This window comes from Xenopus tropicalis, chromosome 6 (assembly GCF_000004195.4).
Source record: "Xenopus tropicalis strain Nigerian chromosome 6, UCB_Xtro_10.0, whole genome shotgun sequence".
Classification (NCBI taxonomy): Eukaryota; Metazoa; Chordata; class Amphibia; order Anura; family Pipidae; genus Xenopus; species Xenopus tropicalis.
In genome coordinates this window covers 133,849,312-133,921,400 of record NC_030682.2, presented here as the reverse complement: position 1 = coordinate 133,921,400, position 72,089 = coordinate 133,849,312, and the positions used below count along the sequence as shown (strand labels likewise).

The window sequence follows — 72,089 nt, the reverse complement described above, 5'->3', positions numbered from 1 at the left end:
GAATTTCATTTTAAAATCTAGGGTAAAATTGTATAAGATGAATCCTTGTAAAAACTTGGCATACAGGGGACTGAATACTACTACAAAGAATTAATCTATTTAGTATCCAAAAATGGAACGAAAGAACAATATTCATTAAATCCACAGGGAGCTAAAGTGTCCAATGTCCAAATCCAAAAAAATGTTTTTCTTTTTTTTTTCATTTTTTATTATTTGTGGTTCTTGAATTATTTGGCTTTTTGTTCAGAAGTTCTCCAGTTCTCCAATTTCAGCAGCTATCTGGTTGCTAAGGTCTTTTTTACTTTAGCAACCAGGCAGTGGTGTGAATGATAGACTGTTTTGCCCAATTGTCTCCAGTTTGCACAACTTTCTCTTTGTTGTCCAACTGTCTTCATCTTACCTCTACTATCTTTATCTTGTCCCATTGTCTCCATCTTGCCCTACTGTCCCAACTTGTCCTATTGTGTCCATCTTTCTCTACTGTCTCCATCTTGTCCTGCTGTCTCCATCTTACTCTATTGTCTCCATCTTGCCACACTGTCTCCATACTTATTTCTACTGTCTCCATCTTGCCCTACTGTTTGCATCTTGCCCTACTGTCTCCATCTTGCCCTACTGTCTCCATCTTGCCCTACGGTCTCCATCTTGCCCTACTGTCTCCATCTTGCCCTACTGTCTCCATCTTGCCCTACTGTCTTCATCTTGCCCTACTGTCTTCATCTTGCCATATTGTCTCCATCTTGCCCTACTGTCTCCATCTTGCCCTACTGTCTCCATCTTGCCCTACTGTCTTCATCTTCCCCTACTGTCTCCATCTTCCCCTACTGTCTCCATCTTGCCCTACTGTCTCCATCTTGCCCTACTGTCTCCATCTTGCCCTACTGTCTCCATCTTGTCCTACTGTCTCCATCTTGCCCTACTGTCTCCATCTTGCCCTACTGTCTCCATCTTGCCCTACTGTCTCCACCTTGCCCTACTGTATCCATCTTGCCCTACTGTCTCCATCTTGCCCTACTGTATCCATCTTGCCCTACTGTCTCTATCTTGCCCTACTGTCTCCATCTTGCCCTACTGTATCCATCTTGCCCTACTGTATCCATCTTGCCCTACTGTCTCTATCTTGTCCTGCTGTCTCCATCTTACTCTATTGTCTCCATCTTGCCACACTGTCTCCATACTTATTTCTACTGTCTCCATCTTGCCCTACTGTTTGCATCTTGCCCTACTGTCTCCATCTTGCCCTACTGTCTCCATCTTGCCCTACGGTCTCCATCTTGCCCTACTGTCTCCATCTTGCCCTACTGTCTCCATCTTGCCCTACTGTCTTCATCTTGCCCTACTGTCTTCATCTTGCCATATTGTCTCCATCTTGCCCTACTGTCTCCATCTTGCCCTACTGTCTCCATCTTGCCCTACTGTCTTCATCTTCCCCTACTGTCTCCATCTTCCCCTACTGTCTCCATCTTGCCCTACTGTCTCCATCTTGCCCTACTGTCTCCATCTTGTCCTACTGTCTCCATCTTGTCCTACTGTCTCCATCTTGCCCTACTGTCTCCATCTTGCCCTACTGTCTCCATCTTGCCCTACTGTCTCCACCTTGCCCTACTGTATCCATCTTGCCCTACTGTCTCCATCTTGCCCTACTGTATCCATCTTGCCCTACTGTCTCTATCTTGCCCTACTGTCTCCATCTTGCCCTACTGTATCCATCTTGCCCTACTGTCTCTATCTTGCCCTACTGTCTCCATCTTGCCCTACTGTATCCATCTTGCCCTACTGTCTCCATCTTGCCCTACTGTATCCATCTTGCCCTACTGTCTCCATCTTGCCCTACTGTCTCCACCTTGCCCTACTGTATCCATCTTGCCCTACTGTCTCCATCTTGCCCTACTGTATCCATCTTGCCCTACTGTCTCCACCTTGCCCTACTGTATCCATCTTGCCCTACTGTCTCCATCTTGCCCTACTGTATCCATCTTGCCCTACTGTCTCTATCTTGCCCTACTGTCTCCATATTGCCCTACTGTCTCCATCTTGCCCTACTGTATCCATCTTGCCCTACTGTATCCATCTTGCCCTACTGTCTCTATCTTGCCCTACGGTCTCCATCTTGCCCTACTGTATCCATCTTGCCCTACTGTCTCCATCTTGCCCTACTGTCTCCATCTTGCCCTACTGTCTCTATCTTGCCCTACTGTCTCCATCTTGCCCTACTGTATCCATCTTGCCCTACTGTCTCCATCTTGCCCTACTGTCAACCTCTTGTCCTACTTGTCCTGGTGTCTCCTTCTTGCCTACAGTCATCATTTTGTTTTTATTTTTCCTTCTGAGCTTCTGGATAAGAAGACCTATACCTGTACATTTTATGGATGGCTTCTGTAATTACTATGGATGCCATGGACTCCTATGTAAGGAAAATACAGAGCTTTATAAATTATACCATTTTTACTTTATAAATAGGTCCCTTTTAATCCATGTCCCCCACCTTTTATTCTGTCAAATACTAGCTGTCCTTATGTGCATGATTTCTCCTTTAAAGTTCATTTTCCTCATAAATACCTGTCTCTTCTTAAACATCCATTCATAACCTAAACCCCCTTCTAAATGTTGCTATAATTTTCCTTATCCCCAAGCCGTACATCACAGACTGCCTTGATAGGACTGTTCCTTCTAACAAACACCCTGACTGGGAACAAAATGCAGAAAAGCCATAGAAAATAATCTTATGTTCATTAGAAAGATCACTGCTGTTTTTTTGTCAAATAAAATGTGAATGGTGAGATACTCAGTATGAAGAGCTTCCAGGGGTTTCTATGGCAACCGGAATGTACAGAGCATGGCTGGCAAAGCTCTTCAATGGCTGAACTTTAAGAGGTGACGATTCTATTTTCTATTGTAGGGAGGGATTCAGTAGTTATTGATATTGTGCTTATGAGATTATGTGAAGTGTTTTGGGTGAATCTATTGAATAATTGTGGTTGGGCTGCAGCTTTGGGTATCCAATTCCCACTATTTATAATGAGTTTTCTTGGCACTTCTCAAGATTTCACAAGGTACAAATTCCCTACGTGCGGTTCATTCTCCAACAAAACCAAATAGCCTCGGTGCTTCTCAGTTTTACACAAGGTACAATAGTCTGTGTGCTGCTCAGTATCAGGGCAAAATGACCTATCTCTTTCTCAAGAACCCACAAGGTACAATGACCTATGTGCTGCTTTCACACAAGACCCTGGTACTTGTCATGACTTTATAAGAAATAAATGACATAGGTGCTAGGTCAATATTCCACAAGGTGCTAATGTTCTATGAGCTGCTCAGTATCCCACAGGGCACACACGGGTTGGTGCTGCTCAGGATAACCCATTGCACCATGAAAGAGTATGAAAAATTATTGGAACCACAGTGACGCAAAAACAAGGCTTTTGGGATAGGGTACTTGAATACATTAAGTTTGTGCCAGCATGGTTTTATGCCTAACAGATCTTGCCAGACTAATTTAGTCGCCTTTTATGAGGAGGTGAGTAGGAACCTTGATGCTGTAATGGCAGTTGATGTGATCTACTCGGACTTTGCTAAAGCGTTTGATACATTACCTCACAGAAGGTTAATGATAAAATTAAGGAATATTGGCCTAGAACATAATATTTGTAATTGGATAGAGAACTGGCTGAAGGATAGATTACAAAGAGTGGTGGTAAATGGAACATTTTCTAATTGGGCCAGTGTGGTTAGTGGGTACCGCAGGGGTCAGTCCTTGGGCCTTTGCTTTTTAACTTGTTTATTAATGACCTGGAGGTGGGCATAGAGAGTACTGTTTCTATTTTTGCTGAAGGCACTAAATTGTGCAAAACTATAAGTTCCATGCAGGATGCTGCTGCTTTGCAGAGCGATTTGACAAAACTGGAAAACTGGGCAGCAAACTGGAAAATGAGGTTCAATGTTGACAAGTGCAAAGTTATGCACTTTGGTAGAAATAATATAAACGCAAACTATCTACTGAATGGTAGTGTGTTGGGGGTTTCCTTAATGGAGAAGGATCTAGGGGTTTTTGTAGATAACAAGTTGTCTAATTCCAGGCAGTGTCATTCTGTGGCTACTAAAGCAAATAAAGTGCTGTCTTGTATAAAAAAGGGCATTGACTCAAGGGATGAAAACATATTTTTGCCTCTTTATAGGTCCCTGGTAAGGCCTCACCTTGAGTATGCGGTGCAGTTTTGGGCTCCAGTCCTTAAGAAGGATATTAATGAGCTGGAGAGAGTGCAGAGACTGCAACTAAACTGGTAAAGGGGATGGAAGGGTTAAACTATGAGTTTAGTCTGTCAGGGTTGGGGTTGTTTTCTCTGCAAAGGGGACATGATTACTCTGTACAAGTACATTAGAGAGGATTATAGACAGATGGGGGGGTTCTTTTTTCCCATAAAAACAATCAACGCACCAGAGGCCCCCCCTTTAGATTAGAGGAATGGAGCTTCCATTTGAAGCAGCGTAGGGGGTTCCTCACGGTGAGGGCAGTGAGGTTGGGGAATGCCCTTCCTAGTGATGGGGTAATGGCAGATTCTGTTAATGCCTATAAGAGGGGCCTGGATGAGTTCTTGAACAATCAGAATATCCAGGGCTATTGTAATACTAATATCTACAGTTAGTATTACTGGTTGTATATATATAGTTTATGTATGTGAGTGTATAGATTGGTAAGTATAGGTTTGTGTGTGCTGGGTTTAATGGAAAGGTTGAACGTGATGGTCTTTTTTCAACCCTATGTAACTATGTAACTATAAACGCAAAGTAATTAAACAGGTTGTCATGGGAATTACATGTACTAGGTTACATCTGTATAACCTGATGCATCTGTAGGTGGCAGTAAGTGAGAGGGAAAGGGCTGCAGTGAAACAAACTATGGGCCGGGTACAGGAGGTTTCACATATCTGACAATACAGAGACTAATTAGAGGAAGGTTACTCCCCAGGCATCGCAGTTCACAGTAAGAAGAATAACCTAAGAGTTTCTGTCATTAATTAGTGTTTTAAAATAGCTGCTAGCAGAGTCTAGGGGAGAGTTACCTCCGGCTATCAATCCTTGTTGATGCAGAAGCTGTTTTTTCTAGCTTTGCCCGGCTTTCTTTTGTTCCTACAATGTACTATGACAAATTCTAGTCTTGTAACCTCATTCACGGAGTCCCTGTTTCCTGAGTTTCACTAGAAGGGTTGTCCCTCTAGGGCAGAACTCTTACTGGGTCTTGTTGACTCCAGGCTCCCCAGACACTTGCACCTACAGAGAGCATGGAAGCCCAAAGAGAATGGACCACGCCTTCCAAAACACCCCTTATAGTGTGACAGGAAACGGTCACTAACCTATGGGCTGATAACGTAGATATGTAAATGAATAAAGAAAGAAAGATCCATAGGCTTCTGCCTAGTAAGTGAGGGAAATGGAACTAGTAGGGGCTATTTACCCTACGGATGGAGATATAACCTTATACTGCATCAGCAAGCAACCATAACTTCTGTATCTCCTGCCTGTAGACCAGTGGTTCTCAACCTTCCTAATGCCGCGACCCTTTAATACAGTTCCTCATGTTGTGGTGACCCCCAACCATAATATTATTCCTAAGACCATCGGAAATTAGTATTTTCCGATGGACTTAGGTGACCCCTGTGAAAGGGTCGTTCGACCCCCAAAGGGGTCCCGACCCATAGGTTGAGAACTGCTGCTGTAGGGGGTGCCTGAATGATTACTTATTTCCCATCACAGGTTTTAGTTATAGCAGAATGTCTTTTTGCAGTTAAGCCACTAGGTGGCAGGGTTTTGTAAGTTTGGGGAAATTGGGGTAATAGAGCCTTCGGCCACAGAGTGTGGGGTGACAAGTGTAGTTCAGACTCCAGCAGTAGAGGGAAACAGAGGGCAGAAAGTACATAAACAGGGTACCGCACCCAGATCAGGTAGGCAGGAGAGACAGGAGGGTATCACAGTGAGATGCACTAAGTGCTTCAGGCAGACAGAATGGGTAGCCCACAGCCCAACAAGGAGTTAGACATCTTATGAACCTTGGCTATGCCACAGTGAGGGATTGAAGTGTCAGTGTTAGGAGCAGCAGAAAAGGCCTATGGGAAAGGGCATCACCAGAGGATTCCTGTTTGGAGAAGGGCAGAGGGGACGTTGGAGGAACGCCAGACTGTTATGCAGACAGGTGGGGAGTGAGTGAAAAGCATGTGAGTGATCCGTCTGCGGTTGGGGAATCTAATTGCATTATTGTATAAGCCTGTGTGTGTTGCCCTGTGAAACTGGATGCTGATATGTACAGTACTGGATGGAAAACCTGAATAAACCTGAATAAGTGTGACTGGCTGGAAACCTGAATAAATGTTCTGTTAGCAGCATCCATATGTGGCCATTGCTCTATTTGTGCTACATGCCAAGAATCACCGCTCTACCCAAGTCACTGCGGTCTCTTTCTGTTCATGCAGGCTGCCCACATTGTTAGGAAATGGCCCTAATAATGAAGAAATGCTGTATTTCTAGTAAACTGAAGGAACATACCTGTCTTGTTGTATCCGAACTAGCACAGCTAGGGAATGTTAAACCACATGACTGTATGGGGGACTGGGAGTATCTTGAGTCTAATGACACACACATACTCTAACTTATAACCCCAGGCAACAAAAAAGCACATTAAATGCCATCTTGTCATTCTTTGTACTTCTCTAAAATCAATGATCTTGTGATATTGGCAAGGAGAAAAAAATGCTTATGATACTGATCAATAAAATGGAGCATTTTCTGAAGGCAGTAATGAGCCAAATGATTTTCTATGGGTTGGGTTGCAGCAAATAGCACAGGTAAAAATCTTGGCTGATAGCAACGCTGCTTTGCACTCTGCGCCCCCCCTGCCATTGTTGCCTCTGACTGAAGGTCCTTGAGCTCCAGAAGGCACCTAAGAACCCCCCCTCCCTCCTGCGCTAGGGGGCACAGGGTGCAGAACAACTCTATATTTACCACCTGCCCAATAGCGTGAGGGAAGGACAGGGCTGTCTTGTGCCCAATGCCACATATTGGATATTTACTATATGATCTATGTAAGTCTTTTCAATCATATCAGCTTAGGCAGCGTCTTATGTGCAGACACTGCAGTCCCAATTGATTTCATACTGAGGGGATTGGGGGTTTCCAATTAATATCAGAGGATCTAATTTATTTACTTGAAGGAATCATTGTGGAAGAGAACCAGTTCCCATAATGGCTTGAAATGAGCCTATAATGGCGACATCTCAGCAACGAGTTCTCTTTTATATATAAACAAGGAATGTAACGAGGAGTCACAATACTTTTGCAGTCTGTAAGAAGCAATATTTCAATAAACAACTACTTTCCCTTTCATGCACTACCTGTCATAACATACAAAATCCTTCCGCTGACATTCAAAATCCTTTACTCCTCTGCTCCTCACTACATTTCCTCACTTGACTCCCTGTATGTTCCTGGCCGTCTCCCTGTGTGTTCCTGGCCGTCTCCCTGTGTGTTCCTGGCCGTCTCCCTGTGTGTTCCTGGCCGTCTCCCTGTGTGTTCCTGGCCGTCTCCCTGTGTGTTCCTGGCCCTCACCCTGTGTGTTCCTGGCCCTCACCCTGTGTGTTCCTGGCCCTCACCCTGTGTGTTCCTGGCCCTCACCCTGTGTGTTCCTGGCCCTCACCCTGTGTGTTCCTGGCCCTCACCCTGTGTGTTCCTGGCCGTCTCCCTGTGTGTTCCTGGCCCTCACCCTGTGTGTTCCTGGCCCTCACCCTGTGTGTTCCTGGCCGTCTCCCTGTGTGTTCCTGGCCCTCACCCTGTGTGTTCCTGGCCCTCACCCTGTGTGTTCCTGGCCGTCTCCCTGTGTGTTCCTGGCCGTCTCCCTGTGTGTTCCTGGCCCTCACCCTGTGTGTTCCTGGCCCTCACCCTGTGTGTTCCTGGCCCTCACCCTGTGTGTTCCTGGCCCTCACCCTGTGTGTTCCTGGCCGTCTCCCTGTGTGTTCCTGGCCGTCTCCCTGTGTGTTCCTGGCCCTCACCCTGTGTGTTCCTGGGTATCTCCCTGTGTGTTCCTGGCCGTCTCCTTGTGTGTTCCTGGCCCTCACCCTGTGTGTTCCTGGGTATCTCCCTGTGTGTTCCTGGCCGTCTCCTTGTGTGTTCCTGGCCGTGTCCCTGTGTGTTCCTGGCCCTCACCCTGTGTGTTCCTGGCCTTCTCCCTGTGTGTTCCTGGCCCTCACCCTGTGTGTTCCTGGCCGTCTCCCTGTGTGTTCCTGGCCCTCACCCTGTGTGTTCCTGGCCGTCTCCCTGTGTGTTCCTGGCCCTCACCCTGTGTGTTCCTGGCCGTCTCCCTGTGTGTTCCTGGCCGTCTCCCTGTGTGTTCCTGGCCCTCACCCTGTGTGTTCCTGGCCGTCTCCCTGTGTGTTCCTGGCCCTCACCCTGTGTGTTCCTGGCCGTCTCCCTGTGTGTTCCTGGCCCTCACCCTGTGTGTTCCTGGGTATCTCCCTGTGTGTTCCTTGCCGTCTCCTTGTGTGTTCCTGGCCCTCACCCTGTGTGTTCCTGGCCGTCTCCCTGTGTGTTCCTGGCCCTCACCCTGTGTGTTCCTGGCCGTCTCCCTGTGTGTTCCTGGCCCTCACCCTGTGTGTTCCTGGCCGTCTCCCTGTGTGTTCCTGGGTATCTCCCTGTGTGTTCCTGGCCGTCTCCCTGTGTGTTCCTGGCCCTCACCCTGTGTGTTCCTGGCCGTCTCCCTGTGTGTTCCTGGCCGTCTCCCTGTGTGTTCCTGGCCCTCACCCTGTGTGTTCCTGGCCCTCACCCTGTGTGTTCCTGGGTGTCTCCCTGTGTGTTCCTGGCCCTCACCCTGTATGTTCCTGGCCGTCTCCCTGTATGTTCCTGGCCGTCTCCCTGTACGTTCCTGGCCGTCTCCCTGTACGTTCCTGGCCGTCTCCCTGTATGTTCCTGGCCGTCTCCCTGTATGTTCCTGGCCGTCTCCCTGTATGTTCCTGGCCGTCTCCCTGTATGTTCCTGGCCGTCTCCCCCGCTTCTCTCAGCACCACCAGTGATGTGACTATAGAGGAACCAGACCCTATGGCTGTGGGGGGGCCTAGAGAACAGGGGGGCCTGGACTGCGGGGTCTGTTTCCTCAGTGGCATTTTAAAACTCCCCCCTTCCCAGCTGCTTTCCTAATTGTAAGAGGGGAGGGAAGACAGAGGCGGCCAAAAGATGCCAATGGGGGGCAAGAATCGGGCCGGCGGGGGGTGGGCAGTCAGGGGGGAACCTGGTAGGGATCACAGTGTGCTAGGCCCCTCATCTTAGATCGTAGATCATCTTTCCACAGTACAATACTGAATAACTGTACTAATAGTATATATATCCATTCTCTGCTCCTGTCGTCCACAGGAAAATGCAAAAACCCGAGTCATAAGAGAGTCTGAAGCTCAGTGAGTATAAACATCCCATTTAACAATACAGAACAGTCCATACCGGTGCCACTAGGATGCGCACAGCGGAATGTTCTGGAATACATTATTAATGCCCACAAGGGAAAAATCCTGAAAACAGCACAAGTGAGTCAATAAATAATACAGTTTCAGATGCATCAAAGCTAAAATGTCAGGGGTTGGAAGAGACAGGAGACTAACTATCACTGCCCCCAGAGCTTGCAATGAAAGCACATTTTGGGTTGGTTGCTATGGGTTACTGCACTGTTGGGTTTGAACCTATGCCAGTGAAGGAGTTCCAATAACTTTTCGGTGCATAAACATGTGACTATGAGCAAATCCCATGTAAATCATTGGTTCTTCTATGAAGGCTAAGTGAAGACTGCAGTATTTATAAGGACTGCAAATATGGCTGAATATTCAGTCGGCAGGAAGTCCTTCAAAATATAAAGGAACATAACTTATAAATAAGAGAGATACTCCAATTACTTGGAAGAATTAGATGAAGACAAAAGAAATATGAGGTAGTAGACACATTAGGGGGTGATTTATCAAGTTTACAAGCCGTATTCGAGTTTGTTCGAGTTTAAAACGCGAATATTCCAGTATTCAAGTTCTCTTTATTACCACTATAATAAGTAAGCGAGCATTCAATATGGGAGTTTCAACTAAACAAACTCGAATTCACAAATTCGAAAATTGATAAATAAGCCCCTTAGTGTTTATAAATTCCAAACACATTAAGCAATAGTGTCAGATGGCTGGAAACGGGTTCCATGTTGCCATGTTGCAAGGGCAAAATTAAAAGTGTCAGAAATCAATAAAGTCATGAAAGCAATCAATATTTCCCTACTATGCAATGCATGATTGGAAGAGCAGAGCCGTGTGTTATAATATCATCATGTTTTAAGACCAAAGGTCACACACTTTAGTTGAAATTCAGATGTAGAATGACAGCGTTCCTGAGGTCCCACTTAGCTTTCCATCCCATGCAGGTAGATACTGAATTACATGCTCATAGGCCTGCAAGGGAGGGGGGGGGGGGTTATAGGCAATGGTGGACAATGACGAATGCCATGATTAGGATGAGAATTGAAAATGATAGTTTGGTCCTAGCAACCAGGCAATCATTTGTAACCTCTCATACGGGTGTCTGTGTGCAGGCTGAAAACCACATTTCATTGGGTCTATGGTTGTGAAGTAAAATAAGTAATTAGGGACAAGACAAATGTGGTAATTAAAAAGACCTGAATGCAAGTGCTAGAGCAGGGGTGAGCCACAGTCAAATATAAAAAGACTTGGAGAGCCACACAAGCACCATAAAAGTTCATGGAGGTGCCAAATAAGGGCTGTGATTGGCTATTAGGGGCCTCTATGCACACTATCAGCTTACAGGGGGCTTTATTTGGTAGGAAATCTTGTTTTTATTCAACCAAAACTTGCCCCCAAGTCAGGAATTCAAAAATAACTCCCTGGTTTGGGGGCACTGAGAGCAACATCCAAGAGGTTGGGGAGCAACATGTTGCCCCTGAGTCACTGGTTGGGGATCACTGGCCTAGGACTTTGCTGGAGAGTACAGCACTTGTAGGTAAAGGTATCCCTGTTGGGACCCTCTCCTAACCCCTATCTGTCCCCTAGGGGATGGGTTGGGGAAGAGGGAATCCTTCCTGTCTCCACTCAACCCTCATAATCAGAGTGCTGTTAAATGCAGGCAGCAATGTATTCAGGAAAGAACAGGTCGTGGAGCACAAGGACCAGAACCTTTGGGCGCTCACCCATGGGGCAGTGGGAAAAGTGCAAAAACCATGTCGGCTTCAGATTCTTAGCACTTTGTTCCCTGCCCTGTTCATAATAAATGACCCCTAAGGTGTTCCAGAAGTTTAGAGGCTGATGTCACAAGGGACAATAGTTAGAGAAACAAGTTGACTCAAGGAACCAAAGAGTAGAACTGACAGAACTGGAATAAGCAATAAAGTGATTAAGTACTAAAGTAGGGAATGGGATCAAGGGAGCAGAGTGTGAGTGCGGAAGACAAGTGAATCCAACGTTCAAAGTCAGTCGGAAGATCATCAGAGTGGGATGGAGATCTGTTTGTTTTGAAGGATTTGACAAGGTCCTACAAACAATAGAAAAAGCTGTGAGTTTGAGTTTGATAGAGAGGGCTGTCAGTATGTATGGAATATAGTATAGAATATAGAAAACAAATGTTGTGAATTGTGAATAAAATGTTAGAATAAATGCTAATAAAAATAGTGCCGTTAATGATCTTCCCTATGACCCACTTGCCTTTTATTCTCCGACCCCCACGGTATCTATCAAGATGTGACAGTTCTAATTGTTTCTGTAAATGATGCCTAACAGGTCTGTAAATCTGTAAGAAATAGAAATGAACAGGAATCTGATTGGGGAATCTCGCGCCTGATGTGACATTTCTCAGATCTGTTATTCAGTGTGACAAGTTCTGACAAAATCCCGCTCTCGGCTCTCCCCTAATGAGCTAAAGGTTGGGATATATTATTATATTATACGGGATCTGAGTGAGGAGTCAGGATATTCCTACGTGTCGGCCTCATACAAATACAGGCGTTTGCTAAAGTGAGAAGAAGCGACGGCTTCATAAAAGTATGATGCTTTAATAGCCAATTATGATGTTTTTTTTCTTTTTAATGCTGATAATCATTAGGCATCTGGTTGGTTTGTTTTTATCAGAATTTCCCTTTCAAGGATGACTGTAAAATTTGCCATAAATAATTAATGGCTAAAGGACAACACAGACACAGGCTCTTATTGCACTGCACATTACAAGATGTTTCTGTAGGAGAATAATGGGATTATTAGTTCATACATAGAATCACCCAAAGGCTGGATCATAAATACAAATCAAACCAGATTCTGATTCCTGTCTTGGGCGCTTGTGTCCTTGGCCAGGTCACTGCGTGGTAGGGAGGCTCTAAATGGCATTAGCACCAAACTTGGAAAATTCTATAACCCAATTTGGACCGTATTGTTTATCTTGTAAGAGGGAAAGTGAAAAGACAGGGCAATGCAAAAAGACTAAAGGTTAAAGCTAAGCCTTTCCCAACTATGGCTGTAGGGAGGGCAACCAGCAATTCACACCCTTGCAACATGGTTCACCACGCAAACTCCCAGTCAGTCATGCAGAATAATAATTTTATAGTCATATATGCAGGGGATCATCACATTATCCAGAGGCAATCATCTCTACCAGACGTAGCTAGGTTAGTTTTCCACTCTTGTGTCCGGTCTCCATGGGATCTCCTGTCCCCACCTGACTCTGGCCTGAAGCCAATCAAACCCACTTCTTAGCCTACCCCTATCCACTCGGGTCCCTATCCTGTGGATGATTCACTGGGAAAACTATTTTCCTCTATCCTACCCTACCCAGTAGGGTAGAGGAAGACCTCTAATTCCAGGTGGGACATAGTGGCCATTTAGAGGAAAAACATGCAATCCCAACATATAACATACAAGTAACCCTTTTCTACCCCCTACATTGTTACCATGTACAAATCGTCCCTGGGTGTTACACATGGAGGAGGTTGTGGTGCCACAGAGGGCAATGGAAGCTGTTATAATTCAGAGGTCACTGAGGTGCTTTCTTGTACAACACTACACACTAGGGACTGCATGAATAACAGGGGGAACATTGCAAGGCTAATGCAATGCAGAATTATTAGCCTCCCCAGTCATGAAAATCAACATCTGCCAAGTCCAAACTGCTGTTCTCTAGCTGATAGGGAACTAGGGATGTTGGACTTGTACTTCTGTAATGCCCAGATGGCTGCATGTTGGTGAAAAATGATAAATATACCAATTATTTATGATATAATGTGATAATATGTCATTTCACAAGGTATTATCTGGTAAAGATGTTCCTTTTGACTATGAAGGCCAAAGACAAATGCTATTTCTAAAGATAGGTGCAAACACATTATAGGACTAATTTTCTAACTAATTTCCTAAGTACAGAGCAAGCTTTATCTAGACATTTGATTTATTCCATATAATAGATAAAATAAAACGTTTTCTGACACCCCAAACATGCCTTGTGCTTACTGCCCTCCATAGAGCAGGCATAGGGTACAGGGCTACATAGTGGCCACCAGTGCTCACAAACCTGCAGGTCTAAATGATGCACAAAATAGGGGACTGATAGGGGGCAGGAAGGTGGTCATCTATGTACCTCTGTATTTCTACAGGGACGGAGCAAAGTGCCAAAAAACATGATGAACTGGGCTGTATTTTGCATATTGCACCCTAAAATTGGCAAAATGTGTCTGTCCTTTGTCTGACAACATTTATGGTGTTCGTAGTGCAATTGATATTGGCACCCTATTCTTTCTGTGCAAGTGTGCTGCACCTATTGAGGGAGCAGAGGGAACCCTGGAGATACAGACTGCTCAGTAGGTGAATTGTAGCTCCAGTGTCTCCCTTGCACCATAGGTGCCCAATTTGAAATGGAAGGCAGAAACCACAGAGCGGCACTTAGTGAAACTATATGGAAATCAAACGAACGCATTTTGATGCAAGTACCTTTAATGAAAGTGGTTTTATGCACAACTTACTGTGGGGAAAAGAGTACATTGCCTAATGCACTTACAGACATAAATGCGCCCTAGTGTCTGTAATAGCAAACTAGCCCCATGTCATATTTTATATGCCCATATACTCTCCCTTGGCCACCAACATCTGATTGTAGGCTCAGTGTAACAAGGTTCAAACGAAAGAAGCTTTAAGCACTCCGGATTCAAAGGGATTTATTAATGGATTAATAAAGATGTAGTTTTATCCCTTTGAATCCGGAGTGCTTGGAGCTTCTTTCGTTTGAACTTTTGAATTATTTCCTTGGCTACGGGTTCGGGGCCCTGAGCACCCGGACCACCTTGGGACTCGGGTGAGTGAAATTGATTACTATTGGATTTCTTGAGCTTTGGCTCTTAAGACTTGTGTTAGGTTCGGGGTGTGTACACCCGGACCTCAGTGCTTAATTTGGTACGAATTTTATCGTTTATACCATTATTTCATTTTTTCTTTTGTTTTTTACTAGTTGATTTTGATTTATTCATTTTTTGTTTGTTTTTTGTGTTAGACAGTGTAACAAGGACTCACACTCCCTGATAAACCCTCTGTCCATTGGCTTATTGATGCTGTGTAAGTATAAACATCTTTTATGTTTGTGCTCCAGATGGATGTGCTCTTAAATGGAAACAAAATATTATATGATAGCTGCTAATTGACAGAGTTGGATGAAAATCTGAAACCACATTATATTCTCTTCCCTTCAATAAAGTGTGACACACAGAATCTGACCTTGCAATCTGTTCGATCGGTTGCTATGGAAGTCTCATTTCAGAGTCATAGAAATGGAATTGATATTCAACAGCCTTTTAGATTAACTCTTAGAATGGAACTGCTTCATTAGAATGTGTTCTCTATTATCCGGTTGCATTTATCCAATTGACACCATGAAAATGATACTTGTGGCTCTCTCTATAGTTAAAGCATAGTTAGTAGCGCTTAGAAGGAGCCTAGCTGCTCTAAAATGACTCTGGATAGGTTAGTGAAGGCTCAGTTAAAGCCTTGGCCTTTACACCCACAGCTAGATCTACCTTCCCCTCTTGAGTACCACTTGTTTTGAGTAAAGCTCCTATTCCCACAAAGACAGTACAATGGCAAGACTTGTTCCTTACACAGGGGCCACTGTTTTGTAATTTTTCTAGAGGCTTCCGTGGGCTGCCTTACCAACTGAAGTGCTCTTTGGGTCAAGCTTACTGGACATTAAAGGCAGTTCCATGTGTGTGATACCGGAGCTCATGTCCCTCTCCTTCTCTCTGGGTGTCAAATGCAGGCTTCCCAAGGTCCTCCTTTCTTCTCAGGTGTCCTCCTAGGCTCTCAGCATTGTCCAAGCAGATGTTCCACCCCTGACCAATGGGATCAGGTAATGCCAACCAGGCTCAGACTGGGATTCAAAATAGGACCTGACATTTCAAGTACACAGAGGCCCAAACAGCACCCCCACCAGCCCAATAAATAGTGACTGACTATGGCATCTTACAGCAGCCCCTCTGGCATTTGCCAGAAGCCCCAGATTGCCAGTCCGGGCCTGGGTCCTGGCATTTCAAGTACACAGAGACCCAAACAGCCCCCCAAGCCCAATAAATAGTGACTGTCTATGGCATCTTACAGCAGCCTCTCTGGAATTTGCCAGAACCCACAGATTGCCAGTCCGGGCCTGATCTTATCACAAGCCACTTAGTCCCCAAAATAGCTGTTGAGCCATGAGAAAGTGGGATCAGTCCCCCTATGCTGCAAAAATGAAGTGGTCTACAAAAATGTGCAAGAACATAAATAGAGTATTTCAGCTTTTTAGTCTTTTTATTTTCAAACATCAAACAATGTCACATTTAAAAATTCATTTCAAGCTTTCAAAGCAAAACATTTCACAGGCAATACCTTTTCAGCGCTGCATTTGTTGTACGGTAAAAAGTGTGAATTGGTCAAGGGCCGGGAAGCTTTGGCAAGGCATGAAATATTAATGCATGAATGGTATTTTCTTGTCTTTCTTCTCATACAGAGAGAAGCTCAAGCTACTTGTCTTTCACTCTGTGTGTGCATATATATATATATATATCAGCCTACATACCTAGTTTATTGGAATACAACAGAGTATTTTCTTGACAAGAGTGAGAGTTAAACCAGGCTCGCTGCTCATTAGCGATGAGAAGATTGTATGTTGCAGCTTTGGGTAGAATGTAGTTTCCACAGTTGGTTGCACTAGAAAGGAATGGGTTCAGCTGGTTATACAGTAGCTCGGAACTCTGGGATGCCAAATCCCTTTCTTGGATCAGCACATGTGGCAGTTTATGGTGCTGTGTAGGCGGCTTTATCTTCTCTTAATCACAAAGTCAAGAGAAATGTGTTGATTTGACCAAAACATTATCAGTTTGTGCTGAGTTGCTTGTGTAATATTTTGAATAACCTCATACCTGATGCTCACACTGTTCCATGTGGTGTATCATTCATTTAGAAATTGCTTCTGTATGTAAATAAAGGGTTTGTCAGATAAACAATTACCATCAGATAACACCTACACAATATCTCTATGAAGATTGATTTAGGTCATGAAATACAGTATCTAGTAGAATCAAGTCTAAAGCAATTGAACTTCTGAGTTTTGAAAACCTTTCGCCACTCACCCAAGTGGCCTCTTCAGTAGAACTGAGTGGTAGGGAATCCCCCGGCATTTAAACCCTTAAGGGTAGTACAGTCATAGATATCCAATCACAATGGTTCATTGAACTTATCCACTTAGACCAGGACCAATCTTTCTTACTCGTGAGCCACAGTCAAACGTAAAAAGACTTGGGGAGCAACACAAGCACCATAAAAGTTCATGGAGGTGCCAAATAAGGGCTGTGATTGGCTATTAGGGCCTCTATGCACACTATCAGCTTAAAGGGGCTTTATTTGGTAGGAAATCTTGTTTTTATTCAACCAAAACTTGCCCCCAAGTCAGGAATTCAAAAATAACTACCTGGTTTGGGGGAACTGAGAGCAACATCCAAGGGGTTGGTGAGCAACATGTTGCCCACGAGCCACTGGTTGGGGATCACTGACTTAAGTGTTAGCTGAAACTCAGGGTGGGATTAAAGTGTGATCCAGTCACAATGGTACCATGGTTCTCACTGAGGCAGGTGTTACGTTTTCAGTGTACATGTCTGAAAGTGTGAATTGTTGTGAAACTGCTGGGGTAAGGGTGTCAAAGTGGCATTGTATGTTGCTGACAAGTGAAGTCACAGGTCCCCTCCTATGCCAAACTGTAAAAATCATTCCTGAAGAGAGGAGGGGGCCTGCAGCACCATTTGTCAGCAAAATATCAGTGTCCCCAGTTAAAGTGATGCTCTGCTCCGGTGAGGTAGAACCTCATGCTACAATGTAAGGCTTCACCTGTTTAATCAGCCATAATACTTGGGGACAACGTCAACAAGCATGGATCGGCATTCTTATAAGGGCTTGATGAGTAAGCCTTGTGCATAAGGTACTCTTTTCTTTCAGATTTGGTTGGCCTGCAGGTCATTACCGAGACACACCAAAGTGGCATAAGAAAGGTGTCTGCCCTGTCCTGCCTCTCATGAATACTGTGCTGCCGATTATTTATAGTGCTGAAATGATGAGGGGACTGAGGTCCTTACATGCCGGAGCTCAAAGATCTGTGGACACAAGTGCTGATGGGGGGGCCAGGGTGCAAAGTGGGAAAAACATGGTGGCATGTACTTGTGTTTTTGAAGGTGTTAATTTTAAAAGGGAACTTTGAACAAGAACAAGAAAGGAATATCTATGAATACAAATGTAGGGAGTTATTCAACACATTAAGTCAGGGCCTTAATTTGGGGTCAGGTTCCATGTCACACTATCTGACCTGACTCAATCCAGACCCCTGGACTATTTACAACCCATCCTAATAAACAGTAATTACTTTTATTATCTTCACAAGTCATCTCTATCTATCTGTAACTTCCTAATTTATTGCTCTGAACACTTCTCTCTGCTTTAACAGTACAAATGTTGTGCCATTCCAGTTCTCATTTGTATTTTGCCTGACGAAGGGGCCTCAGAGCTCGGAAAGCTTGCAATGTATTTTTATTGTTAGCCAATATAGGTATCATTTCTACAATACTATTGTATTTGTGTTTTTTTTTTACAAACCCTAAGGTTTGTATTGTATCTTTGGTATTGTCCATTGCTTTCTGGCAGGAGTAGAGGCCACTGTGTGCACCTATTTATCTCTCATTTTGTACATTTTTGATAATGTAGTTAGAGGATGGAAAGCCCAAGATGAGGTTGGATATAGCACATCTAATGCATCTCTCGGTGAGAACATGGTGGTAGCTCCAGCGTTCCCCAGCACCAGTCGGCACAGTTGTGCACCATTCATCAGAGCGAGGGTGAACGCAATTTTCACCAATATGGAATTTAGGAGCATGTCTGGACGCTCTAATGAGTTGCTTCAACATTTGCTCTACATCGTGTCCATTTAGGAACACCCACGGTTGCAGGTGCATTCGCAAATGGCCCCTAATGAATCGCAAAATCAATAATTCCTAAGAACATGGAATATACACTTTTGGGCTCATTTATCAGATATTGAGCTGGGATTCCTGCAGGTATGTCCATACAAATTCAGTACAGAGATAGCTGTCAAGGGTTAGGAAAAGTGATGGCCATTTTGACATAAATTCAAACATCTTCTTGTCATCTCAGTTCGCAGGATTATTTTCCAGATGTTGCAATGAGCATTCCGAGATGTTGAGGCTAAAAAAAGATTTAATAAAACACATGCCCAACACGTACTATGTTACCATGGAGTTACAGAGCATCTCTCAACTTACAAATGGTTTTGAAAAATGTGCTAATTGTCATGTTCGCAGAGTCTATTTCTAGTCGATCTGTAGCCCCTCTGTTTAGTCCCACCAGTTCTACACATGCTTTATAGAAAGACACAGGCACAGTCAGCATATATTAATTGCCCTAAAGGAAAGAAAGGTGATGGTGGAATAGAATGTATATATGGCAAATGTAGACTTCCTATCATTTATAGACACTTTTTGTATAGGCAGGCCAAGTCCAAGACTTTGAACTTTGAGCCCATGAACTCTTGCTGTGTTGGACCTTGGCCTTTTCCATGGCTTACCTTCTAGTTACCTGTTATGTATAAGTATTTTCACCCTGCCTTGCCTTATCATGCCAGTGCTGCCATACAGAGTGTGCCTTGTGTAGGAGACCCAATGGCTTTACTAGATTAGGAGGTCCCAGTGTTGGTGAACTATGCTCTGAAAGAGGGATATGTTCCTATAGGCCCATGGGTAGTGAAAGGTGTTGCTTTCTAGAGTTTTTTAGAGATGGGAGTAGATGGCCCTTCCTCTTTGCACTCAAGCTGGATGTGCTGGGAAGCCTTGAGAATAAGGCCACTAAAAGTGAAGTCAGGGACCCTATGAATGAGGTGCATACAGTAGGTAGCAGCACCCGTCTGTAGGTAGTGGTAGCTAGAGAGAGCAAGGTAGCTAGAGAGGAGCAATGTAGCTAGAGACAGCAGTTTGTGCTCCATCGAGGAGATATAAGGGGACATGTAGGTTCACAAGTGCAGTGAGCAAAGTGCATTTTTGTTCACAATTGCCATGTTTTTTCCCCACAATGTAGCTTTTTCCCCCAGCATTCTGGCATGAGTGCCGCATTATTGCTCTGTGCCTACCTCAGTTCTGTCTGATTCACCAGCACTAAAGGAAATGCACATGCACTTTGGGGCAAATTGGGCACAAATATTTTTTTGCTTTGTGTCGTTTTCGGTGTTTAACTGAAAGGTTTGGGGGGAACCCTGTAGCTCCCACCTCATCACCGCTCAGAGCTTACTGACTTCCGTTTGAATTGAGAGCTGCTGCGCCTATTGACGCAAGGGAACCCAGGAAAATCTGTATGCAGTCCCTTGAATACCCCAAGTGTGTTTTGTGTCCTTAACATGTGGCAAACTCAGTTCACAGTTCAAGGAACTGAATCAACTGCCCATAACTTCACATATTCAATCTGACAGTGTATAAATACAAACTGTTTAATTAATTAAATATAAAGAGTTTGCCCTTGAACAGCAGCCGATCAGGGGAGATCCGTTCCCAGCCCCTGTTTGTTCCTCCTCTCACACCTTCCCAGTAGGCCCAGCACAACCCTCTGTGTGAAAATTCCCTTCTAATACCACTGGGACTATTACTGGTATCAGCGACAGAGGACGCGTTGCTAATAGGTATCAAATAGCCGTCTCCATGGTTATGGGACCTCAGCATCAGCAGATGCATTAAAGATACAGCCAGACATCTCTTCCAGGGGCTCTGGGCTTGATGGAAGTATCATATGGCAGCCAACGTGGCACAATGCAAGCAAGATGGCTATATTGTATTATTGCTGTATACTGTCATACATAGGCATAGGTATGGCTAATACTTTTATTAGAGAAGCCAGAACTTAATGAGCATAAAAGCAAACCTTAAACAGAGATATTAACACTTCTTTAATGCAGAATGAGCCCCTAAGCAGGGTCCGAGTGACCTATTCTAATATAACGTAAGCTATATATTTAATTTAAGCATAAAAGTAGAGATTAGTGCAGGTTCTTTTTATGATATAATAACAGGCAAAGAGGTGCAATGGGCAGCAGTTACTGGTCCACTGACTGAGTGCAAATGTCTGATTGGTTGCCGTGGGTTACTAGACCCATTGTTGTTGTTCCATCACATCAGACAACAATATTATAAATACCTTTTCCTTCCCATATATGTCTGTGTAAGTAGCACTACTTCAACCTTTAATTGTCAAATCTACAGCATCACAATAAAGGTACTAGCATGCCGGGGTTTATCTTATATAGTTATGGTTTTCACTACACAGCAAGAATAAAGACAGCTCTCCTCCAATAGGGATGCACTGAATTCAGTATTTAGATGAATCCAACTTTTTCAGCAGGATTCATATTTGGCTGAAATCAAGTGACTGACCAAACCAAAATCACGTAACTGTAGGTTATCAGAATTATCGGATTTGGTTCAAGACTCTGTAAAACCCCCAAAAAGTGGATTCTGTCCATCCCTCTCCTCCAACCAAGAGTCTATTTCCCACTATGCCTTGCATTATTCTTCACAGGCCTGTTAATCAGCTGGCTTCCGCTACATTGTTTCAACAGTCAGGACCAGCAATGCAGAGAGTAGCAGACCAATACTGCTAACAAAGACTTTAAAACAACTGGGCAGTGGGGGTTATTTTCCCTTTAAATAAATAGTGGTGATAATGATTTGTGTAAGATTGTGTTTATTCTCCACTACTGGTTGTGGAATTTTAGGCCGAGCCTTATTTCATGATAAATAATCTCATTAAGTTAATTTTCTCTGCACAGAGTATTAGTAATTAATAGTGAAGCACAAGGAGGAAAAGGGAATGTGCCAGGAGAAAATAGTTCCTCCATCAGTTCCAGCAGCGGATGCCGATACACAGCCTATGCTCCATAGTGGGATTCCACGATCAAGAAGACTAGGAAAGCAAATGACAAGGTTTATATCAACAGTTATTAAAAAAAGATGATGCCTTCACTGGATGATTTGCTTTGTTCTTGACCGGTCCTACTCTACTGTACATGCATTCGGCATCCTCTTACCCATTCTATCACATGATCCATTGATCACATGGGTGAGACCACTCTGTCTAGTCCCTACTCTGCCTTGAGCTGTCTCTTTCTAGTTGCAGAATAATATCTTTGCCAGTTCTCTAGCTCTCTCCAAGGCAATGAGACCCTTTGTGTCCCCTCCTACTAACTCCACAGTCAAGGAAAGTTGAGAAGACCTTCTTCTAACAAATCTTTCAGTAAGTTGTATTAGCAACAAGTATTTCCTCATCTATCTCCATAGAGCTTTCAGTATCTACTGGTGAAATCTGTAATCAGTTGGTTTAATTGTGGTCCCCAACCTTTCTTACTCACCACAGTCAAATGTAAAAAGACTTGGAGAGCAACACAAGCACCATAAAAGTTAATGGAAGAGCCAAATAAGGGCTGTGATTGGCTATTAGGGGCCTCTATGCACCCTATCAGCTTACAGGGGTTTTATTTGGTAGGAAATCTTGTTTTTATTCAACCAAAACTTGCCCCCAAGTCAGGAATTCAAAAATAACTCCCTGGTTTGGGGGCACTGAGAGCAACATCCAAGGGGTTGGGGAGCAACATGTTGCCCCTGAGCCACTGGATGGGGATCACTGCCCTAGGGGCAGTAATTAGCTTTGAGAGTCAGGAGAATCCTTCTGCCAGTTGTATATGAACATAACCTGGTCTGGACAGAGATTTAAAATAGGCCCTGGCATTTTAAGTAAGAGGCGCAAACAGCCCCCTTCAGGCCCAATAAATAGTAACTGACTATGGCATGTTACAGCAGCCCCTCTGGCATTTGCCAGAACCCACAGATTGCCAGTCTGGGCCTGTAATAGCCAACAGGCTGTCCATCCCAGAGACAAAGAGAGAGGAGACTGTGCCATGGTATCCTTGGCAGATCTGGTATTACTGTTAATGTTAAATCAAAAAGATACACAAGCTGTTTTTATGAAGAGTTTATGGGCACAGGGGGTGCATTTGCGCTGGTACCCCCCCCCCAAACGGGTCCGGCTGAGCAGTTCCAAGCCAACATCAGCAACAGTGGGCTGGAAACTGCCTTTTCTAACAAATTACACAGGGGCAGGCAGTTGCAAAATTTGCACCAGGGTCCAAAGGGCTCCTGTTACCCAACTGGCACCTTATAAGCTTGAAACTTAATGCTGCAAAACTTCCATTTATTTTCCAGTCCCTTAAACACATTCTTGTAGAATGAAGCAGCAGGGATTTTGGAAGGTTCCATGCCAGGCAGCCCCCTATGATTAGCATTAAACCCATTTTTCTTTTCTTCCATTCGCAGCAGTGCTATGTCTGCGTGCCCCAGGCAGTAACTCCCTATGCCGCTGTTATATTAGACATCTTTTTCTGCTGCGCATTAATTCCCACACAGTCCTTCCGAACATTAATTCTCCTCTCAAGGGCTGTCGCCTTCCCATTGAAATCTCAGTGAAATAACTCCCCTTCCCTCTCATTCACTCATCCTTTCCTGAATCGCCAGTGGAAATCTATATTTACTGATCTGCCCGTTGCTCTCGTCTCACTAGAGCCGATCCAGTCAGAGGGAAAAATATTACAGGTCATAAAGGGAAAAAGTTACTAGCCAATCGATATTAATGAAAAAGTTACTAGCCAATCAATGTGAATGATAAAGGGCGCTGTTAATATTTCCTGCTAGGCTGCTGGGGCTGTTTCTGGGCACAGGCTAGTAATTGAAATGATCAGCCTTGGTTATTATTCTGGGGAAGCTCTATCTGTATTAATGGTGCTCTATACCAGGGACAGATATGAGATAAATCTTCTGTATTTGTCTTCAGATGCTTGAAGCTGGAATTCTCCCATTTGGATCACAAGCAAAGTCACAGCCTCAGCTCCTCTCTGCCCAATGCACTTTATCTGTAGATAATTCCCCTCTTTCTCTACTCATCCTTTATCCATGTACATGACCATTATCCATCTAGACTTCTAGTTCTTGTAGCAGGAGGGCTCATTCCATGTGATACAGCCCCACTTTAATCTTCTACTGTGCTGAAATGTCTCCTGGCCCAATCAATGGTACTGTTTGGTTCTCTTCAGGGCTGGACTCGGGATTCAGACTAGACCACTTCAATACACAGAAGCCCCAACAGCCCCCACCAGCCCAATAAATAGTGAGTGTTTATGGCATATTACAGTAGCCCCCCAGACCCCACAGATTGCCAGTCTGGCTTGGTGCATTTGAAATGCCAGAGCCTATTTTAAATCCACATCCAGGTCTGGACAGATTATCTGTGAACCAATAGGATTAAAGTATAGATGAATCCCACCCCTGACCTGGCATACACCCCCAGATGGTTTGGCACCCTGGTCACAATCGGCCAAATTGCCCAATCAAATCTGGGTGTGCGTGTCTGGCTTTACTTATAGCTTTGCTGGAACCCAAAATGCACTGACAGTTTAGTGCCTCTTTATTTTTGGTAAAATGACCTGTTTATAAACAAAGTGACTGTAGCTCAGTAACGTCCAACCTGCAGCCTATCAGCCTTTGTGTGCTCGTAGGTCAATTACTACTGTAATTGTAATAATAATTATAATGGCATTGCTTTTGTTAACGTTACACAATAATAATAAAGTAATACTAGCAATAATAGGAATATGTTATCAATTATTATTATTATTATTATTAACTAGTAGTTAGGCAGGTTATATATAGGCATTATGGTTGAACTTGATGGACGTATGTCTTTTTTCAACCCAACTTACTATGTTACTATGTTACTATGTATTATTATTAATATCATTATTTTTATATTGCATTTTATTATTATTAGTAGTAGTAGTAGTAGCAGTAGTAGTAGTAGTAGCAGTAGTAGTAGTATTGATAGTAATAATAATAAAGCTGTTACAGTGATGTTACTATAAATCACCAGCTTGGATATTTACAATTAAAAAGAAGAAAAGGCAGTAAGATTATAGAGCAAATAGTCAGTGCCCAGTCCCTACAGCCCCAGCCCCTCCATCCCACCCCCCTCCTGTGCTTTCATTCCTACAGATGACAGTAATTAAAACTACAAGCCCCAGCAGGCCTTGCAGCCAGCCACTCCCAGCTCAGCCCGTCCCTATGAGCAGCAGGAGCAGAGCTGGCAGCTGTCGGGCAGAGGAGAGACAGAGGAGCGGCAGAAGTGGCAGTTGGGCGGCAGGGAGCGCAGGCAGGTGAGTGTCCCAGGATGAGAGAAAGCGCAGCGTTTTTGCAGCGAACTCCTGAGCGCTTTCCCTGCAGGAGCGACTGGCTGCGCTTGGCTCGGTGCCCCTTCTTGTGTCCATGCTGATGGGCAAGTCCTTGTCAGTGTTTGTAATTGTATATATTGTATATATAGAGTGTTTATTCAGTTAGTCCGGTACTTGTCACTGTTGGGTTCTGCTAGTTGTTTAGCGGCTGAAAGTAAATGAGAGTTAGGATCAAAGCGTCGCTGCGCTACAGGAGCCCCAGCAGCACCGACAGTGATGGGCTCTTATGTTCTGTCTGATCGGAGCTTATTCCTGCCGGCAGTGTGGCCCCTGGGATTATCCCCTTCCCTCTGAGAATCCTCAGCATCTCCTCACTCTAATAACCTGCTGCTGCCATAACAGCCCCCTGTCTGTCTGTCTGTCTGTCTGCCTCCTATGGGCTCCTGTTTCATGGCTTATCCATTATTCCTATTAACCTCACACTGACTGGGATATTGTGATCCAACTAATTATGTCTAGGTACTATCTGTCTGTGAATCTAATTATCTACCCCTCATTATTTCTGCCACCTCTTTCTCTAAGTATCTATATCTCTCTCTGTTCAAAAACCCAATTGTCTGGATCTACCTAATTATTTCTACTGTGTCTCTCTGTAAGTATCTATTTCTCACTAATTATATCTACCTACAATTTGCCTATCAGTTTATTTATATCTGGCGTATTATTCTACAATATCTATTCACCCATATTTCTCTCTCTTACACTCTATCTGTCTATTCTATCCTATCTGTTCTCTATTTGTCTATCATCTATCTATCTATCTATCTATCTATCATCTATCTATATCTATCTATCCATTATCTAGCTAGCTTTCTATCAATAACAATTTATATGCCACCTATTAAGCTATATTTTTAGCAATTGATTTCCATCTCTCTATCATCTATCTATCTATTGTTTATCTGTCATCTCTCAATCTATTTGTTGTATATCTGTCATCTGTCTATCTATCATCTATTGTATATATGGATCTATCTATCTATCATCTATCTATCATCTATCTATCTATCTATTATCTATCTATTTATTTATTTATTGTATATATGGATCTATCTATATCTATCTATCTGTCTATCTGTTTATCATCTATCTATCAATCTATCTATCATCTATCTATCTATCTATCTATCTATCTATATATATATGGCTATCACTTTATTGTATATATGGATCTATCTATCTATCTATCTATCTATCTATCATCTATCTATCTATTTATCATCTATCTATTGTATATATGGATCTATCTATCATCTATCTATCTATCATCTATCTATTTATTTATTTATTTATTTATTTATTGTATATATGGATCTATCTATCTATCTATCTATCTATCTATCTATCTATCTATCTATCTATTTATCTATCTATCTATATATCTGGCTATCAATTTACTGTATATATGGATCTATCTATCTATCATCTATCTATCTATCTATCTATCTATCTATCTATCATCTATATATTGTATATATGAATCTATCTATCTATTCATCTATCTATCTATCATCTATCTATCTATCTATCTATCTATCTATCTATCTATCATCTATAATCTATGTATTGTATATGTGGATTTAACTATCTATCACCTATCATCTATTGTATTTATTGATCTATCTATCTATCTATCTATCTATCTATCTATCTATCTATCTATCTATCTATCTATTTATCTATCTATCTATCTATCTATCTATCTATCTATCTATTTACCTATATATAATTCTGTTCATCATTTCTGACAATATTTCCCCACTGATCTGACTTTTGGGATTTGGCATAATGTTGCACTAGTGTCGGGGTCTGGGCTATGGATTGCAGGTGCCTAGATGTTTCCATAAGGATAACGGGTATGTGATCTATTATCCAAAGTGCTTGGGACCTAGGGTTACTTCATAGGGGATCATTCTGTAATTTAGATCACCATCATTTTTCATACAATCAAAAATAAACCCAATAGGATGGTTTTGCCACTGCATTGGAGTTATGCAGCTTAGTTACTATCAAGTACAAGTGACTTATGGAAAAATAATAATAATAATTTACATTTTCATATAATGGACTTTATAGGAGCTGTATTGTGGAGTGTTCTGCATAGGGGGTTTCTGTATAATAGATTCCCTACCTGTACAGAGCCCTGGTTGTTTAAGAAGAAAAATAATAGGGCTAAGTCTGTTTGAAAGCAGATTAAGCAAATGGAAACCCCATGAATGTCAGGGTGAGGGGGAATAAAAGGGGCCGCAGATCCTTCCACAAAACTAGAAATGCAGGGAAATTTCTACAGGAGGGGCAGAAACGAGTTGTCTGTGCAAATACAATAAAGGGCTTTAGTGCTAATACATGTATAGGATCCCTTATCCGGAAACCCGTTATCCAGAAAGCTCCGAATTACGGAAAGCCCGTCTCCCATAGACTCCATTTTAATCAAATAATTCCGAATTTTAAAACGGATTTCTTTTTTCTCTGTAATAATAAAACAGTAACTTTTAATTGATCCCAACTAAGATATAAATAATCCTTATTGGATGCAAAACAATCTTATTGGGTTTAATTAATGTTTTATTGATTTTTTAGTACACTTAAGGTATTGAGATCCAAATTACGGAAAGACCCCTTATCCCCTTGGTCCCTTGCACAGTGACAGAGTATGTCAATCTCAGAAACTTTCTATTCTCTGCACTGCTGGCACTGACTTGTGAAACTGTGACCCTAGCTGACTAACAGACAGAACAAGCATGCATTGTGGGAAACTTGCCTGGAGGAGAACAACATTGTTCCATGAGTCAGAACCAGCAGTGCAGAATCTCTGCCATGAAATGGAAGAGGCACTCGTAGAACAAATGAGATTGGAACGTAGAAGTGCCCGGCGTAACTATGGCAGCCGATGTGTCTTACAGCCCTGATACCGATTAGTGTGTAAATATGCAGTGTGCCTGGTGGGATATATGGGATATATGGTGGGATATAGGCAGGTTTGTTGCAAGTGTACTGGGCAAATCTGCTGCCCCTCCCTGTTCCGACTTCATCAGCAGTGACAAGTGACAAGGCTGCAAAAAGCAGGGACTGGATAATGTACATTCTGTACAAGGGGCTGCTGTACATAAGGGATGATACAGGAGCCATATCTACTGGGGTAGCTGAGACTCCAACCAAGGTTTTATAGTCATTTAGGTATAACCAACATCTCACAGGGGAATGTTCAATCACTCACATCAGTCTCTGCCCTAAAGGCGTGGAACTGGCAGTGTTTGCTATTGCTACTGTAAGTGCTTGCTCTCCCTGCATGCCATTGCCCTTAAAGAATTATAGGGCACCTATCATAGCAAGTTTGTTTCCCCCCCACAGGAAAAGTGGGCGGCATAGGGCTTACTACAGGTATGGGATCCCTTATCCCGAAACACGTTATCCAGAAAGTTCTGAATTACGGAAAGGCCATCTCCCATAGACTCCATTATAAGCAAATAATTCTAATTTTTAAAAAATAATTCCCTTTTCTCTGTAATAATAAAACAGTACTTGTACTTGATCCCAACTAAGATATAATTACCCCTTATTGGGGGCAGAACAGCCCTCTTGGGTTTATTTAATGGTTAAATGATTCCCTTTTCTCTGTAATAATAAAACAGTACCTGTACTTGATCCCAACTAAGATATAATTACCCCTTATTGGGGGCAGAACAGCCCTATTGGGTTTATTTAATGGTTAAATGATTCCCTTTTCTCTGTAATAATAAAACAGTACCTGTACTTGATCCCAACTAAGATATAATTACCCCTTATTGGGGGCAGAACAGCCCTATTGGGTTTATTTAATGGTTAAATGATTCCCTTTTCTCTGTAATAATAAAACAGTACCTGTACTTGATCCCAACTAAGATATAATTACCCCTTATTGGGGCAGAACAGCCCTATTGGGTTTATTTAATGGTTAAATGATTCCCTTTTCTCTGTAATAATAAAACAGTACCTGTACTTGATCCCAACTAAGATATAATTACCCCTTATTGGGGGCAGAACAGCCCTATTGGGTTTATTTAATGGTTAAATGATTCCCTTTTCTCTGTAATAATAAAACAGTACCTGTACTTGATCCCAACTAAGATATAATTACCCCTTATTGGGGGCAGAACAGCCCTATTGGGTTTATTTAATGGTTAAATGATTCCCTTTTCTCTGTAATAATAAAACAGTACCTGTACTTGATCCCAACTAAGATATAATTACCCCTTATTGGGGACACAACAAGCCTATTGGGTGTATTTAATGTTTAAATGATTTTTAGCAGAGTTAAGATATGGAGATCCAAATTACGGAAAGATACCTTATCCGGAAAACCCCAGGTCCCAAGCATTCTGGATAACAGGTCCCATACATGTACAAGCATTTTTTGAGCTAAATAGTATTCTTTTCCCCAACTAAAATGCATGTTCTGTTGGCCCACATCTCCAGTGGGGGGGCATATAGGTGTGCTTAATGCTGCAGGGCACACACAGGTGAGCATTGGAGGCCCTGGCTGTGCCATTGTGTTCCTATGCAGTGACACCCCTAGCAACTGTATATGGCTCCTAGAGACACAGGTGTGACTGCTGCTGAGATGACTGAAAGGCTGGGAATTGTAGTTTGGCACCTGATGCCTATGGGGGATTCATGCCTAATGGAGCAGCCTGCATGGAATTTACAGGTTCCACAGTGTTGCTCTCCCTTCCCCCCCCCCCCTCGCTGTCCCTCTTTCTCCCCCTCTCTCCCTACCTCCCTTTCTCTATTTCCCTTTTTATCCCTGTCTCTCTCATCCTCTCTTTTTCTCTCTCTCTTTTCTATCCCTTTTCCCTCCTTCTTTCTCTCGTCCCCTTTCTCTCTCCCTCTCTTTCTCCTTCTCTCCTTAGGTCCTGTTATCTCTTTTCCTCTCTCTCTCTCTCTCTCTCTCTCTCTCTCTCTCTCTCTCTCTCGCTCTCTCTCACCTCTCTCTCTTCTTCTTTTTTTCTTTCTCTTTCTCCCCCCCCCTCTCTCTCCCTACCTTTCTCACTCCCTTTCTCTCTCTCTCTTTTCTCTCTCTATACATATATGTATATATAGAGTAGCAGCTCAGCTATGACTGTATCTGTAACCACGTAGAATCACATAGTAACAAAGTTCTTATTTTATATAGAGTTCACAGTGTTCAGTGATTTAAAGGAAAATATAAACCCTGGAAACCAATGAATGTAAAATTGGTCAGTGAGTTCTTCTGAGCACTTTCCCAATTAATTGTTTTCCAAGATATTAGCAGTTTTCTACCCTGCTAATATAATGAAATGGTTGTGAAACAACAGCGCCATTGGCAGGGTAAAATTATCTTGAAAACTAAAAAACAAAAATGTAGAGTTTGTGAGAGGAATGTTACATTTATTTGTTACCAAGGTTTATATTTTCTTTAAGTCAAAGTAACAAACATAGTTGAAGGGCCGTAGGCATACGCAGAAGCTCTAAGAAACTGTTGTCTCTATGGCTTTGTTGCTCTTTAATCTCCAAGCAGGGAGTTGCCTTGCCACAAATATCCCAGTATGTATTAGAGCGAGATCTGAGTGTGGTTTATTTCCCAGGATTCCCTGTCTGTTGAGATAATGACCCAGCATCATTATACAGGGGATATCTATGGCAGCCATGTGTGCCGCAAATAAAGCATGAGGGAATGAATGTGGCACATCATAAGCGCATTATAAATCACATTTCATTCTTTATTCTGTATCAGGAGAAAGATTAACAGAGGGGACACAGGGAATGAGCCTGGGCGAGTTGTAGGGAAGAGAGTGGCAATAAATAGAAATAGAGCAAGGGAAATAAATGTGCAGAAGGGAGACTAACGTTGCCAAGGCAGGGGGATATAAATCTCTGCTCCTTCACCTGTTCTACATCTAAAGTGGCTCAGCTCTGGAGATTTACTGCTTGCCCCTTGGGAGCCGTTCTCAGGGCGGAAGCCAGACAGACACTTAGAAACGGGATCAATCAGGGTTGTCCGAACTCGACCCTCCAGCAGCACAATTGTGTTATCTATGTGGAAAGGCTGAAATTAGAAAATTAAATTCCATACAGTACATTGGACCCACAGTAATGCACCAGACAGGAGGGGTCACAAACGAACGCACGCAAGCACGGCTGCTCTAAAATGGACGCTGGGGAGAGCGCATATTCTTGCAGTTCACTAAGGCACTTGTGTCTATACCCGCTCCTGCACTTGGTTTCCAGTGCCTTCTCTCTGTAGCTGTGTCTATTGACAATAGTAAGGAACCAGTTAATTAATTAGGTAAAATGCTGCTTTAAATACAGACTCTGGAAATGACACACACATGTACACATGAGACAGGCACAACTTGCACCCAGTTTGGGTCAAAATTCAAGTGCAGTTGCGCAGGTGCAATCAGTGTAACTACTGGGGGTGCACGGGGTGCCACTACACCAGGGCCTGTGTCCCTTTGGGGCTGGCCGGAGCAAGGGCTGCACAACTTGGAGGACTGGAGTAAATAGGATTTTGCACCTGCATCGGAGAGGGTAAGGGCCACATTCCTGGAGGAAGAGGGTGCCAGAGATGGCCCTGGGGTGGGGGGCTTGGGCATGGTGGCCCAAGTCCAGTAACTGCAGCAGGGCTTGTGGCAACCTAGTTACACTACTGGCCAAAAATATGCTGGAATTGTGGGAGAGAATGCTGCATTTTGGCTAAAAAATACACCACTTTGCATACAGAATTGGTCACTGCACTTGTAGCTGTGATCATAAATAATCCCTGTGCTGCTGTGCTTCTTATGGAGATTGGTGCTTTTTGTTCCAAACCTAGGAAGAATCCCATGGTGGGGTCTAAAGAAACCTCCTGAGAAAATGTTATTTTAGCTCATAAGGCAAATGACTTCTGGTGAGTTTATTTTGCTCAGTCTGGGGCAGAAGATAATGGGCACATGTGTGTTAGTTTCTGCCATAATAACTGGACTTGGATTTACTAGCCACCATGTATGCTACTTGGGATGGGTATCCAGGAAATATCTGCAAAGTGGTTGGGTTTTGGGCAGAAAGACCCCAATTCCCTGAACATGCGGTTGGTCGGCGTGTACCCTGCTGTGGTACCCAGGCCAATTACAGGCTCGCATTCCCCCCCTGAGATAAAAGTAATTTTTTCCCCATGACCTGGTTGGTTCTGCCACCGGAGTGATCACTTCTGCCCCCCTACGATGTCACTTATAGTCTGTGTAGGTCTCCAGGTCAGGTTAAAGATTTGGTTAATGTCGGTAGGGTCGGGTAACGGAGAATGGGTAACAGGTAACTTGAAAGGTGGGTCAGTGGGTCTGGGTTGTGAGTTCCAGGTTGGGCACGGGTCTGCCCAACTGAATCTGTGCAGGACTCTATCCTAATTCATTGTAGCCACAAATCCAATGAGAGTTGGATATTTGCAGATAAGGCGAACAGAGGAGTGACAAGTAGACAAGTAGAAATTATATGGAAATGGGTATGTGAGAAAGGGGGAAGATGGGAGGGAAAGAGACGACAGGAAAGAGAAAATAATGGAACATCGAGTCCTGACCCTGCAGTGGCTCCGTTCTAGTGAATAACATGGTGTGCCTATTGGAGAAACAGCTGACAGTAATGTCATTCTGGCCACTCTGTCCCCTATGTCTGGCTTCCATTTGCTTTATCATATTCCATCTGAAATATTGCTTGGATGAAAGGATGAAAAATTAAATTAGCGCACATTTAATTCTTGGCAAATAAAGCAAAGCTTCATGCATCAAGCCCACATTGCTGCCACTGAATTTAAAATAACTAAAGCCTTTTTATAATCTCAATTCTCTTGGCAGTCCCCTCACCCAGGGAACGATTAGCCAAGTACTTGTACTGAGCAAGGGCAGGAGATCCGGCATTCGAAAGGCTCTGTGCAAGAAACAAGCAAACATAGTAAGTTAGGTTGAAAAAAGGCACATGTCCATCCATTTCAACCATAATGCATATATCTAACCTGCCTAACTGCTAGTTGGTCCAGAGGAAGGCAAAAACCCCATCTGAAGCCTCTCTAATTTGTTTCTAAGGGGAAAAATTCCTTCCTGACCCCAAGATGGCAATCGGACCAGTCCCTGGATCAAGTTGTACTAAGAGCTATCTCCCATACCCCTGTATTCCCTCACTTGTACTGAGAGCTATCCCCCCTACCCCTGTATTCCCTCACTTGTACTGAGAGCTATCTCCCCTACCCCTGTATTCCCTCACTTGTACTGAGAGCTATCTCCCCTACCCCTGTATTCCCTCACTTGTACTGAGAGATATCCCCCCTACCCCTGTATTCCCTCACTTGTACTGAGAGCTATCTCCCCTACCCCTGTATTCCCTCACTTGTACTGAGAGCTATCTCCCATAACCCTGTATTCCCTCACTTGTACTGAGAGCTATCTCCCCTACCCCTGTATTCCCTCACTTGTACTGAGAGCTATCCCCCCTACCCCTGTATTCCCTCACTTGTACTGAGAGCTATCTCCCCTACCCCTGTATTCCCTCACTTGTACTGAGAGCTATCTCCCCTACCCCTGTATTCCCTCACTTGTACTAAGAGTTATCTCCCATACCCCTGTATTCCCTCACTTGTACTGAGAGCTATCTCCCCTACCCCTGTATTCCCTCACTTGTACTGAGAGCTATCCCCCCTACCCCTGTATTCCCTCACTTGTACTGAGAGCTATCTCCCATAACCCTGTATTCCCTCACTTGTACTGAGAGCTATCCCCCCTACCCCTGTATTCCCTCACTTGTACTGAGAGCTATCTCCCCTACCCCTGTATTCCCTCACTTGTACTGAGAGCTATCTCCCATACCCCTGTATTCCCTCACTTGTACTGAGAGCTATCTCCCATACCCCTGTATTCCCTCACTTGTACTGAGAGCTATCTCCCCTACCCCTGTATTCCCTCACTTGTACTGAGAGCTATCTCCCCTACCCCTGTATTCCCTCACTTGTACTGAGAGCTATCCCCCCTACCCCTGTATTCCCTCACTTGTACTGAGAGCTATCTCCCATAACCCTGTATTCCCTCACTTGTACTGAGAGCTATCTCCCCTACCCCTGTATTCCCTCACTTGTACTGAGAGCTATCCCCCCTACCCCTGTATTCCCTCACTTGTACTGAGAGCTATCTCCCATAACCCTGTATTCCCTCACTTGTACTGAGAGCTATCTCCCATACCCCTGTATTCCCTCACTTGTACTGAGAGCTATCTCCCCTACCCCTGTATTCCCTCACTTGTACTGAGAGCTATCTCCCATACCCCTGTATTCCCTCACTTGTACTGAGAGCTATCTCCCATACCCCTGTATTCCCTCACTTGTACTGAGAGCTATCTCCCATACCCCTGTATTCCCTCACTTGTACTGAGAGCTATCTCCCCTACCCCTGTATTCCCTCACTTGTACTGAGAGCTATCTCCCATAACCCTGTATTCCCTCACTTGTACTGAGAGCTATCCCCCCTACCCCTGTATTCCCTCACTTGTACTGAGAGCTATCTCCCCTACCCCTGTATTCCCTCACTTGTACTGAGAGCTATCTCCCCTACCCCTGTATTCCCTCACTTGCTAAAAAGCCATCCAACCCCTTTTGAAGCTATATAATGTATCAGCCAGTACAACTGATTCGGGGAGGGAATTCCTTCACAGCTCTCACAGTAACCTTTCTTGTAATCAGAGTGGGTGGCCTCGTGTCCGTTGGAAGGACCTACTGGTAAATAAAGCATTAGAGAGGTTATTATATGATCCCTTTATATATTTATACATAGTTATCATGTCACCTCTTAAGCGCCTCTTCTCCAGTGTAAACAGACCCAACTTGGCCAGTCTTTATTCATAACTGAGACTTTCCATACCCTTTACCAGCTTAGTTGCCCCTCTCTGGACCCTCTCTAACTCAATAATGTCCCGTTTGAGCACTGGAGACCAAAACTGAACAGCAAATTCTAGATGGGGCCTTACCAGCGCTCTGTAAAGGGGAAGAATAACCCCCTCCTCCCGTGAATCTATACCCCTTTTAATACAGCTCAAAACCCTGTTTGCCCTTGCAGCTGCTGCCTGGAATTGCTTGCTACAGCCAAGTTTATTATCTACAAGGACTCCAAGGTCCTTCTCCATTATGGATTTGCCTAGTGCAGTCCCATTAAGGGTATAAGTGGCTGCATATTTTTATATATATGGCATGACCTTACATTTATCCATATTAAATCTCATCTGCCACTTAGCCGCCAAGATTGCCAGTTGGTCAAGATCCTGCTGCAAGGATGCCACATACTGGATGGAATTAATTTGGCTACAGAGTTTTGTGTCATCTACTGTACATTACTTACGATACCTTCCCCTATGTGATTAATGAACAAGTTCTATATAAGTGGACCCAGTACAGAACCCTGAGGGACCCCACTGAGAACCTTATTCCAAGTAGAGAATGTGCCATTAACAACCACCCTCTGTACCCGATCCTGTAGCCAGTTTTCTATCCATGTGCAAACGACTTCACTAAGACCAACAGACCTTAGCTTAGAAAGCAGTCGTTTGTGGGGAACGGTATCAAATGCTTTGGCAAAATCCAAATAGATTATATCTACTGCATCCCCCCAGCTTACCTCATCATAAAAGGCAATCATATTGGTCTGACATGACCTGTCCTTCATAAAGCCATGCTGATTACTGCTCATAATTACATTCTCCAGTACATAATTCTGTATGTGACCCCTTAACAAGCCTTCAAATAACTTTCCCACCATGGATGTCAGACTTACTGGCCGATAATTGGCAGACTGAGATCGTCATCCCTTTTTAAATATAGGAATTACATCAGCTTTCCTTCAATCCATAGGTACCATACCAGATGAAAGCGAATCTGAGAATATCAGAAACAGAGGCCTGGCCTGAAACATTTCTGTTTTGAATTTTTAGCAGAAAACTGAAGTTGCATGTTCTAGAGGCGCTAGAGAGGTACTTGATATATAGAGAGAGCCAAGGGAAATATTGGAAGGACCACTCCTTGCTTTGCTTCATTTTTCCTCCACACATCAGAAAGGTAATGAGTAAACACTTTGTAGTGACTAAAGGTGCCCATACACCTTCAGATCCGCTTGCTTGGCGATCGCCAAGCGAGCGGATCTTCTCCCAATACCCCCCACCTATGGCTGGGCGATATCGGGAGAATCAAGGTTAATTTGATAGTTTTGCCCCAGGGCCAAACGACCGAATTATAACGATGGGTATAGGCAAAGTCAACGAGCCGATGCGTTCACCGATCCGACTAGATTTTTTAACCTGCCCGATATCTGGGCAATTTCAGGCCAGATATCGGTTGGGCAGGCCCGTCGGTAGTGCCCATACACGGGGCGATTAGCTGCCGAATCGGTCTAAGGGACCGTTATCGGCAGCTAGAATTGGCCCGTGTATAGTAACAGTAGAGAATGAATCAGGAACAGCCTGCTTATCTCTGAAGTTGGACATACACAGTAAGATCTCTGCCCAATTTGGCCACCCACTAGATAGATATCTGCCATATATGGGCCAGACAGGCACTCCCAAGGGCCCAATACATGGGTCAATAGGCTTCCAATTTGGTCTGGAGGAGCCAAGACAGCAAGACGGCTATATTATCTGTCTCCTTAAACTATTACTCCTTCTTTCTAAAGCTGTTAGTAATATCATGATCCAGATCAGTCCATGGACTGATGGAAAGATATTTTCAGATCAAAACCCAAGGGCCCATGGGTGGGTGGGTTTGGGGCAGAAAAACATCTTTATTGGGTTGCAGAAGAATGGAAGGTTGAACTCTACCCATGGCCCTTCCTGCTGCAGTGTAAGTGTCCCTTAGTTTTTGCCATTTCTGGTGACAAGGAAGTCAAGTTCAGGTATATAAAAAAAGTAATAGTTTGTCAGGTTGAGTTGGGTGTGGGTGGGATGGGTGCACGTCAGGTTTTTGCCAACCTGCACATCACTACAAGGTATTGTGTGATTGGGGATAGTATGATAATATGTTATTCCAAGAACATGGTGTCCAGTTAAACCTCCACAAATGGGTCTATGTCCATTTGTGAAGCTGTGATAGGCAGGATCGTTTATGGCTCTATAATGTAACTAGTACCCATATCCATGTGTTATTTCCTTAGTAATAGATTGATAAACTGAATGGCTGCTGGTAATTTCTACACTATAATTAGGGAATTAATTATATAGCATTGTCTTTAGTGCCGCGATGTGAACATATAAATAAAGTTGCAATGAAGTGACACTTCGGAGCTTAAACCTTCTCCCAAATTTCATGTCTCTTACGCGCAGTATCATGGACATTTCAAGAAACCGGGTTTTCGTTTGCATTGGTTCTAGTATTAGCCATTCCTGTGCACCAGTAAGTTCCATATTTGATCCATATTATGAAGGGGAGAGTCTCCATGCACACACTATACCAGTTTCAATGCAAATAATGTGTGTCCTTTGTACAAAATAAATGTTGTATTAACATAGAGTACGTAGAGAAAGCTAAAATGGTATGGTTCTATAGGATAAACACTCTTAATCCCAATGCTGGTGATTAACATTTAGCAGCAGTCGGCAGCCATTCAGAGCTGCAGTCAAACTGTTCCTTATAGCTCTGTTTCCATAGCGGGGGTCATAAAGGGCTCCAGGAAAAACACTTGGATTTGCTACAGCAGTTATTGCTATTATTTCTATTATCTATCTGTCTTCCTTCTTTCTTTCTTTTCTGACTTTCACAAACATTGGCTGCCTTAGCCAATGCTGTATCGGTGAGGGGCATGAACGACAGTTAGTAAACCATTAATATCTTATTATATTACAGGTATGGGACCCGTTATCCAGAATACTCGGGACCGGGGGCTTTCCGAATAAGGGGTCTTTCTGTAATTCAGATCTCTTACCTTACGTCTGCTAAAAAAGAATTATATAAACAGTAATTAAGCCCAATAGAATTGTTTTGGCTCCAATAAGGATTAATTATATCTTAGTTGAAATCAAGTACAGGTACTGTTTTATTATTACAGAGAAAAGGGAATCATTTAACCATTAAATAAACCCAATAGGGCTGTTCTGCCCCCAATAAGGGGTAATTATATCTTAGTTGGGATCAAGTACAGGTACTGTTTTATTATTACAGAGAAAAAGGAATCATTTAACCATTAAATAAACCCAATAGGGCTGTTCTGCCCCCAATAAGGGGTAATTATATCTTAGTTGGGATCAAGTACAGGTACTGTTTTATTATTACAGAGAAAAAGGAATGATTTAACCATTAAATAAACCCAATAGGACTGTTCTACCCCCAATAAGGGGTAATTATATCTTAGTTGGGATCAAGTACAGGTACTGTTTTATTATTACAGAGAAAAGGGAATCATTTAACCATTAAATAAACCCAATAGGGCTGTTCTGCCCCAATAAGGGGTAATTATATCTTAGTTGGGATCAATACAGGTACTGTTTTATTATTACAGAGAAAAAGGAAACCATTATTAAAAATGTGAATTATTTGATTAAAATGGAGTCTGTGGGAGATGGCCTTTCCGTAATTCGGAACTTACTGGATATTGGGTTTCCGGATAAGGGGTCTGATACCTGTACTATAAAAACTAGAAACAATATAATGAATTTGAATCAGCAGCACTGCTTTGCCAAACCCCGAACCCTTTGTGAAAGATTAGTGCGAATACCGAACCAATTACAAATCCTTATTTGCATATGCAAACTAGGTAATGAAGGTTTTAAAGAGAACCACTCGATATTAAGGATTCAGTTTGGGCAGGAACGTGGATTCAGTCAAATCCGAATCCTGCTGAAAAAGGACAAATCTTGAACGAATCCAGGATTAATAAAAAAGTATATTTTTTAAAAAAATGGTTTATTTAGATGAATGAGGGTTTTATATATGAGCTGTTTTATGCCATATATTTTTATAGAGACCTACCAAATATACTTGATTAAAAGCCGATCCGAATATAAGCCGAGGTACCTAATTTTTAAGAAAACTGGAAAAACCTATTGACTCGAGTATAAGCCTAGGGTGGGAAATGCAGCGGCTACTGCTAAGTTTCAATAATCAAAATAAATTCCAATAAAATTAGGATCTATCAATCTTACTGAACAAATACGTGCAGGGAATGCGAGATGCCAGGCTCCCCCCTACTGCCTCCTCTAGGAGGGTGCCCCCTGCCTCCCACAGGCTTAACAGCATGATCACCTGGAGAAGGAATCACTCATTAATACTTGCGTTGCTATTGGACCACCCCTCCCTGATTCCCACAAAATGCACAAGGTTCCGGGGGTTGATGGAAATTGACAAAAATTACAAATCCTCTGCACTCACCAATATCAATATATAAGACAGTAAGATATTTAATGCAGGGAGCGTGTGATGTCACTTCGTCACGCCAGGGGGAGGAGCAAGGAGTCAGGAAGGAGGGGCGTGCAGAAGAGCACACAGGGGGTCTGGGGTTGGCGAGTACCGTATATACTCGAGTATAAGCCAAGGGTGCATTTTTCAGCACATTTTGGGTGCTGAAAAACTCGGCTTATACTCGAGTATATACGGTACATTGTTTGGAGGTATAGTTTTCCTCTAAGGCAGCAATAATGTTGAGTGAATTTATATTTGGGAAATGTTATGACAGTAGCTCCCTTTCTGCTCCTGTGTAGCATACAGATAATCATTTGTTTTATACCCCCTCCCCTCTTATCATGAAACAGAGCTCTAATTATGGCTCCCGTTATGATGAAGCTTTTGCCATTGCTGTTACCTTGGCACAATCAGCAATATTTTTACAGCAATTCAATGAGAATCATACGCCCTTGTGCGCAGCTCTGTTTCCTATCCAGGTTTAGTTGGAATGCCGGCACACTTAGGAAATTAGACGAGAGAGCTTACGAGTATATCCATTGACCAGAGTGTAACCCAGGAGTCTAGACGGTGTACCCGAGAAACAGGAAGGTCCTGCTCTCAAGCCAACCATATTTCTACTCTTTGTCGGGGTTGGGCTAAAGAAAAAAGGTGCAATGGGTGCATTGATGCTTTTTTTAATAAGTATTAATATGTCACAGCATATTTATCCGTCAGTGGGTCAGTACCATGGGGATGTCAAAGGTTTCCTTTTTATGCAGAGATTGCGTTTTGGCCTCATTCAGGGTGGTAACTCCAGAGAAGGTTGACCCTGTAAATATTTGGGGCCCAATGGGGCACTGACTGTTCAGCAGTTCCAGCATATATGTATGAATCCTGTCCTATTCCCACAGTTCATAGGGCTCCAAAGTGGTTTCCGCTGTGGCCCCAGCAACTTCTAGTTCTGGCACATCACATCACATGTTTGCAAGATATTTATTACATCAATCACTGGAGGGAGAAAGCGAGTTTAGCACTTGCTATTAGTTTCCTAGTAGCTCTGTCCTCATTTGGTTGTTTTGTGGGATGATATTATCTATTATTTCCATTAGGCATTCCCTTTAGGCACACCTCTGGAGAAATAACCGGAGGACACTGTCATTTAGAGTGGAGCTTTTGGATACTGGGGCATGGCCGAATTACATGTATGAATGGGGTCTTAGGTTCCTGGCATCTTGGGCAGTCTTGTCTTTCCCCTTGCCCCACTCTAGGCACTTGCTCAGGTCAGTAATACAGTTGATGGAAGTATTTTGAATTCTATCAGTCTCGTTTTGGAACAAAGTAGATAATTGCAAGCTCTTGATGTGGCCTAATCCAGTCATCTGAATTTAGGTTGAGAATCTCCCTTTTCCATTTTTTGATTGAGGCCATCGAGGAATAGAGGGGGTGTAAAAGCAATAGCATTCTGGTAAAGTTTGGTCACTAGTGTTCTGTTGGTCACTGGCCCAGAGTATGATTTTAAACTTTTTTTTGCACCTAGAACCTTTTGTATATTAAAGCAGCTCAGTCTCCAATTCAAGTGTGTCATATTATACTGCCAAGTATTAAAGCAGCTTCTAAAACTAAAGGTGGCCATACATGGACAGATTTAAGCTGGGCAATTTATCTGTCCCTGTATGGGGCCAATAAATCAGACAGTTACTAGAAGGGCAATTTTAAAAATCCGGTTGGATGAGGAGCACAGGAAAGTTGTGAACATCTGTGTAGGCCCCAAGGGCTCAAATTGGCCCAGAATTGGCCCAGCTGAAAGCAGTAGAGTTCTGGTTATTATGTTAGACATCTGCCCACTCCAGCCTTTATAGATTACATTTGTGCCAACTAACTATATTGAAAACATTTGTTATTTTGCACAGTCTGACTATTTTACCCAGTTTCATTTTTACACTGAACTGTCCCTTTAAAAGAAGCTTTAAATGACCTTTTATTATGCTTATTAGCAGTAGTACCTAATGTATATTGTGTCCTAGGTGGACGCACTTAACATGAGCAGGTTGGTGCCTTCAACAAAGAATTATAGACAATCTAGATCTTTTGTTGACCCTGTTGGGCACCAAAGCAGTCAGGAGAGCGTTGTATCTACGGAGGAGAGTATGCCAAGAGGCTGAAAAGATTCAGGAAAGTAAAAGATGGCAAGAACCCAGGGAACCTTATAAGCAGAGAGGATCTTGGGAGTGTGAAAGGGCTTGTGTAAGCGGAGAAGTGTCTCTGCCCATCTGCTTATGAATTCCATTATCATATATTTTCCTAATAGTTTTTAATTGCAATGAAACTAGTTTATAGATGATCAGAATCAGACAGTATTAATTAGAGCGACTCAGTAGCTTTGGCACCGAGACAGACAACCTTTAATTTACCAGCTGGCCACAATAAGTACCCGAAGGAGCGGAGATCCAGCAACATCTGGCAGCCTCCTTGTTAGCTCTTCCTGGCGCACATTTGTCTGTTTGTGTTATGCCGGGCTGCGCCAACTTCATTGGGTTTAACATTTGCATTTGAAGACATATAAACCCAGTGATTTTATTAGCTATCTGACCGCCATTAATAAGGCATTGTTTGATTCCTAATTTAAACTGTGTGGACTTTAAGCCAAAAATCCATTGGCCAACAGTCATCTCCTAAGCCTCCTGACTGTCAGCGACTCGCTTTCATAAAATGTCAAGCCCTAAATACGGCAGATGAAAGCCTTATTAATGGCGGTCAGATAGCCAATAAAATCACTGGGTTTATAATTAATTGTACCAACCACATAGCAACCTCGCTACGGCTTTGCATGTCATTTGCATTTGATTTCCCACGTTTTAACGTCTGTTAGCGCGCGGGGGGGGGGGAAATACACCGTTTCTGGTCAATTTGCAGAGTGAGGCAGTTGAATGAGAAGCTCTAGAGTGCAGAAGTCGAGATTGTCAGGCAGTAGATAGAATTTAGCTCCATGCGTCTAAATAAGCTGCACACGAGAAAATGATTTGTTCTTTATCGGCGGTGCCAAGTAACACGTTTATTTTGGGCTTCCCAGAATGGATATTAATGTGCAGTGTTTTTAAGCGGCGTGGGTTTCTTGTTGAGAACCTGGAACAATAGGTTTCTATGAATCTTCGAATGTCGTTAAGCTGCCAGCCCTTTTATTGGTCCCCTGTATAACGGCCACTGGAGGATAAATTAATACAGGCACTTTCTTTAATTAAGTGGCACCAGAATTGATATAGACAAATAGTGGTTTTGCTAGATTAACAGCAAATATCATTATTCAAAATCTTGTTGCTTCTAGGGCTTCTTAGTCTATATATAATTTATTTGTGTCTCTATACTCATATTCTTGGTGTCATTGGGAAGGGCGCCACTTACTTTTGGTTCTTTCTTGATATTGCAAATCTGTGGTTACTGTCTAGCTGGGCAGGGTACATCTGTGCTTACTCTTTTAGAGTGTCACCCTGACCTTGGCCTCTGTACAGATGTTGTTATTAGTTCCATAGAAACCACTAACCTCAACCTTTGTATGACCAGTTTACAAATGTGGTTTATTATCCTAAAAGGTTCTGTTCACCTTGCCCTCTCTGGGCAAGGAACATCTATGGTTACCCATATTGTATGTTCCACTCACCATGGCCTCATCTTGTAAGTAGCACTTACCTAGGCCACATTCTGGGCTGTTTCCAGGTTCAAAAAATGTTTGAGAAATGTTTTGTAAGTGACCTTATGCACATTGGTGTTCTTATCATACATTTGAAAAGACTTGTCCAGTTGGTCATGTTTATCATGGGGTCTTTCTGCAGTTGTCAGGAGTTTCTTCATACTGCAGCATAGGCCTGTTTGTTTTCCACACATCTAGGTAGAAGATGTACAGTATGAATCTCAGGAGCAATGTCTTTGGAGGGGCAATACGATGCTAAACACAAGCTTTTTCTGCCTTCTGGCCCTGCCAGTTTGTGAGTAAGTTGGGAGTTGGTGGCATAAGTTATAAACGAGGGAAAGGGGAGCAGATCCTGGGGGTGCCCAACAAGGAGGTGGCAAGCAGGGAAGCAACATGAAGGAAGAAGGGTGAATGATGACAGTTGGGTGCCTTGGACATCTGTTCATAAGGCCTGAGTGGGATTAGGATATAAGCTGGTACTGGGTATGGTACCAACAGTAAAATGTTCAGAACTTGTTTTACAGACTGAGCAGGTATCCATTTCAAAGGTTAAGTATTCTATGCTTTTTATTTGTTGAAATAACTGTATGATTTTGTTGTTGTCCCAGGTGCCTTATTTAACCCACCACTGGGGGGCCTAATCAGGCAAATATCTGATCATTTTATAAACTACCACACGAGCGCATCTGCCTCTGTAATTGGGCAGCTCAGTTCATTATGCCAGAGACCCCGGCAAAGGGCAAGCAAAACGTTCATTATACAGAGGCTATTTGCTCAGTAAGAGGGAGGGGGAAAGGATGTAAAAACAATCCATGATTGATTAATAAATCTATATATAATCTTAAAAAAGAATAACTTCTGAAGAGTATAAACCATATTGATTGCATTTACCATGTACTTGTACCCAAGGCCCATCATAACAGCAAGGATAAGGGCATCAGCACTGTCGCTCAACCTCACTTTACTTTGTTGTTGCTGGACTACAGATCCCAATTGCAGTGCAATATTGGAAGCCAAAACAAACATTAACTATTAATAATTGCCAGCAAATAACAACTGGATGCCCCAATACAGAGGGGACGATCAACAGACATGCCAGCTGCTACAATTGGCTGCCATTCAAAGCAACGCTGAGCAGTGTGGGTAGCGAATATCCTCAGAGAAGACCCATGGGGGCTTATCCCTCTATAGTTACACCACTGGTCTTGACATTAAAGACTTTTTAATTGATAAGAGAGATTCGGTAATAGTTTTTGGACTATTTTGGATCCCTTTCATGACTAGTATTAAGATCTGGGGGTCTAGGAGATAAGTCTTCTTCCTAATTGGACATCAGTGCCAGTTTTCTTGGCTCCAAAAAGGCATTTGGCTAAATCCCCTGATCAGTGACCAATGATTTTCTAAAAATCCTAGTGTTTTGTTAGCTAACCGGCAACTAAACCAATCGTCCCTGTAATGCATCTTTCACCAAACACCTTCAGATACAGAACTGAAACCAACAGATCCATAAGAGTGAAGTAGTAGAAAGTGCTCAAGTGGCCTATTACTGTATAGGAAGCAGCGCTAAGCTCCTCTGCTAAGTGGCTTCTTTACTGTCATGGACCAGATTGGCTCCAGTCCAGTAACCCATGGCAACTAATCAAGCACTCTACCTGCAAGGACCTGATTAAACTTAATAAATGATTGGTTGCTATGGTTTTCTAAAGCACACAAATTTGTTTACCAAGAAAAGGAGACCATGATTATCTCTTATTTGCAACGGACGCTTCAGGCTCTTAGCAAACCATGCCCATAATTAGGGACTGTGACCAGAAGCAGTGAATATAACTTTTCTCTCTCAGTCTTTATATAGGGAAATTCATGGAATTCAATTAAGAAAAAATTCCAGTGAAAAGAGGGAAATAAAGCATATTTGTAACTTAACGTTTTTTATCTAGTTCTGGAAAAGCATGGAAGCAGCAGCCGCACTTTTTTGGCATCTACCTTTATATAATAACCCCCCACCCCTATGTTTTGTTTTAAAGGGCCATAGGTCAGACATTTCTATCTAATTTAGATTAGGGATCCAGAATTCGGTTCGGTATTCAGCCAGAATTCGGCCTTTTTCAGCAGGGTTCGGATTCCGCCGTATGCCGCCATATGCTAATTAGGATTTGTAAGGGTTAAATGTTGCCGCGTGAACACGGAAGTGGAATATTTTACCTTTCCAAATCCGAAATAGCGTATGCTAATTCGGATTCGGTTCAGTATTTGCCCGAATCCCTTACGATGGATTCGGGGGTTTGGCCAAATCTGAAAAACTGGGTTCAGTGCAATATTCAGCAAATTCGCCCCCAAGTTTGGGAGTTTCTGTTAATCTATATAATAGTAACACATCTGCTTTCCTTCTTTAAAGGACAAGTAAAGTCTGAGGAGTGGCAAAATCTTAGGAACCCCCCAGTGTAATTGATTGCTAAGTTTTTTCCCCAGGCCCATGGAAAAGCCACAAGTGCTCTATATAATATAATCTATATAATAGTAACACATCTGCTTTCCTTCTTTAAAGGACAAGTAAAGTCTGAGGAGTGGCAAAATCTTGGGAACCCCCCAGTGTAATTGATTGAAAGTTTTTTGCCCGGCCCATGGAAAAGCCACAAGTGCTGTGCCGGCACCTCCTTACCGGCCTTCTATCCTTTGGCACTTGGCGTTCGTTAGAGCACCATCTAGGGGAAAAAAACTTAACTAACTTATATTTTGGCACCCCCACTGAAACCCACTTTACATGTCCTTTAAATGCCTTACTATGATCAAAGTGCTTTTGGATCTGTATTTCTTCAAACCTGAATACTGCAGTGGTCCAACTAATACCTATTCGTTGGGACTCATTTACAAGTCCAGGCACAAGTCGCCATATTGTTATCCACACAATGCAGCATATTACCCACAGTTCCGGCTTAATTGTTGTCATGGTGACACACTTGTGTTCTACACTAATTGGACAAAATCGGGCTAAAAAACATTGCTGTTGGGATGTCATTCCTTTAGAGGCAGGTAGACTATGTCACTTTACACAGGCCACTGTAGGTACCCTGGAGCTACCAGCACCTTTGGGGGGAGGTAACTCCAGGGTTTAGCTCCATTAGGCGCACTGGTGTGAATATGCGTAAGTGCAAGTAGCGGTTTAAGATGCAAGGAATGGCACCGATTAATGCACTGAATTAATAAATGAGCCCTAAAGTTTATTGGTTCGGTTCCATGAATGGCAGCTTTTATCAACCAATCAATTTTATCAATGCTTTATTTATGTGCAAGCTCTTCTGTGGTAGGACTTTGCTTTCCTCATCATAAATTAGAGGCAGATTTATCAGCATTCTGACTTTTTGTGGTTTAAGAGGTTTTTTGAAACCATGAATAAACTATTTTCCTTTAAAACCACAAATATCTTTTTATTAAAAGATTCGGATTGAAAGAGCACAAACTAATTAAAAGGCGGTCCGAGATCAAAAAGAACATGAAAACCTCAAATTGTTCTAGGAATTTTTATGGATTTTTAAACAAAAAAAACTTTAAAAAGGTCTAAAACCATAAATTGAAGGGATTCTGTCATGATTTTTATGGGGTACTTTTTATTTCTAAATGACACTGTTTACATAGCAAATAATTCCCTCTGCCATTTAACCTTTTATTCTTGAACCAACAAATGTATTTGTAGCTGTAATATTGGTGTGTAGGCGCCATCTCAGTGCATTGTGCCTGAGTCTGAGCTTTCAGCCAGCGCTACACATTAGAACTGCTTTCAGCTAACCTATTGTTTCTCCTACTCCCATGTAACTGGGGGAGTCCCAAGCCGGACTTGGATTTCTTACTATTGAGTGCTATTCTGATACCTACTGGGAGCTGCTATCTTGCTCCCTTCCCATTGTTCTGCTGATCGGCTGCTGGGGGGAGGGGGGGATATCATTCCAACTTGTAGCGTAGCAGTAAAGTGTGACTGAAGTTTATCAGAGCACAGGTCACATGGCTGTGGCACCCTGGGAAATGAAGCCCCATGTCAAATTTCAAATTTAATTATAAAAAAATTCTGTCTGTGTTTTTGAAAAACAGATTACAATGCAGGATTCTGCTGGAGAAGCTCTATTAACTGATGTGTTTTGATTGTTACTGTTTGCTTTGCACAGCTCCCATTGACTTATACATGACCTCGATAGCTTTTAGATGGTGTATTTTTTACATTTCTTTGTGGTTTTAAGGGAACAATTGAATTTTATAGCAAAAAAACATGAATCTGCCCTTTAGTTGAAGGGTTGCCAGCTTTTGGTGCACATAACAACGGGGATGTGACATCACGGGGCAGGGCTATAAGATGGTGATCTTGACAATACTGGGAAAACCAGGCTGTCCTGTTCAAAACCAGACAGGTGCCAACCCTTAGTTGGAGTCTAATCTAAGACACAGAGGGACACCTGAAAGAGACAGGAAAGATGGCGGCGGCATGGTGCATCTTAATAACGTTCCCCAGGCCAGTGCAGGTTCCTACTAAAACTGAGCTATTTATTACTTAGGAAGCATTATCTGTCTGTCTAGTGCAGCAGTTCTCAACCTGTGGGTCGGGACCCCTTTGGGGGTCGAATTACCCTTTCACAGGGGCCGCCTAAGACCATCGGAAAACACATATTTTATGGTTGGGGGTCACCACAACATGAGGAACTGTATTAAAGGGTCGCGGCATTAGGAAGGTTGGGAACCACTGGTCTAGTGCCTTTCTATGGGATCTCTACCAGGTTCCAGTCTTTAGGAGTCTCGAATAATTAGAGCTCACTTCAGGCAGTTCATTGGGACAAGGCAAATGGCAAAAATTCTTCAATATATGTCTTCATTTTAGTAAGTAATGCCTTTGTACTAGGGTGAATTGGGTTCATGATCCAAAGGCCATAATAGAAGAGTTATTTGTGCCTAAAAACAGGCATATTTTGTAAAGCTTTTATGTAGTTGATTTGTAATCATTTCTCCATGAAATAAATTCATATTATGACATTATTTATAAATAACCTGGACCATTAAACGATGTCCCAGATCTACAAGTTTGCATTTATCTAGAGAGAATGCCAAGTTTTTAGTCAGTATCTACTGCGAGTGCATTTTCCCTAAAAGACCTAAAAAGCTGTAGAAGTCAGCAGAGACGTAATGGATATTGACATTTGGCCTGCGATAAAAATAGAGCATCCTGCCGAGCCTCTGCTAATGATTGGGAAACTGGAGACCCATGCCCAATGATGAGTTAAGGACTAGCGAATAGTGCGTATAATGGAGCCTGAAGCAGCGGGAGTCATGTGACTTCTTGTGCTGAGTCGGGACATTTTCTGTGATGGTCCCGTAAGGAGTCCTTGTGGCCACCTCAAGGTAATGGATAACAGTGCCACAAAGGAGTTATCATTATATGCACTGGGTTGGACACAGAACCATATGGTTGTTTTTATAGAATAAGCATGTTCCTACTATGTTGTGCTGAGCCCATTGCCGTGCCTGCAGTGATAATACCGATCTCTTTGTGGGGGCAGACTGGGCCTCAGCGATACCAATAGAAAATCTTGATTGTTCTACAGCTGAACATAACCTCACTGGCATGATTTAGAACAATTCATATCATACTGGCTAATTGTAAGTGGATTGTAACACTTCAGAAAAGCTGTGAGATGATAAGGAGGGCTACAGCAGACAGAGGCTAAACAATGGATGTTTATTTTCAAGGCTGAAGCTGCCAGATGACTCATAAAAGAAGAGAAAACAGAACAAGATTATGATTATACAAATCTATTTCCCATGCAGTATTAGGAGATGAATGCATCTGTGTGGTTGGACGGTGGGGGCTCTGTAATATTGTTTAATTTACTAAATAAAGTGATTATAGTTTGTGGTATAGGAAAAAAGCATGGCTTTACCAGTCTCTCTGCTGTAGAAATTTATAAGAGATTTAATAAACCTTCACTCCCTAATCCAGTGATCCCCAACCAGTGGCTCAGGGGCAACATGTTGCTCCCCAACCCCTTGGATGTTGCTCTCAGTGCCCCCAAACCAGGGAGTTATTTTTGAATTCCTGACTTGGGGGCAAGTTTTGGTTGAATAAAAACAAGATTTCCTACCAAATAAAGCCCCCTGTAAGCTGATAGGGTGCATAGAGGCCCCTAATAGCCAATCACAGCCCTTATTTGGATCCTCCATGAACTTTTATGGTGCTTGTGTTGCTCCCCAAGTCTTTTTACATTTGAATATGGTTCACAGGTAAAAAAGGTTGGAGATCCCTGCCCAAATATAACCTTAACTTTCTTTCATGGCGTGGCCCCCAAAACCACAAATGAAGGTATATATATATATATATCTTTACACCTCTAGCACTTTTTCTTTAATTGTATGTTGTATAAACCTGTCTGTGCTATAGAATTACAGCCACAAGGATCTGATGTAGTAGATTTATAGGCCTCTGAATCCTTTGATTATAGACCTGCCAGCTATAATGAAGGTGAACCATAAACCAGAAGCTCATCTTATGATCAGAAGATCTTAGGTCATTATAAGAAGGTACACAAGAATATTTCTTGTAGCTAGCAAGAATTACATTTCATTATTTCCAATGAGGGCCTAGACTACATGCTCCAAAACCAATAAAACCAGCACCCAAGATTATCACCTTATCAAGTAGTAGTCTAAAGTTCACCACTCGTGCATTAATACCATAAGTGGATCTGTATTCCCCCCCAGACATACAAATGCCATTGGGTTCTACTTTTATATATAGTGACTCCAGTCTTCATATTTTTGTTTTCCTTTTCTTAGGGCAGTTGTAGACACAGAATGGATTGCGGCAGATTTCATGAATAGAAGATGTCCATGGCTTGCACGGAGCTTTTACATATTGCCGGAAAAACACAGAAGCTCGATGAATGTAACAACGTGGACTGGGGCTACAAAGACTGCAAGAATGACATAAGAGACCCACAGGCTTTTTGTTATGAGAACCACCACGTGTCTACGGCAGTCTCTCCCGGCCAATATGAATCTATACCACTGGACCCATCAGAAGAAACCCAGGATTTGCAGTACTTTCAAAGTGTCTATATAAAGGATGGAAAGAAGGTGTGCTGTGTTGAAGAACTAGAGACTTCTTTTACATATGTTGATGAAAATGTCAACATAGAGCTTGTAGCCCATCATCCTTCCAATAAGAATGGCCATGGGCCTGTATGTAATAGTTCGGATAGAGACATCCAATCAGAAGGGATCCAGGAAACCTCCATAATGTCAGATGATGAAGGTGTATCTGAAGCATCCGGGAAATCAGTAGATTATGGCTTCATCAGTGCAGTGACTTTTCTAGTAACGGGCGTATTGCTAGTAGTCATTTCTTACCTAGTACCCCGGGATAACCGCTCAGATCCCAACATCACGAGCGCCAGGCAGATGGAACAGATAGAGAAAGAGAACGCCATCATTGGTGCCCATTTGGACAGATGCGTGATAGCGGGGCTGTGCTTGTTAACCCTCGGGGGAGTGGTACTGTCCATTTTATTAATGATATCGATGTGGAAAGGGGAATTGTACAGGAGAAAGGCGCTGGCAGCTAAGGACTCGGCAAAGCTCTATGGCTCTATTAATTTTAACCAATCAAAGTCAGGCGGGAATGAAAATGCAATGGTTCAGGAAGAGACTGTCGACATTGTTAATTAGACTTGTCTGCGTTTTAGCATTTTTTTTAATTACTAGATAATGACTGAGATACACTGAGAGTCAAAAAGGAGAAGATTGTTTACAAAAAGCTGCCATGATCCATGGTATGTATAGACACTCGGGCCTATCGGCGCTCATTGAACCCCCTTTGTACAGTGATTTACTACTAACCACCACAACCAAGACTAACAGTAAATTGTTTGGCTATAATGAATGCTTATTAATGTTTCTAGCATTTTGTTAGATGGTTTGGGTGTCATGTGTAAAGGAATAAAATAAAAAGTGAATGTTTTTTTTGGGGTATAAATTACAGTCATTCTATGGAAGGGTCCAATAATACGTTCATGATATCTCAGTGTTGGACTTCGGGAACACAGCAAAGCCAAATCCTAACCAAACTCATTGGGCTCATTTACAGAGGTGCCCATCACAAAGGGGGCCATTAGCTTAGACCAGTGATGTCCCTCTTCCTAATGCCAGACCTGCCCTGGAGTAATTGACTTTACCTCTCACATACATGGGGCAATTTTCCACCTTTGCCTCTCTGCCAACACTGCCACAAAGCCTTACATTTGGGCTAATTTTGCTCATGCTTGCTTGCTGAAATGACCACCCTCTTTATGGAACCAAAGGAGGCCATTTTCTCACCAATGGTTTACCTGTAACATTCAGGCACTGACGAAATTGACTAGGACCGCATTTTGCTACTTATGCCTGAAGCCTAAAACACAATCTAAATCTAGGGATGCACCAAATCCTGTATTTAGCCAAATCTGAGCCTTTTACCAAATCCAAATCCTTACTTCTGTCCATACCATAAATATCCCAGGACTTTTGACCATGTGACAACTGAAGGTGGTGATTATGTAATCTATATGCATGTTTTTTTTTCAGATATGGGTTAGGATTCAGTTTTGGATTTGGCCAAATCGTATGGTGGATTTGATGCTTACCTAAAACAGCAGTACCTAATACAACATTGTCATACATTGGAGGACGAAAGGCAAAATCCTATGAGATACGTCTGGTAATGGGCAGATTCATATGTCAATCATAATCATGTTAATAGGGCATTGGCCATTAGTGGTACAACATCCTCTTAGGTGTCATGGTGAACACCCACATGTAAGGGCCACACTTATTATGGCTATAGCAATGCATATTGTAAATGGAACAGAATGAAGGAGATAACGGCGCCATTCATAAACGTAACCCTGGAACTCAAAAGGCTTCAGCTCTAATTGTCACACAACGTATGACGTATGAGCCGCTAGCACAATCAGGGAAATACCACACGTGCCACAGGGGTTGTTTCACAGGGGTTTATTACAACCAAACGTAGATAAACAGGGAAAGGGCAATACGCATGGAAGGTCCACAAGTCCCAATCACATCAATCCTCCTACAGGGAGTCTTCAGGGCAACCCCCCTCTGCACAGTCTCCAGGGAACAAACGCCGAGTCTCCCAGCCCAACCCCCAATACACAAAGGTGCCCCACCCAGACAGCCACAATTACCTGGGTAGCCTCCCCAGGCAGTTCCAATGGGAATAAACAAAGTTCCTTTTTGGGTAGTTCCACAGAAACACACTACCTTGGTTCCAGGGCAAACAGTCCTTCCACAGGGGTTAGGGTAATCCAGTTGGAGGGAATCTTCCTGCCTGAGCTAGGATGGATCCCAAGGAACCGCAGGGGAGGGTGTCCTGCCGTAGCGAGGTTACACCCAGATCAACAAAAAGCTCCTTCTCCACCCACAACCTCTGGGTTTTCTACCCTGCTGCTGGTACCTCCCCTCTTTTCCACACCCCCTCGGATTGATTGGTTAGGAGGCTGACCCTGCTTCTGCTTAACCCAACCCTAGCAGCTCCAATTGGCAGAGTCCCCTGCAGCATCATTAGGGGAGGGGTTTAACCTAGGAGGGACTTGCCCAGCTCCTCTGGAGGGGACTTCTGGGAGCTTCTTTGTTTAAAACCCTTTCGGCGGGAAAACAGAACAATGGGCTGCCACCATCTTGGCTAGATCATGCACTGGCTAAACATGGGGCCAGTATAAGGGTTTTTGGTCACACTTCTCCCCCCTGGCGCAGGTGGTTTCCCTGGGGCTCCCCTTTATTAGGGAGGGCCTCAGGAACCACCGCTGGTCGGTTAGTCCTCCTGGCGTGAGAGTCCATCTGCATTGTGATGCTCTTTTCCCTTTCGGTGTTGAATGGTGAAGTTATACTGTTGAAGCAGGAGGCTCCATCTTAGAAGTTTCCCATTGTCTCCTGAGACCCTCTGTAACCAACTGAGGGGGTTGTGATCTGTCACAACAGTGAATTCTCTGCCATACAGATAGGGCTGCAGTTTTTGTAAAGCCCATACAATTGCCAGGCACTCCTTTTCAATGGTGGCATAGGCAGCCTCTCGGGGGTAACAGTTTCCTGCTCAGGTAGGCAACGGGGTGCTCCTCACCATAGGTATTAACTTGGGAAAGTACTGCTCCAAGGCCAAAATTGGAAGCATCAGTCTGCAAAATGAAGCGCCGGGAGAAATCTGGGGCCGCCAGCACAGGGGAACTAGCCAGAGCTTGCTTTAGAGCGTTCATGGCTAACTCACATTCTGGGGTCCACACAATGGTTCGAGAACGTTGGCGACTTGTCAGATCTGTCAAGGGTTTGGCAACAGTACTATAGTTAGGGATAAATTTCCGATAATAACCTGAAGTTCCTAAGAAGGCTAATACCTGTTTTTGAGTTTTGGGTATAGGCCACTGACAAATTGCCTCAACTTTAGCAGGATCAGGGCGAAGCTGCCCACCCCCAACTCTATGTCCCAAGTATTGTACCTCGGCCATGGCTAAGTGGCACTTTTCTGGCTTAAGGGTAAGCCCAGCATCCTGAATTTGAGCAAAAACTCGCTGGAGGTGCTGAAGATGCTCCTCCCAAGTCTGGCTAAAGACAGCTATGTCATCCAGATAGGCCTGAGCAAAGTCCTGCATTCCCTCCAGCAGCCTGTTCACCAGGCGTTGGAAAGTTGCGGGCGCGTTTCTCATACCAAAGGGCATTACCGTAAATTGATATAAACCAAAGGGGGTGAGGAAGGCTGACTTTTCCTGGGCACTAGGGGCAAGGGGAATCTGCCAGTAACCGCGGCTGAGATCAAGGGTAGTCAAATATTTTGCATTTCCCAGCCGGTCTAAGAGCTCATCTACCCTGGGCATTGGGTAAGCATCAGTGGTGGTCACATCATTAAGTCGTCTATAGTCCACACAGAATCGGGTACTACCATCTTTCTTGGGCACCAGCACCACAGGTGAAGCCCATGGGCTATGGGAATATCTTGTTTGTGCCCCCCAGCCAGAACAATGCGGGCAGTTTTGCCAGGAATCACTGCATCTGCAGAGACAATATGGGGCTCCACTAGGGTAATAAATGATCCTGAGTCTAAGAACCCCTCCACCTGCCTACCATTGATCCTGACAGGAAGTACATGTTTTCTGGGCTGTCCACTGTTGTCCCAGCCCATCCCCAAGACAACATATTCCTCTATTACATCCTCTCTTGGCCTGGGAGGGGCAACCGCTGGGTCTGTGGTAAGCTGCCGTACTGTCTGGATAACCTGCTGACGAATATTGGGTCCTGGTGAAGAGACAGCAGCGACCTGCCGAGGTGCAGAGAGCCTCCCTGTGGGCCCTGGCGGGGCAGGACGTAGATTTAAAGGGCAGGCTGGAGATAAATGGGCCAGAGATCCACAACGGAAACAGGTCCGGGGTGTGGCTGCGCGAGTAGGTGCTGAGAGGGTGCGATTAGGTAAATGGTTTAACCGCGGAGGCTGGGGGCGGTCCAGACCACGGGTGTTGACCATAGTACCTGAAGCAAGGGTAAGGGGGCGGGCCTGGGAGCGGTTCTCAATATACTCATCCGCTAGCTGGGTGGCCTCATCTAGGGTGCCTGGCTTGCGGTCACTTACCCACTCCCGTACCTCAGTGGGGCATCGTTCAAGGAATTGTTCCTTAAGGATAAGCTGGCATAAGTCTTCCAGAGTGTGGGTCTTGTTGCCGCGTATCCAGTGGCGAAATGCCCTTTGTAGTTTCCCACCAAAGTTCTGGTAGGTATCTTGAGGGATTTTAACCAGGCTACGGAATGTTCTCCGGTAGGAATCCGGCGTAATGGAATAGCTGGCTAAAAGTATCCGCCGTACTTCCCCATAATTCGCCCTCTGAGGATATGGGATTTCCTGATAAACTTCATTAGCTTTGCCTGTGAGCTTACCCGCCAGTATAAGCACCCACTCCTCCTGAGGGACTCGGTGGTCCTCACACAAACCTTCAAAGGAGTGAAGGAAACCGTCGATGCTCTGCTTAGATTCATCAAATGTGGGGAAAGCAGCATGAGTCAATTTCACCACTCGCCGCTGAGCATTGGGTGACCCCACAGCAGGCCCAGAGCTCAAGGGCCCAGGCTGATTGGCCTGCAAAGTTAGGCGCCATACCTCTAGCCGTTCTGCTGGGGACAGGCCTGGGCCAATGGCAGCTAAGTGTTTATGGAACATAGTGAGAGTGCTGTCCTCACCTCCCTCCGCTGCATCTTGATGCAAGTTACACATCTCTTCTCCCCCCTCAGGAGTCTCCGGGTCCCCCTGGGTGTCGCCTTCTTGGGTAGGCTGAGCATGGGGAGTGAGTAGCTCCATCAGCTCGTGTCTCCGCTTCCCCTCTGGGTCAATACCCCACCGGTGGCAGAGCCGTTGCAGCGTGGGTAGCCGGAGCTCAGAGAGCTCATGAGCTGTAAGGTCCAAGTAGTTCCCTGATGTGCTAGCATCCATATCCGCACCACTGCCACCAGAAATGTCACACAACGTATGACGTATGAGCCGCTAGCACAATCAGGGAAATACCACACGTGCCACAGGGGTTGTTTCACAGGGGTTTATTACAACCAAACGTAGATAAACAGGGAAAGGGCAATACGCATGGAAGGTCCACAAGTCCCAATCACATCAATCCTCCTACAGGGAGTCTTCAGGGCAACCCCCCTCTGCACAGTCTCCAGGGAACAAACGCCGAGTCTCCCAGCCCAACCCCCAATACACAAAGGTGCCCCACCCAGACAGCCACAATTACCTGGGTAGCCTCCCCAGGCAGTTCCAATGGGAATAAACAAAGTTCCTTTTTGGGTAGTTCCACAGAAACACACTACCTTGGTTCCAGGGCAAACAGTCCTTCCACAGGGGTTAGGGTAATCCAGTTGGAGGGAATCTTCCTGCCTGAGCTAGGATGGATCCCAAGGAACCGCAGGGGAGGGTGTCCTGCCGTAGCGAGGTTACACCCAGATCAACAAAAAGCTCCTTCTCCACCCACAACCTCTGGGTTTTCTACCCTGCTGCTGGTACCTCCCCTCTTTTCCACACCCCCTCGGATTGATTGGTTAGGAGGCTGACCCTGCTTCTGCTTAACCCAACCCTAGCAGCTCCAATTGGCAGAGTCCCCTGCAGCATCATTAGGGGAGGGGTTTAACCTAGGAGGGACTTGCCCAGCTCCTCTGGAGGGGACTTCTGGGAGCTTCTTTGTTTAAAACCCTTTCGGCGGGAAAACAGAACAATGGGCTGCCACCATCTTGGCTAGATCATGCACTGGCTAAACATGGGGCCAGTATAAGGGTTTTTGGTCACACTAATACTCTATAATATGTCCATTGCTGAAAGACCAAAACCCTAAAACTATTCTAAAATGCTGTTATTTTGCTGATTTATTTTCTCTTATGTCTGTTTAGAGATTAAAGCTGACATCTCAGCAGGACGTGCTGGTAAGAGTATAAAGTAGGAAGTCTTTCTGGCTCCCATTGAGGACTCCTTGGCAATCAATATAACATGTAAAGCTTCTCCTTTGTTGACCTCTTAATCAATTCACAGTTGGAAAAGAGATAATTGTGCCTCTCCTCATTCCTTATTCTCCTCTCTTTCCTGGATTGTCTGTCGAGAAATAAGAGGTTTCTAAATTCTAACAGAGGCACAAGCTCAAGCTGCAGTGAACTAGTCCTCTTGTTGAGGTTTGAGGGTGGGCTTACTAGGTAATCAGCCCAAACACACAGGCAGAAGGGTCACATTTGTGTGTTGGGGGGGCTAATTACTAATCACATTTTCTATTCAGTCCTTCATGGTATCCCAGAGCCAGTTCCGTGTATAATACCCCAGAACACATGGTGGGATAATGCTGGGTTAGGTACATGTATAATACCCCAGAACACATGGTGGGATAATGCCGGGTTAGGTACATGTATAATGCCCCAGAACACATGGTGGGATAATGCTGGGTTAAGTACATGTATAATGCCCCAGAACACATGGTGGGATAATGCTGGGTTAGGTACATGTATAATACCCCAGAACACATGGTGGGATAATGCTGGGTTAGGTACATGTATAATACCCCAGAACACATGGTGGGATAATGCTGGGTTAGGTACATGTATAATACCCCAGAACACATGGTGGGATAATGCTGGGTTAGGTACATGTATAATGCCATAGAACACATGGTGGGATAATGCTGGGTTAGGTACATGTATAATACCCCAGAACACATGGTGGGATAATGCTGGGTTAGGTACATGTATAATACCCCAGAACACATGGTGGGATAATGCTGGGTTAGGTACATGTATAATACCCCAGAACACATGGTGGGATAATGCTGGGTTAGGCACATGTATAATACCCCAGAACACATTGAATGATAAATGTTGGGTCAGGTTTGTGTATAATGCCCCAGAACACATGGAATAAATTCTGGGTCAGATTTATGTATGATACCCTAGAGCACATATAAGGATAAATGTTGGGTCAGGTTTGTGTATAATACCCCGGAACACATGGCGGGATAAATGCTGGATCAGGTTCATGTATAAAACCCCAGAACACATTGTAGGATAAATACTGGGTCAGGTATAAAACCCCAGAACCCCACAGGACACATACCGGGATAATCGCTGGTTAATAACTGTCTTTGTTGAAGGAAATATCTAAGAATATCCAAGCCTTTGTTAAGATCCACCTATGTCTACTCAATATGACTATGAAGATTTTCATTCATCCAGGTCATGGTATATTTAGTGTAAGTAAATCTAGAGGAATCATTGAAGACGTTTCACTACTCATCCAAGCAGCTTCTTCAGTTCAACTGACTGATATGGGAAGTCCTCAGCATATATACTCTTCCACTAATCCAATCACAATGGCGCATTGTAACTCTTCAGAGAGGTGATACCTGAATCTCACAGAAGTGTGAATGCTATGGGATTACTGTGATAGGATGAATGTATGAGTTGCAAGAATGGATGTGTGAAGTGTTCTGAAACCATTGGTCCGCAGACAGGTGGTGTCGAAGGCCCCCGCCTCTGTTTAGGGATGGTTTCTCCACCTTAACATGAATGGACTCTTTTATACCTCATTCAAACCAGCTGTGGTCTTTGTCCAAAATTATGTCCTTTGCTATCTTCAAAGAAGTGTCCCCTGTGTTTTAGTTGTAGAGTTTTGCCCTGTAGAGTTCGCCCTCCTATGCTGAGTACTTCTCTGAGATGTTTGTGGTCCTTGTCCTTGGACTCTGTATCGGTTGTTAGTAGAGTTCTAATGATACCCAGTTTGTGTTCCAGAAAATGGTGGGAATCGAACAACAACAACAGTTGACCCATATACGTGGGTTTCCTGTATATTTTTGTTTTCAATTTACCCCTCCCTTGGGTGGATATCAAATAGTCCAAAAAGACATTTTTGTTCTCATAGACATCTTCCCTTGTGAACTTGATGTTATTGTCCACTGGGTTAATGTGTTCTGTAAAGACCTCCACTGTATTGGATCTGATTGGATCTACATACCTGAACCAATGACTTGTGTAGTTGCCATGAATGTAAGTAAGGCCCCCCCTTCCACTCCTCCATGTACGAACATACTTGGTTAGGACTGAGTTTTGTTCTGCTGCTGAGGGTGTTATCTTGCTGCAGTCGATTTCATACTGTCTCAGTTGCCTCTGGGGTAAATATACCTGTAAATAGTGAAGTGACACCATTATCTCCATGAATCTTGGTGACAAACTCATTCTGCATTCTGAATATGATGCACTGTTTTGCCTACCAGTGAGGCTGGGGGCATCTTATTTCCCATAAAATGATCAGTGCACAAGAGCCCCCACCTTTAGATTAGTGCAGGGATCCCCAACCTTTCATGAGCCACAGTCAAATGTAAAAAGACTTGGAGAGCAACACAAGCACCATAAAAGTTCATGGAGGAGCCAAATAAGGGCTGTGATTGGCTATTAGGGGCCTCTATGCACCCTATCAGCTTACAGGGGCTTTATTTGGTAGGAAATCTTGTTTTTATTCAACCAAAACTTGCCCCCAAGTCAGGAATTCAAAAATAACTACCTGGTTTGGGGGCACTGAGAGCAACATCCAAGGGGTTGGGGAGCGACATGTTGCGCCCGAGCCACTTCATGGTGAGGGCAGCGAGACTGCTGGGTTTAGGTATCGGCATATATAGGTACTGTATATATAGTTTATATATGTGAGTGTATACATAGACCAGTTTGTGAGTGTGATTTATATGCACTGGGGATCATTTATGAGGAATGAACTTTGATCTTTTTTCAACCCAAATGAACTATATAACTAAAATTTCTATTATCTCAGAAACCAGTAGAATTAGAAAATGAATGCAAATTACTCAGAGGAGCACCCCGAGTAAGTTTACATCAATTCATTATTTCGGGTTTAACAACCTCAACTATACCCCCTACGCCTGCCTCTGACCCCCATAGGAGCCTTACCTGACTTTACCTGCTAACCATAATTATTAGAAGGACAGCCTGGTACCTTTTGCCACAATATACAGGACTGGTGCCTTGCTGCAGAGACATGCAGCACTTTATGGCTTTTCTACTGACAGTTTTTGCCTGGACTTTGCCTCCTTTTGGTAAATGCATGCCTTACTGAATATCACAGAGGGAATGCTCAGCTCATTGGCATGCAGTGCTGAATCCGTCCTCTATAAAAAGCCAACTTCACAGTTTCACTAGAATTATCATATTGTACTTAATTGTATCAAACCTAACAGCTCCCTAAATACAGTGCTATCAGCCTTAAAGAGACACCGCACCCTAAAATGCTCACACTGACTTGTGCTTACTGCCGGGAAGTGATTACGATCCTATAGATGATCTCACTTTACGGAAAATGAGAAAACAGACTGACCTTGTAATGAAGAATTCCATTTATAGCTCCGTTCAGTTGGCCGCATACCCAGTGATGTCAGATTGGGCCGCTTCAAGCAGAACATCTATTATCTAATACATTCCTATAATATAATATAATAATAGGAGCAAAGTTTGCCCATTTGCCTCATAGAAACCAATCAGAGGTTAATTTATAAACAGGTGATGTGTAAATGTAAGCTACCAATAGGTTACTAGACCAGTAGCAAACATATATTTATTACATTACAACTTGAGAAACCAATGCCAACATTAAATAGTTTACATGAATAATACTAATTGTTCCTATGCACATATTACAATACAGGTATGGTACCCGTTATCTGGAACTTCATATATCATATTATGTTTCCCTATTAATAACACTGACAGTAAAATACCTGCCAGGACGCAGGCAGACGCTTCTAATTTCATTTTTGCTGCATGTGATTTTATTACGTTCCACTAGAGGGCAGCACAAGACCACAAGTTTTTAAATCAAGAGCAACTTACTAACTTTTTTACTTTTTCATTGGCTCTTGTACTGGGAATATAATTGTATCCTTTTTTTTAGGTACAGCAAGTAAAAAACAAATGCTGTTGGACAAATTGACCAGGCCCAGGTTGCCATATGTTACTTGGCATGCTAGGCAGTTTAACTTTTAGTATGTCACAGAATGGCTAATTCTAAGCAACTTTTCAATTGGTCTTCATTTTTTTCTTTTTTTTTATAGTTTTTTTTAAATTATTTGCTTTCTTCACTTGACTCTCTTCAGCTTTCAAATGGGGTCACTGACATCCAAAAAACAAATGCTCTATAAGGTTACAATGTTATTGTCATCGCTACTTTTTATTACTCAGTTTTATGTTAAAGTCCTCTCCTATTTATATTCCAGCTCCTCATTTAAACCAGTGACTGGCTGGTAAGTTGGTTGGTAATTTGGACCCTAGCAACCAAATGATTGCTGAAATTTCAAACTGGAGAGCTGCTGAATATAAAGCTAAACATTTCAAAAACCACAAATATTAAAAAATGAAAACCAACTGGAAATTGGCTCAGAATAGCACTTGCTATATTATACTAAATGTGAATAAGCCATTTAACTGGCATCCAAGGGTTTAATATCCCTACTGCAAGCTGCTTTTGTAAGACCTTGAATAAGACCCTGGATAAGTTTGTCCAGTCTAGTAGCCCATAGCAACCAGACAAGCAGACTGGTAGATGTTACTGGTTTCGGTGTAGAAGGTGTAAAACCTGAAATAAAAGCTCTCACAGATAAGGGATTGATTGAGCTGAGAGGATGGAGTTAAATAAGAATGTGGGCATCATGGCACCGAGGGAACGTGATTAATGTTCTGCAGCAAGAAGAGAGAAATGAAGATGAACCATGAAGGGCGTTAAAGCCTCTTAGAAAGAAGGTGCAGACAAGTGGGGAGAGGTCCAACCCTTACAGCAGATGTCGGTGACGGATGATGAAGATGATGAGCCAAGAATGTTCTGGATAGCCCTAAAGACACACAAGTAGGAACCAATCAGAATGATGAATGTTTTCAATTAAGCCGAGATCTTACAAAATACTCTGGGTCGGCAGATATCCTTAGCATGGGTGGCTTTGTTACAACACTGTGTATGTCCAACATGGAGAGCTGCACCTTGTCAGCTACTGTTCAGCACAAGAACCTCTGTAGTGCCAATAAAATACCTAAACATAAAATGTCATAAGGAGCAATAAGCACTCTCCCCTCTGATATCATCCATACATTCCCCTAATGAGCCTCTTCTTTCAGAAATGTTTATATGGCACTTCGGTGCATTGGTACCTTCAGCACATAATGGTGGTACTGCCCCTTCCTTCTGAATTCCTCAGCTCAGACCAATCATCCCGACTCCATTAGTGGCTGGTGGGATGTGATGGAAGATCCCTGCAGCCAGTACAGTCAGCAACGTATGAACTACCAGTTGTGTCGTAATACAGAAGCAGAGGTGCAATTAGATGTGTTAATTATGTGAGATCTGAACATATAGGGATATGTCACAGGCATGCCAGGAGAGACACTAGATGCACTACTGCAAGGCTGGAATATATTATGCTTTATGATGCACAAGTAATACTCAGAGTTCCCTGTATAACTCAGCCTGCAGCCTTGTGCCTTTATATGGGCACAGAACCCCTCAGTGACTTCTAATATCCTTATCATTTACAGTAGGGGGTACATTATCCCTTATAATACATGAGTGATACTCAGAGTTCCCTGTATAACTCAGCCTGCAGCCTTGTGCCTTTATATGGGCACAGAACCCCTCAGTGACTGCTAATATCCTTATCATTTACAGTAGGGGGTACATTATCCCTTATAATACATGAGTGATACTCAGAGTTCCCTGTATAACTCAGCCTGCAGCCTTGTGCCTTTATATGGGCACAGAACCCCTCAGTGACTGCTAATATCCTTATCATTTACAGTAGGGGGTACATTATCCCTTATAATACATGAGTGATACTCAGAGTTCCCTGTATAACTCAGCCTGCAGCCTTGTGCCTTTATATGGGCACAGAACCCCTCAGTGACTGCTAATATCCTTATCATTTACAGTAGGGGGTATATTATCCCTTATAATACATGAGTGATACTCAGAGTTCCCTGTATAACTCAACCTGCAGCCTTGTGCCTTTATATGGGCACAGAACCCCTCAGTGACTTCTAATATCCTTATCATTTACAGTAGGGGGTATATTATCCCTTATAATACATGAGTGATACTCAGAGTTCCCTGTATAACTCAGCCTGCAGCCTTGTGCCTTTATATGGGGGGCACAGAACCCCTCAGTGACTTCTAATATCATTACAGTTTACAGTACACTGTAGGCCATATACAGTGGCTTGCAAAAGTATTCGGCCCCCTTGAACTTTTCCACATTTTGTCACATTACAGCCACAAACATGAATCAATTTTATTGGAATTCCATGTGAAAGACCAATACAAAGTGGTGTACACGTGAGAAATGGAACAAAAATCATACATGATTCCAAACATTTTTTACAAATAAATAACTGCAAAGTGGGGTGTGCGTAATTATTCAGCCCCCTTTGGTCTGAGTGCAGTCAGTTGCCCATAGACATTGCCTGATGAGTGCTAATGACTAAATAGAGTGCACCTGTGTGTAATCTAATGTCAGTACAAATACAGCTGCTCTGTGACGGCCTCAGAGGTTGTCTAAGAGAATATTTTGAGCAACAACACCATGAAGTCCAAAGAACACACCAGACAGGTCAGGGATAAAGTTATTGAGAAATTTAAAGCAGGCTTAGGCTACAAAAGATTTCCAAAGCCTTGAACATCCCACGGAGCACTGTTCAAGCGATCATTCAGAAATGGAAGGAGTATGGCACAACTGTAAACCTACCAAGACAAGGCCGTCCCCCTAAACTCACAGGCCGAACAAGGAGAGCGCTGATCAGAAATGCAGCCAAGAGGCCCATGGTGACTCTGAGGGAACTGCAGAGATCTACAGCTCAGGTGGGGGAATCTGTCCATAGGACAACTATTAGTCGTGCACTGCACAAAGTTGGCCTTTATGGAAGAGTGGCAAGAAGAAAGCCATTGTTAACAGAAAACCATAAGAAGTCCCGTTTGCAGTTTGCCACAAGCCATGTGGGGGACACAGCAAACATGTGGAAGAAGGTGCTCTGGTCAGATGAGACCAAAATGGAACTTTTTGGACAAAATGCAAAAGGCTATGTGTGGCGGAAACACTGCACATCACTCTGAACAAACCATCCCCACTGTCAAATATGGGGGGGCAGCATCATGCTCTGGGGGTGCTTCTCTTCAGCAGGGACAGGGAAGCTGGTCAGAGTTGATGGGAAGATGGATGGAGCCAAATACAGGGCAATCTTGGAAGAAAACCTCTTGGAGTCTGCAAAAGACTTGAGACTGGGGTGGAGGTTCACCTTCCAGCAGGACAACGACCCTAAACATAAAGCCAGGGCAACAATGGAATGGTTTAAAACAAAACATATCCATGTGTTAGAATGGCCCAGTCACAGTTCAGATCTAAATCCAATCGAGAATCTGTGGCAAGATCTGAAAACTGCTGCTCACAAACGCTGTCCATCTAATCTGACTGAGCTGGAGCTGTTTTGCAAAGAAGAATGGGCAAGGATTTCAGTCTGTAGATGTGCAAAGCTGGTAGAGACATACCCTAAAAGCCTGGCAGCTGGAATTGCAGCAAAAGGTGCTTCTACAAAGTATTGACTCAGGGGGCTGAATAATTACGCACACCCCACTTTGCAGTTATTTATTTGTAAAAAATGTTTGGAATCATGTATGATTTTCGTTCCACTTCTCACGTGTACACCACTTTGTATTGGTCTTTCACGTGGAATTCCAATAAAATTGATTCATGTTTGTGGTTGTAATGTGACAAAATGTGGAGAAGTTCAAGGGGGCCGAATACTTTTGCAAGCCACTGTACAGTATCATGCCAATCTTTATCCCTTAATGCCTTGAAAAAGTAATCTAAACCCTGAATTTCAGAACAAGCAACATCAGTCTCCGCACACACAGGACTGACAAATAATCCCCCTCAAATGCAATCTCTGTTTGTGTTGTGCAGAATGAACTCTGCCCACACGGAATGTTCCATAACTGTTATTTCTATTATAACGATAAGTGCAGCTTGAACCGAGACAGATATGAACTGTAAAATGTGACCGTTAAAATATGATCTCATGGTTGAAATAAAAATGGGGCATGAAATTCAGCGCTGCTTAGTTTTCTACCTCGACAACTAATTTTCTACCAAGACAAACAATATTTGTTCTGTGTACCAACGTTGCCTGAGATGGAGATTTTCATGGAAGAAACCAGTTTAATCCATTATGTTCAATTGTGGCCAAAAAGAATAAAGCTGGGTCATACACCCTAAATAGCACCTTCTTCATCTAGAGACTGTTCTATCAAGAGATGGAAAGTAAGATATGTTGGTCTAAAGACTAGGAAGAACCTACTTCCAGAGATTGGACTCCATACAATATTGTCATTTTACTTCTCGTTTGTGTTGGTGGGATACAGAGTGAGACTGGGTACCAGGTACCTGAGTGCAAGGCCCACCACCCAGCCACCCTGGACCCCTGCCTGGTATTTACAAACTTCACTGTCAATTAGGCATTGTGGAACGCTTGTCCATTTTTCATTAATTTGAATCTTTGGTGCTGGTCTTGGAGAGCAGTGGTAGGGCCCACAAGGATTTTCCCCAGCATTCCAGTGGGCCAGTCTGACACTGGTGGAACATTATTCTGTACCTTCACTTTCATGTTCACAATGAAACCTTCACATTCCCACCACCCTCTTGCTGAAGGGGTGAGGAGACTGTTACAGGCTAATGCCACAGGGTTCCAACCACCAATTTGTTTTTTTTATATATGAGTTATATCTTACCAGTCTACGGTATCCAACTGGAACCCAATCTGATAAAGGCATAATCTGTTCCTCTCCTACAAACCATTACGTGTTTGTTTGTTTGTTTGTTTGTTTGTTTATTTGTTTGTGTGTGTTTGTTACCTAGAGACCTCCAAAACCTTGCCCTTTGTGGATTAGGGATAATGACTTATTTGCCTGAAGGGGTCTTTCCAAGGCTGTGTATCTTTCCCCAGGATAGACATTCCATACACACCATGCAAAGGAGAAGGTATAAAGGGTAGCCATGAGAAGCCCAGCAGATTATCTCACCCTAATTCACCTCTACTCTTCCACCATGCTCTTCTAAAGAAACCGTTGATCATTTTCCCATGCTGCTTTATCCCTTACATTCTAAAATAATAAAGAAAACTATTTTCCAGTGTTCTGGTTTAAATACTATGGTATAACTATATACTGCTTAAAAGTAGCGTTGAATGGTCCGAAGAAGTAAAATGGAGGTCAGTTATGGCAGAATTTGAGATGGCTGCTTTATTTACGGTCTTGGGTATCCCCGGAACTATAGGAGACAACCAGGTCAACCATTTTCTAGTTATGGTGGGGATGATCCTAAAGGTTTTTTTGCTTCTATTGTTAGTCATGGTCACCTCCAATCAGGAGACTGCAGATACTTTTACACAGTAGCTGCAATACCAGATTAATGAAGAAGAGTGTAGCCTTAAACTTGGTGAGACATAGCCAGGGAAAGGATAATCACTAAGGGGAAAGCCTAAGGTCAGTACAGGCAGAGTTGTCTGAATAAAAGGAAAAAGTAAAGGCAAAGATAAGCAAAGGTCCACCACACCAGAGGTCCACAGAGTAAACTGCAATAGATCAATAAGGGACACTTGGAAGTGATCTAGCACACAGTCCTTACAGTGCTCTCCCACAGAGATGGGCCGATTACACAACTCGGTCTTTACATTTCATATGTAAGCCAGTGCCATCATTACCTTCATGCACACCAATGCAATTTCACCTGAACACCCAATGTGACATACCTTTCAGTATTCCAGTCTTTTAAAAGGGCTTCCAGAGCTAAAAGGCCAGCTTTGCCCTTCTGCTGAGGGTGAAAAGTAAGCAGGAGCATTGCCATCAAGTACGTACTGTAGATCTAGAATTGCTCTCCAGCTTAACTTGGATAACTGCTTAAAAGAGCACATCTATAGAAAGAGTTAAAGGACATGTAACCCCTCATCCCCCACCAAAAAATGTAATCAGTGAACAGCCTCTTTGAAATCTTTAAATACCTGCCACTCTGGTTGTTAAAAGGTTAATAGTAAGGCTACAGCATCCCCTTAATCACTAAGGGTTTCTTCACCTCCTCTAACCCACACAGCCTCCTCCCTTAGGAAATGACTTTGGCTCTTGGCTAACTGAGCATGCTCAGTTCATCTCAACTCAGGTTACCAAACACACCCTCCAGTCTTGTAGCCAATGAAGAAACATGGAGAACATGTTTTTCTCTACTAACTTCCTGTCCTGAGAGCAGTTTAACCATTATAGGGCACAATGCAAGCAGGACTTTTTGTCAAAGTAAGTTCTGCCTGTGTAAGCCTGCATTCTTCACTTTTCAGCGGACACGTGCTGTTTGCAGATGTAAATATCATTAAAGATGTGTGAGAGGGAAAATTACCGCCAGGTGAAAGGTGCAATAGTACATGGGCACCCCCCACAAATCAATTGGAAGGCAATGAATGATTATCATGATTATCATGAATGATTATCTCCCCAATAAAGTGAACTGATCCAATTTTTTGCTTTTTTTGGCCACAATCTCTGTTCCTGGAGTGACCCACAGTGCTTTAGATCCTTCTCAAACAAACAATACAATATCAAGTGGCTTTCTTTTTTTAAGTCAAAATATCCAGCCCTTTTTTAAATGTATTTAAAAATCTGAGCTGTCAATCATACATTTCCTGCCCCGCCTCTAGGCAGAGATTGGGTGGGATTAAAACCAACCTATTGCCAGTCGGCATTATAACACAGCCTCAGCCTTTGATTGTCTCGAGGGCTGTAATCCAGTAACATCGTGAGGGTTAAATGTTGCCTTTAAAAGAACTATTCGTTTTTTGGTCCCATTGTTTTCAGATCACCCTTTCGATCAGGGGGTACAATGCCAAGTATAACCGAGAAACTGTTCCTCAAGGGAAAAGCTTTGGTCAGATCGATCTACTCTTTAGATTCCAATTTATTGTAAAATCAATGTCCATTTGCGTGACTGACATGCGCTTCCCTAGATGGATGGTAAGTCGGGGAGGCCTGAGATCCCCTGCCGAGGTCAGATTCACTTATTCCCGTTACTCAGGAATGGCAGCTTCACTTGCTACATCTTGTCATCTGTATTGGAATCAGCGTAGGATCAGATCTAAATACGTCTGTTCTCTTACAGTCATTTACCATACTATTATAAACCCCAAAAATACACAACTATAGTGAGCGGCGGTGAGTTGTACCCAGTAAAGTTGAGGGTCACATGTAACTTGGTTTTATTGGCCCACAAAATCATTCCAATATAAGTTAGGGAGGCTCATTTATAAGAACTGGGCAAATTTGCACCTGGGAGTTAACCCACGGCAACCAATCAAATGTGTACTTTCATTGTTCAACCTGAAGTTGGCTGAAGAAAAAAACAATCATTGATTGGTTGCTATAGGTTACTTCTAATAGGCAAATTTGCTCAGTGTTTATAAATGAGCCCTGTATGTATATATATATATATATAGCAGGTTTGTAGAAAGCACTCACTGCATCAAAATGTAAAGTAAAAAACTTTCTTGTTTTTTTAATCATCACATAAACAAGAAAGTTTTTTACTTTACATTTTGATGCCGTGAGTGCTTTCTACAAACCTGCTGTCTGTTTTTCTGGTCAGCACCCGGCGAGTGCCTTTGGAGCGGTGAGTGCCGATTTTACCTGGACTATATATATATATATATAAATTTTAACCCAAATAACTATGTAACTAAATAATGGGATAATTTCAAGCCTGGGATTTGCTGCCTACTAACTAGCGGGGTTTCCCACAGCCACAGGCCTGGCTAACAGTTGCCATTCCAACCCATACCACAGGAGTTCAGTTGGGTTGAGGTCAGGGCTCTGTGCAACTCAAGTCAAGTTTTTGTTCTTGTATAGTGGGGCAGTATTGGGCTGAAACAGCAAAGGACTTTCCTGAAACTGTTGCACAAAGTAGGAAGCAAGAATGGTGCTGTATGTTTAAGGTTTGCTTTCACTGGAACTAGGGGCACCAGCCCAAGCCATGGCAAACACCCCCAGACCATCATTCCTCCTCCACCAAAGTTTACTGTCTGCATCTGTAATAATTATTGCAAACCCAGACTTTGCCATCAGGCAGCTGATGGTGAAATGCCATTTACCTCTCCAGAGGACACATTCTGCCCCACAGTCCAATGGCAATGGCCTTTGCACCACTCCAGCCAACACTTGCCATTGATGATGTTATGTTTGTTTGTCACTGATTCTCCCAATAAATGGTTTTGTGTTGGCACTGCTTCCAGAAATAGGTTTTGGAGTTCAATGTCAGTTTCATAGGGTACATTTTGCTAAAAGGGTGGTTTACTATCCAATAAAAGTCATTCTTGTTAGACCATAGGGGTACATTTCCTTGTCTGCCAGATATATCATTTGACCTTAGTCTGTGCCGTGCTCTAACCAATCCAGTCATAATCTACTTTTACCATCCTCAGTAGCCAGTAACTCTAGCCTGGTGAGACCTAACCATTGGCTCATGAACAACATGTTGCCACCACCCCCTCTGATGTTGCTCCCAGTGGCCTCAAAGTAGGTGCCATTTTTAATATTATGGCTTGGAGGCAAGTTTTGGAAGCACAGAGAGACTGTTTTACTCCAAGCAGAGCCTCCTGCAGGCCAGCAGTCCTCATGGGGCTACCAAATAGCCAATCACATCCCTTATTTGGCACCCCCAAAGAACCTTGTTCATGCTTATGTGGGTCCCCAACACTTTTTGCGTGTGGCTCGTGAGTAAAAAAAAAAGGTTGGGGACCCTGTTCTAGGCAGTCACCCACACTGCTGTTATGAGCCTAAAGCCCAGTTAGTGCTTTTATAGGCAGAAGAGATCATTCAGACTGGATTCCCAGGGTTGCCTTACTAGATATCATAGATTACTTGTACAACTGCTTGGGGTGTTTTTGATACCATATTACCATTTACAGTAAAGTTTTTCAAAAACTTCAGGACTGGTGTGAGTGCCTTCTCATATTTTGACATATTTGATAATTCCCTGGACCAGTGGAAGGTTTTGCTATAAAACATGATGCCAACAGACCCAGGAATGTTCCTTTACAGGTGGCAAATTTCTGCTATCCATTCCAGGAGGAGTTAAACACTGCAGGATGCTGATACATAACCATATGATTTCTAGGAATATCTTCCTATTATTTGCATTGTATTTGTGTTTTATCATTTCTCCCCCTTTGTCCCATTGCTAGGACTGTTTGGGAAAACACACTTTCAAAGGCAAGTTGTTTATTTATAATCTTCCAATGTCAACAGCAAAGTCGAGCTGAAATCATATCTTAGGGATCACATATCTGCGGTGTAGGTAATGCGCAGTAGCATGGCAACCTGTATGAGTCCCAGATCAGATGACCCAGATATGCAGGGTATCCTATTCTCCCTAAAATGGCTGGTATCAAACTGAGCTCATAGCTTATCTAGTTTCTTCACCTCAATGTATACATGTCTGTTTTATTAGCATTAGGTATCCAGGTAGTGACAATATTCATAAGCGATTAAGAAAATATGGCACCATAAATGTCTACATTGATTAGCTGCCCCAAGCCAACAAGACTTTTCTTGGAACATTTCATTGCTGCATAAACAACTGCATTACATTGATGACATTGAGAGTTTTACCATCCCCAGCCTAGATTCCAAACTAACAACATATCTCAATAAGCTTGGCCTACCCACCCCAAGTTAATTAATTAGGGTATTTAGGTTTCTTAGTCAGTAAACCCCAACCAGTGGCTCAGTGGCAACATGACCAACCCCTTGGATGTTGCTCTCAGTGCCCCCAAACCAGGGAGTTATTTTTGAATTCCTGACTTGGGGGCAAGTTTTGGTTGAATAAAAACAAGATTTCCTACCAAATAAAGCCCCTGTAAGCTGATAGGGTGCATAGAGGCTGCCTAATAGCCAATCTTAGCCCTTATTTGGCTCCTCCATGAACTTTTATGGTGCTTGTGTTGCTCTCCAAGTCTTTTTACATTTGACTGTGGCTCACGGGTAAGAAAGGTTGGGGACCCCTGCTCTAAGTTAACTAGAAAGCTTTAAAGGAGAACTCTGGCTTCTGAACCAAACATTTTTAAAGAGCCCCATATAACACAGAAACCCCAGATTACTGTGATAGGTATCACTGTAATCTGTTCCTTTGAAAAGTATAAATAAATACCATTTTATATGCTGAAATCCAGCTGCAAAACAGTTCTTCTCTTTCTGCATCATTTGAAATCCTGGCAGGGGAGGAGGGACTAAAACACTGATGTTACAAATTGTAACAACTTCTCCACAGCTTACAGACAGCATGCAGGAACTACATAACCCACAATGCATTGCACTGGGATGTTCCTTTCCTTATTGACATCACGTGTGCAGGGAATTGTGGGATTGGGAGGATGCAGGCTGAAGGCAGGCTGAGGGCAGGCGACTACATTTTATTTGAGTCACAAAGTAGTCAGCCAGATCAGCAGGGGAACAGGGGGCGGGGCTTAGGAACTGTTCCAAACCATATTATCACATTTAAAAACATTAAAAGGCTGCATATTTTTTAATTGATGTATATTGCAAAGTGGCTTGAAATTCTGTTTATTTTTCAAAAAGCTCAAGTTGTGTTTGGGTGAAGTTTCCCTTTAAGTTAGCATGCAGACAGAAGCAGAGAGTTACTATGTGACAAGTAACAGGTAGTCTGGAAACCTCAGTGAAAGCCACAACTCACTGGCTGGGGGCAATACATTATCGATCCAATTGACAGCCATGCAGAGCCAGTCAACACAACTAGAAATTCATGCATTTTGCAAGCACATTTAATTAATGAAAGTGTAAAAACTAGAAAGGTTCTAGCACTAGCTGGAAATTAGTTGGAAATTACCGTAGTTTATTTGTGGTTTCAAGAGAATCCCAGGTAGCTAGTTAATGTCTAGTCCTTTATTAGGAGATCTAAATATAAAAAGCACAAACGAATTATAATGCAGAAAGAAAAGGATGCAAAAAATGGAAAAAAAACCCCTCTAAAAACACGAATTAAATAAAGATTGTTACGATTTGCTTAGGATAGTTCCCATTGGCTTCTATGTGACCTCAACAGCTTTTAGATGGAGATGTTTTCATGTAATTAGTACGGAAAAATACGAACATTAGTAAATGCACCCATTGGAGTTATCCAAACTGATCCACACTCCTCACATATACTCACAATTCCTAAAACTTTATTGCAGGAGAACAGGTCCACCGTAAGTGTTCTCTCAATATAAATTGACCCAAATCCATAAGTAGTGACCTGGCAGGCAGTTTTACTTTTAGAGCTTGAAAGTAAATATCCATTTCCCTGGTTGTGTCCACTGGCAATTGCCTGGGCTATTGAACCCATACTAACTCTCCTTGGTGGGCATTCTTTCAGTTACCCTACCCCCATCTCTCAGTCCCATAGCAAGTTATAACAAGGGCTAGATCTTAAGGTCCCCATACACGGGGCGATTCCAGCTGCTGATATGGGTCCCTTAGAC

The 72,089-nt window shown here is 43.1% G+C and overlaps 1 protein-coding gene across 1 annotated transcript; it reads left to right on the top strand.

The window, feature by feature from the left end:
• Window positions 1–24,701: 24,701 nt before the first annotated feature.
• On the top strand, window positions 24,702–50,940 carry tmem74 (transmembrane protein 74). The gene is made up of 2 exons (XM_004915071.4): window positions 24,702–24,816; window positions 49,758–50,940. The coding sequence occupies exon 2, from the start codon at window positions 49,806–49,808 to the stop codon at window positions 50,646–50,648; it is 843 nt and encodes a 280-aa protein (XP_004915128.1). The 5' UTR covers window positions 24,702–24,816; window positions 49,758–49,805; the 3' UTR covers window positions 50,649–50,940.
• Window positions 50,941–72,089: the final 21,149 nt, after the last annotated feature.

Coding starts and splice junctions, on each gene's coding strand:
- tmem74 (XM_004915071.4), top strand. CDS start 49,806: ATGTCCATGGCTTGCACGGAGCTTTTACATATTGCCGGAAAAACACAG.